Source organism: Nicotiana tabacum, chromosome 10, assembly GCF_000715075.1.
Source record: "Nicotiana tabacum cultivar K326 chromosome 10, ASM71507v2, whole genome shotgun sequence".
Classification (NCBI taxonomy): Eukaryota; Viridiplantae; Streptophyta; class Magnoliopsida; order Solanales; family Solanaceae; genus Nicotiana; species Nicotiana tabacum.
Genome location: NC_134089.1, coordinates 151,385,856 through 151,457,944, shown reverse-complemented (window position 1 = coordinate 151,457,944; position 72,089 = coordinate 151,385,856). Strand labels below are relative to the sequence as shown.

Below are 72,089 nucleotides of genomic sequence, written 5' to 3'. Positions count from 1 at the left end.
TTGAAAATATATCAAGTTTCCTATGCAAAAAGATTAGCTGAAGTTATATTTCTAGAGTTGGACAAGAATTCTTTTCTGTTGATTTTTAAGTATTCGTGGTGAAAGTTAGTTGGCTGTTGTTAGAATTTCGTTTTCCATTGTTCTTTGTCATAACTGCTGTGATATTTTTTTATTGAGCCGAGGTTCTTTCAAAAACAGGCTCTCTACCTTCATAAGGCAGGGGTAATGTCTGCGTACATACTACCCTCCCCAGACCCCTCTTATGGGAATACACTGTGGTGGTGGTGAAAGTAATGCAAGATGGATACGGTTTCTGCTGTTCTTTTTAGATTCTTAGCCCAACCCTCCCCCTTTTCTCTCCTCACTCTATGTGTGCGAATGTGTGTGTCTGCATGCATCTGTGATTATATTCGCCAAAGTCATTAACTGACCATAGATGGATTTGATTGTGTAGTCATGTTGATGCTGAACTTATTTTTCGAAATCAATGCTCGTGAAGGCTGAGACTCTATCCAATTATTGATACTACTTATTTTAAATAGTATATCTTACTTACCTGCAATGTAAGGATGCACGGAATAGATCAAAGTTCAATAATATAGACATCTTGCTCTGTGGTTTCCATTCTTCAAGCATTCATCCACTCAGAAATTAAACAGAGAGCTTGTAAGATAAATGTCAGCAACCTCTGGTACCAACCACTAGCAATGGGTTTGCTTACCCCCCAAAAAAATACATTAGCCGAGATTTTCACCCTTTCGTGTTTTTGCTCTTTTCAATATTGAGGCGTACCTCAGATATCATCTTGTTTTAGGTAACTCTACTGCTTTTCTGGAGATTCTCATCTCTTGCCTTGGGGACATTTGGTGGTTGCTCCCAAGTATGATATTCAGTACTTGGTGAAGCAGTGGTCACCTGAACCTGCATTTCTTCCCAGAGAAAGTAAATAAAAGGCACTTGTATACTGTATTCTCTGTTATACTTAGGCCATGTATCCAACTTTAACCAAAATTGTTTCTTATATTTTGTTATATTTTCTCAAAAAAGTCAGGATGCTATGATGAACGTTCAGTATTGAGCCACCAGATGTCTAGGGTTAGAACATTCACCAACAAGGATCCGTAACATGGTTGGCTGTCTTCTCCTTTCGTTTTAATTTTTTAAAAACTGAAAAGATTGTTTAGGCGTGAATTTGCTTTACTATGCTACAACACATTGTGAATATACACCATCACTACAAGCAAAGACTTTAATTCTCTCATCTTGCTATGTTGTTTTTGTTCTGTGTATGTTACTGTGACGACCCGGGCAATCGTCTCATGATTTACCGTTCCGTTTTTCCCATTTCTGCTTCTTTATGCTTTGTTTATCCGTGTTATGTGGTATCGGGTTGATCGGATCGAATCCGGAATGATTTTGGTAAGGTTTGAGACACTTAGTATCTTTCGAGGAAGCTTAAGTTGGAAAAGTCAATCGGATGTTGACTTATGTGTTAGAGGGCTCGGATGTGAGTTCTGATGGTTCGGATAGCTTTGGGAGTGATTTGGGACTTAGGAGTGTGATCGGAATGAGTTTTGGAGGTTCAGAGTAAATTTAGGCTTGAATTAGCGAAGTTGATATTTTGGCGATTTCCGGTTGGTAGGCGAGATTTTGATATAGGGGTCGAAATGAAATTCCAAGAGTTGCAGTATCTCTGTTGTGTCATTTGGGATGTGTATGCAAAATTTCAAGTCATTCGGAGATGGTTTGGTTGGGGTTTTGATCAAAAGCGTAATTTAGAAGATTTTGGAATTCTTAGGCTTGAATCCGATGCGAATTTGGTGTTTCGATGTTGTTTTGAGCGTTCTGAAGGTTGGAATAAGTTTGAATGAGGTTATGTGATATGTTGGCATGTTTGGTTGAGGTCCCGGGGGCCTCGGGTGAGTTTCGGGTGGTCAATCGGACTATTTCATGTTGTTTGGAATTGCAGAAAATTGCTGAAGTGTTGCAGAGAATTTGACCTTCGCGTTCGCGAGGAAGGCTCCGTGTTCGCGAAGGGCTGGATGTTTGTGCATCGCGTTCACGAGAAAGGGAGCGTGTTCGCGTAGAGTAAGTTAGAGGAACCATCACGTTCGCGATGGGCATGCCGCGTTCGCATAAGAGGATTTTTTGGTCAAAGTCATTTTGTGCTTCGTGAACGCGAGGCGTTGACCGCGTTCGCGAAAAAGGAATTAAGGCCTGGGCAGAATGTTTAAATACTCGTCTTATCCGCGATTTTGGGGTTTATTTCTTCCATTGTTGGTCGTTTTTGGAGCCTTTTGAAGGGGATTGAAGTGAGATTCAAGGGGAATCACTTGAAGGTAAGATTCTTGGACTTAAAACTCGATTCTAATGTGAATTTCACCTAAATAATCATGGAAATTAAGCCAAAAATTGAAGAACTAGGGCTTGAAAACTTAGACCTTTGATTGAGGATTTAAAAGACCATTTGAGGTCGGATTTTAGAATTTTTGATACGTATGAACTCGTGGGGAGATAAGGAATCTATTGATGTAAAGATTATCGAATTCCGAGACGTGGGCACGGGGGTCAGGTTTTGGTGATTTCGGGATTTGTGTCGTATATTGATTATTTTTGCTTGGGCTTCGTTCCCTTAGCATATTTTGATGTCGTGATTCTGATTTTGGATAGATTCGATGCGAGTGGAGGCCGATTCGAGGGGTAAAGGCGTCACGAGCTAGAGATTTGACCGGTTTGAGGTGAGTAATGATTGTAAATAATGTTCTGAGGGTTTGAAACCCCGGATTTGCGCATCGTTGTGCTATATTGAGGTGACGCACACGCTTGATAACGGGCGTGGGGTTGTGCACTGTTAGTTATTGTGACTTAGTCCGTCCCGAATGATTATTTTACCGCATATTTGACTGAAATCTATTTGCTATCATCATTATTTGGGTTGAATGCCATATTTGGGCTTCGTGCCAACTATTTGAACCCTTCGGGGACTTTTATTGATATTTCCTTATTGTTTTGACTTTATACTTGAACTCAGTCCTGATATATTTCATTGTTTTCGTACTCAACCATGTTTACTCTATTTTAACACTTAAATAATCTTTTAAATGATATTTTGGGCCGAGAATCATGTTTTACTATTGCCCGAGTGGCTTGTGAGGATTTTGACTGAGTAAGGCCGATGGCCTATGTTGTGAGGAAACATTTGATATTGATTATGAAGCCGAGGGCCTGAAATATGTACGCCACGAGGTGACTTGATTGATATGAGGCCGAGATCCTAGTGATGTACGCCACGAGATGGCTTGATATTGCGCTTGGGCCGTAAGGGGGGTCTAGGAGTCTGCACACCCCCAGTGAGCGCGGGTACCCGTTGTGATGTGAGATTTAGCCCGAGGGACTGGTATTGTTCTGAGATATTGCCCGAGGGGCGAATTTGTTGATATTGTGCCCGAGGGGCGAACCTTTATGTGTTTATCTTTTCTTAATTGCTTGTCAATTACCTGCTTCATTGTTGAAAAAGATTTTTCATGAAGTTAAATCTGAGTTAAAGGATTTTTTCCTATCTTTCACCGGTTTACTGTTTTTAATGGTTTTACTGCTTCATTATAGCATGCTTTGTGCCTTACGTGATTTCCTACTTTCAGTCTTTATTTATGATTATTACTCATTGAGTTGGAGTACTCACTTTACTCCGTGCACCCTGTGTGCAGATTCAGGCGTATCTGGTCTCACTCCCGAGTACTGATCATTTTCAGCTCAGACGGATCCGAGGAGTCTTTAGGTAGTTGTTGGCGTTCATAGCCCGGAGCTCTTCCCTATCTTATTTCTTCATGTTCTTAGTTTCTGTATTAAACTTTGTAGTTTGATTTGGAGTATTTCGGATTGTTTAGATGCTCATGACTAGTGACACCCCAGTATCGGACTGTATTGGGTTGTATTCCACAAATTATGCTATTATCTGTTAACTTTGGATTATCTTATCATTCTTTAGATTTACTTTTTATGGTTTAACTGTTAATAATTAGAAATGGGATGTGTCGGTTGGTCGTGTCTTCACGAGAGGCGTCAACATGACCGGGTCTGGGTTTCAGGTCATGACAAGTTGGTATCAAAGCCTAGGTTACATAGGTCTCACGAGTCATGCGCAGGTTTAGTAGAGTCTCGTGGATCGGTACAGAGACGTCTGTATTTATCCTCGAGAGGCTGCAGATGCTTTAGGAAAAAACTTCATATTCTTGAAATTCTTGTCATGCGAATTTGTTGATCCGAGTACTAAACTTCTATTATTCTATTCTCTCACCGATGGTGAGGACACACGCTACCGGTCAGGATGGACGACCACCAGTACCACCAGCTGTGGCCACCAGAGGCCGAGGACGCGGTCGTGGTCACGGTAGGGTCAGAGGTGTGGCCTGTACAGCAGCTAAGACAGCACCTGCAGATCCATCAGCCACCCCAGTTCAAGATCAGGTCCCAGTTGTGGATGCTCCAACAACACCAGCTCAGGCACCAGTTGTGCCCATTATGATTCCGGGTCTTCAGGAGGCCTTGACTCAGATCTTATCGTTTGCACTGGCCTAGCTCAGGCGGTTTTAGCCACTATAGCCGCAGCTACTTCTCAGGCCGGGGGAGGCAATCAGACTCCCGCCGCTGGCACACCTGAGCAGGTCGTGTAGGGACTTCAAACACCGGGGGCACAACCAGCCCAGCCCGTTGCAGCTGCTCAGGACTATGTAGTTCCTGCTATGCCAGAGGACGAGCATCGTAGGTTGGAGAGATTTGGTAGACTTCAGCCTCCGACCTTCAGTGGTGCAGATGGCGAGGATGCCTAGGGTTTCTTGGACAAGTGTTAGGGGATGCTTCGTACAACGGGTATTCTGGAGACCAGCAGGGTCGCTTTCACTACCTATCAGTTTTCTAGAGCTGCCTTCACTTGGTGGGAGACGTATGAGAGGCATAGGCCGGTTGGTGCAGCGCCCCTTACTTGGCAGTAGTTCTCTGTTCTCTTTCTGGAGAAGTATATGCCACAGTCCCACCGAGAGGAACTGCGCATGCAGTTTGAGCAGTTGCGTCAGGGAGAGATGACTATGACGCAGTATGAGATGCGGTTCTCCGAGTTAGCCCGTCATGCGGTTTGGTAGGTTCCCACAGATCGAAAGAGGATCAGGAGGTTTGTTGATGGCCTCACATATCAGCTTTGGATTCTCATGACTAGGGAGAGGGTGATAGGTGCTACCTTCGAGGAGGTTGTTGACATCGCCCGTGAGATTGAGTCGGTTCGCCGCCAGGAGCGAGAGGAGAGGGAGGCCAAGAGGCCTCGGGGATCTGGTAGCTTTAGTAGTGCTCCTTCGAGGGCTCAGTTCCAGCAGGGTAGAGTCCATCCATTTAGGCAGGCTCATTCAGCTCTCCCAGTTATCGTGGGGTATCATCGAGTCATGGTTCTCACAGTTCTCATCAGGGCCACTCATCACTCAGTGCCCTTCCAGCCCAGAGTTCGTCTCGTGTTCCATCAGTGCAGGGTTCTTCCATGCCAGGTCCTTCTACTGGTCATTCTGGTGCCAGGGTTTCCCTTCAATACCCATCTCCAGCACCGGGGAGTTGTTATGAGTGTGGAGAGTTTGGGCATATGAGGAGGCAGTGTCCTCGTCTTCATGATGGTCCGTCTCAGCAGAGGGGTCAGCCCTCGACTTCTGCTCTAGTTACTTCAACACCCAGCCAGCTAGGGGTGGAGGTCAGTCAGTCAGGGGTCGCCTTAGAGGGGGAGGTCAATCAGGTGGTGGGCAGGCCCGTTTCTATGCCCTTTCGGGTAGACCAGATGCTGCTGCTTCAGATGTCGTGATTTCAGGTATTGTTTCAGTTTGCCACAGAGATGCCTCTGTATTATTTGATCCCGATTCCACCTTTTCTTATGTGTCATCATACTTTGCCCGTTATCTGGATACGCCCCGTCAGTCTCTTATTTCACCTGTTTATGTACCTACTCCAGTGGACGATACTGTTGTTGTAGACCGTGTGTACCGGTCGTGTGTGGTGACTATTGGGGGTCTGGAGACCCGAGTGGATCTTTTACTATTGTGTATGGTGGATTTCGATATCATTTTGGGCATGGACTGATTATCTCCATGTCGTGCTATTCTGGACTGTCATGCCAAGACAATCACATTGACTATACCGGGTGTGCCACAGATTGAGTGGCGAGGTTTGACTGATTATGTTCCCAGTAGAATGATCTCATTCTTGAAGGCCCAACGTATGGTTGGGAAGGGATGTCTTTCGTATCTAGCCTTTGTGAGGGATGTCGGAACTGAGACTCCCAATATTGATTATGTCCCAGTTGTGAGGGATTTTTCTGATGTGTATTCTTCAGACCTGCCAGGCATGCCACCGGACAAGGATATTGATTTTGGTATTGACCTGGTGCCGGGCACTCAGCCCATTTCTATCACGCCGTATCGTATGGCACTAGCGGAGTTGAAAGAGTTAAAAGAGCAGCTTTAGGAACTCCTCGATAAGGGGTTCATTCGGCCTAGTGTGTCACCTTGGGGTACGCCGGTTCTATTTGTGAAGAAGAATGATGTCACTATAAGGATGTGCATCGATTATAGGCAATTGAACAAGGTAACAATTAAGAACAAGTATCCTTTGCCTCCCATTGATGATTTGTTTGACCAGCTTCAGGGAGCGAGAGTGTTCTCCAAGATTGATCTCCGTTCGGGTTATCACCAGTTGAAGATCAGAGACTCGGATATTCTTAAGACAACTTTCAGGACCCGATATGGTCATTATGAGTTCTTGGTAATGTCTTTTGGGCTGACCAATGCCCCAGCAGCATTCATGCATTTGATGAACAACGTGTTCCGGCCTTATCTCGATTCGTTTGTCATAGTCTTCATAGATGATATTCTGGTGTATTCGCGTAGTCAGGAGGAGCACACGGAGCATTTGAGAGTTGTGTTGCAGAGATTGAGAGAAGAGAAGCTTTATGCAAAGTTCTCCAAGTGTGAGTTTTGGCTCAGTTCAGTGGCTTTCTTGGGGCACGTGGTGTCCAGCAAGGGTATTCAGGTTGATCCGAAGAAGATAGAGGCGGTTCAGAGTTGACCCAGACCGTCCTCAGCCATAGAGATTTACAGCTTTCTTGGTTTGGCAGGCTATTATCGCCGGTTTGTTCAGGGATTCTCATCTATCGCATCACCCTTGACCAAGTTGACTCAGAAGGGTGCTTCATTTGTATGGTCGGACGAGTGTGAGGAGAGCTTTCAAAAGCTCAAGACAGCTTTGACCACAACTCCAATGTTAGTTTTGCCATCAGCTTCAGGTTCATATACTGTGTATTGTGATGCTTCGAGAGTTGGTATTGGTTGTGTTTTGATGTAGAAGGGTAGAGTTATTGCTTATGCTTCTCGTCAGTTGAAGCCCCATGAGAAGAACTACCCCGTTCATGATTTGGAGTTGGCTGCCATTGTGCACGCGTTGAAGATTTGGAGGCATTACTTGTATGGTTTGTCTTGTGAGGTGTTTACTAATCATCGTAGCATCCAGCACTTGTTCAAGCATAAGGATCTCACTTTGAGGAAGCGGAGGTGGTTAAAGTTGATTAAGGATTATGATATCACTATATTGTACCATCCTGGGAAGGTCAATGTAGTGGCCGATGCTTTGAGCCGAAAGGCGGTGAGTATGGGGAGTTTGGCATATATTCCAGTTGGGGAGAGACCTCTTGTGGTTGATGTTCAGGCCTTGGCCAATCGGTTCGTGAGGTTAGATATTTCGGAGCCCAGTCGGGTATTGGCTTGTGTGGTTTCTCGGTCTTCCTTATATGATCGCATCAGAGAGCGCCAGTATGATGATCCACATTTGCTTGTCCTTAAGGATAGAGTTCAGCATGATGATGCCAGAGATGTGACCATCGGTGATGATGGGGCGTTGAGGATGCAGGGCCGGATTTGTGTGCCCAATGTGGATGGGCTTCGGGAGTTGATTCTGGAGGAGGCCCATAGTTCGCGGTATTCCATTCATCTGGGTGCCGCGAAGATGTATCAGGATTTGAGGCAGCACAGAAGAATGAAGAAAGACATTGTGGGATTTGTAGCTCGGTGTCTCAATTGTCAGCAGGTGAAATATGAGCATTAGAGACCGGGTGGCTTGCTTCAGCGGATGGATATTCCAGAGTGGAATTGAGAGAGGATCACTATGGACTTTGTAGTTGGACTTCCACGGACTTTGAAGAAGTTCGATGTTATTTGGGTGATGGATTGGTGACCAAGTCTGCGCACTTCATTCTTGTGTGTACTACCTATTCTTCAAAGCGTTTGGCAGAGATTTATATTCGGGAGATTGTTTGTTTGCATGGCGTCCCAGTTTCCATCTTTTCAGATAGGGGCACTCAGTTTACTTTGCAGTTTTGGAGGTCCGTGCAGCGAGAGTTGGGTACTCAGGTTGAGTTGAGCACCGCTTTTCACCCTCAGACGGACGGGCAGTCCGAGCGCACTGTTCAGATATTGGAGGACATGTTGCGTGCTTGTGTCATTGATTTCGGAAGGTCATGGGATCAATTTCTACTGCTTGCAGAGTTTTCTTATAACAACAGCTGTCAGTCGAGTATTCAGATGGCTCCATATAAGGCTTTGTATGGGAGGCTGTGTAGATCTCCAGTTGGTTGGTTCAAGCCCTGTGAGGCTAGGCTATTGGGAACAGACTTGGTGCAGGATGCTTTAGAAAAGGTGAAGGTGATTCAGGAGAGGCTTCGTACCGCGCAGTCGAGGCAAAAGAGTTATGTTGATAGGAAGGTTCGAGATGTGTCCTACATGGTTGGAGAGAAGGTTCTGTTGAAGGTTTCGCCCATGAAGGGTGTTATGAGATTTGGGAAGAAAGGTAAATTGAGTCCTCGGTTCATTGGGCCTTTTGAGGTGCTTCGGAGGATTGGGGAGGTGGCTTATGAGCTTACTTTGCCACCCAACTTGTCGAGTGTGCCTCCGGTATTTCATGTTTCTATGCTCCGGAAGTATATTGGGGATCCGTCTCATGTTTGGATTTCAGCACGGTTCAGTTGGATGATGATTTGACTTATGATATGGAGCCAGTAGCTATTTTGGGTCGTCAGGTTCGAAAGTTGAGGTCAAAGGATGTAGCTTCAGTGAAAGTGCAGTGGAGAGGTCGACCCGTGGAGGAGGCTACCTGGGAGACCGAGCGGGAGATGCAGAGCAGATATCATTACCTGTTTGAGGCTTCAGGTATGTTTCCTGACTCGTTTGAGGACGAACATTTGTTTAAGTTCGGAAGAATGTGACGACCCGTCCAGTCGTCTCATGAGTTACCGCTTCGTTTCCCCCATTTCTGCTTTTTTATGCTTTGTTTATCTGTGTTATGTGGTATCAGGTTGGTCGGATCGAATCCGGGATGATTTTGGTAAGGTTTGAGACACTTAGTCTCTTTTGAGGAAACTTAAGTGGGAAAAGTCAACCGAATATTGACTTATGTGTTATAGGGCTCAGATGTGAGTTCCGATGGTTCGGATAACTTCGAGAGGTGATTTGGGACTTAGGAGCGTGACCGGAATGAGTTTTGGAGGTTCGGAGTAGATTTAGGCTTGAATTAGCGAAGTTGATATTTTGGCAATTTTCGGTTGGTAGGCGAGATTTTGATATAAGGTCAGAATGGAATTCCAAGAGTTGTAGTAGCTCCTTTGTGTCATTTGGGATGTGTGTGCAAAATTTCAGGTCATTCAGAGATGGTTTGGTTGGGTTTTTTATCAAAAGCGTAATTTAGAAGATTTTGGAATTCTTAGGCTTGAATCCGATACGAATTTGGTGTTTCGATGTTGTTTTGAGCGTTCCGAAGGTTGGAACAAGTTTGAATGAGGTTATGGGATATATTGGCATGTTTGGTTGAGGTCCCGAGGGCCTCGGGTGAGTTTCGGGTGGTCAATCGGACCATTTCATGTTGTTTGGAATTGCAGAAAAATTGCTGAAGTGTTATAGAGAATTTGACCTTCCCGTTCGCAAGTAGATCTTTGCGTTCGCGAAGGGTTAGTTGAGAAAGCAGATGATTTTAGCCTTCGCGTTCGCGGGGAAGGCTACGCGTTCGCGAAGTGCTGGATATTTATGCATCGCGTTCACGAGAAAGGGAGCGTGTTCGCGTAGAGTAAGTTAGAGGAACCATCACGTTCGCGATGGGCATGCCGCGTTCGCATAAGAGGATTTTTTGGTCAAAGTCATTTTGTGCTTCGTGAACGCGAGGCGTTGACCGCGTTCGCGAAAAAGGAATTAAGGCCTGGGCAGAATGTTTAAATACTCGTCTTATCCGCGATTTTGGGGTTTATTTCTTCCATTGTTGGTCGTTTTTGGAGCCTTTTGAAGGGGATTGAAGTGAGATTCAAGGGGAATCACTTGAAGGTAAGATTCTTGGACTTAAAACTCGATTCTAATGTGAATTTCACCTAAATAATCATGGAAATTAAGCCAAAAATTGAAGAACTAGGGCTTGAAAACTTAGACCTTTGATTGAGGATTTAAAAGACCATTTGAGGTCGGATTTTAGAATTTTTGATACGTATGAACTCGTGGGGAGATAAGGAATCTATTGATGTAAAGATTATCGAATTCCGAGACGTGGGCACGGGGGTCAGGTTTTGGTGATTTCGGGATTTGTGTCGTATATTGATTATTTTTGCTTGGGCTTCGTTCCCTTAGCATATTTTGATGTCGTGATTCTGATTTTGGATAGATTCGATGCGAGTGGAGGCCGATTCGAGGGGTAAAGGCGTCGCGAGCTAGAGATTTGACCGGTTTGAGGTGAGTAATGATTGTAAATAATGTTCTGAGGGTTTGAAACCCCGGATTTGCGCATCGTTGTGCTATATTGAGGTGACGCACACGCTTGATAACGGGCGTGGGGTTGTGCACTGTTAGTTATTGTGACTTAGTCCGTCCCGAATGATTATTTTACCGCATATTTGACTGAAATCTATTTGCTATCATCATTATTTGGGTTGAATGCCATATTTGGGCTTCGTGCCAACTATTTGAACCCTTCGGGGACTTTTATTGATATTTCCTTATTGTTTTGACTTTATACTTGAACTCAGTCCTGATATATTTCATTGTTTTCGTACTCAACCATGTTTACTCTATTTTAACACTTAAATAATCTTTTAAATGATATTTTGGGCCGAGAATCATGTTTTACTATTGCCCGAGTGGCTTGTGAGGATTTTGACTGAGTAAGGCCGATGGCCTATGTTGTGAGGAAACATTTGATATTGATTATGAAGCCGAGGGCCTGAAATATGTACGCCACGAGGTGACTTGATTGATATGAGGCCGAGATCCTAGTGATGTACGCCACGAGATGGCTTGATATTGCGCTTGGGCCGTAAGGGGGTTCTAGGAGTCTGTACACCCCCAGTGAGCACGGGTACCCGTTGTGATGTGAGATTTAGCCCGAGGGACTGGTATTGTTCTGAGATATTGCCCGAGGGGCGAATTTGTTGATACTGTGCCCGAGGGGCGAACCTTTATGTGTTTATCTTTTCTTAATTGCTTGTCAATTACCTGCTTCATTGTTGAAAAAGGCTTTTCATGAAGTTAAATCTGAGTTAAAGGATTTTTTCCTATCTTTCACCGGTTTACTGTTTTTAATGGTTTTACTGCTTCATTATAGCATGCTTTGTGCCTTACGTGATTTCCTACTTTCAGTCTTTATTTATGATTATTACTCATTGAGTTGGAGTACTCACTTTACTCCGTGCACCCTGTGTGCAGATTTAGGCGTATCTGGTCTCACTCCCGAGTACTGATCATTTCCAGCTCAGACGGATCCGAGGAGTCTTTAGGTAGTTGTTGGCGTTCACAGCCCGGAGCTCTTCCCTATCTTATTTCTTCATGTTCTTAGTTTCTGTTTTAAACTCTGTAGTTTGACTTGGAGTATTTCGGATTGTTTAGATGTTCATGACTAGTGACACCCCGGTATCGGACTGTATTAGGTTGTATTCCGCAAACTATGCCTTTAGTTCACAGCCCGGAGCTCTTCCCTATCTTATTTCTTCATGTTCTTAGTTTCTGTATTAAACTCTGTAGTTTGACTTGGAGTATTTCAGATTGTTTAGATGCACATGACTAGTGACACCCCGGTATCGGACTATATTGGGTTGTATTCCGCAAATTATACCTTTATTTGTTAACTTTGGATTATCTTATCATGATTTAGATTTATTTCTTATAGTTTAACTGTTAATAATTGGAAATGGGAAGTGTCGGCTGGCCTTGTCTTCACGAGAGGCGCCATCACGACCGGTCCGGATTTCGGGTCGTAACAGTTATATGAGGGCTAAGTTGGCAAAGAGTCATGTTCTTGTTTCCAACATTACCATTGTAAAAAGATGATGAACTGGTTGAATTCATCTAATAATCTTTTGCATCTCTTGAACTGGTTGGCTAATACTGATTTTGAGGTGTCTCTTTGGGTTTTGTTTTCTTTCTATGTCCATTTTGAAAGCAGGTCAAGCAACTGGGAAACGCTTAAAGGAATGCTATGTTCAAATGACATCAACAATCCAACATCAAAAATCCAACTTGTTCCAATGAATGTCAATCCACATTCATTATAGATTAGGAGGTAACATAACTTGAACTTTTATTTATATTTTGGTGCCCTTTTACATGAAAAAAGAAGATAGTTTTCCCATTCCTTTTATCTCCTCAATTTCATTTCTGTAAAAGGCATTCGAACTTGTGGAGTTTCGCCGCTATGCATTTCGTATTGCTCGACAGATATGGTGCTTGTACTGTCAGTGAGCCGCAAGAGCCAATTTAAACCAACGGGAGATTGGATCCTGGGAGTTCAGCATTGCACTTATTTAGTCCCTGCTTCCTCTATTACACTACATTCATATATTACTCAGCAAATTCTTCAATCACATCACTAACATCTCATGGAATCCTTGACCTTGGTACAAGGAGAACCACACCCCAAGGGAGAGCCCAAGGCTATATAAATCCCACATCATCACATTGCAATATTGATATGGGACTCAAGTCCATACCTTGCAATGGACCATAACAAACTACCACACTCCGCATCCGTCGTCCCGATGACTGTGCACTAGACTTTTCTCTGCAATACCGACGTCACCATCCAATATCCATGGCGCGGTAGGTACGGAAGGTAGTGGGTGGATCTAATATTATTGATACAACCCAAGGAGAACCACTTCTCAAAAGCTAATTATTAAGGCGGGAGAGCCCAGTGTTATATAAATCTCACATCAGCACATTGCAATACTGATGTGGGACTCATCCGGATCCGTCATCCTGACGGCTGTGCGCTAGACTTTTCTAGCACCGGGCGAACACTGCAATACCAACGTCACCATACAATATCCATGGCACGGTAGGTACGGAGGGCGATGGGTGGCTCTTATACCATTGATACAACTCAGGAAGAATTACACCCCAAAAGCTAGCTATTAAGGTGGGAGAGCCCAGGCTATATAAATACTACATCAACATATTTGTAATACCAATTTGGGACTCCCATATTAAAAATGAAATAAAGCACTAATACGGGAACTAAATACCTTATTTTCCTTATTTGAAAAGACAAAAAGAACTCCTCATTCTATTTATAGAAAAAAATAGAAATCTTTAAAGAATTTCTAATTAAAGAAGAAATAAGATAAGTAATTAATTTAGAATCCCCGTCTTTAGAGAAAATCCTTGATGAAAACAAGAGATTTGTATAAGAGTAATATATAGTTAGAAGGTTCTACTAACTAAATAAAATAGAAATAAATAAAATAAAAATAAAATTGGATTCCAGTCGATGAATCTTGCAATGAGATATGCCCTACAATAAACCAATAAACAAAGCAAACTAGACGGTTCGATCAAAATGAATTTTCTTTTGACTAAATAAGTATGGATGACTTGACAATTCCAATTCGAGAGGAATATGTGTTACCAGGTGAAATCTTAGGGGAAATATGTGTAATTTTCGTTTTATTTTATTGAACGACTAGATACAGAGTTGCTCATGATTACATTAAAAAGTATACCATCTAGGCCGGTCATCTATATATTTACTTTAATTAGTATTAGGGTATGCACTTTGCGCGTGTACCTATATCAATGAATATATAATTTTTAAAAATTACTTAAATATTATTAAATAATTTGTTTGAGTTGTTGAACAAATATCAAAGAAAATTCTCTTACTTTTAATAGTAACAAAAAATAGAGACATCTCGTTAAAACTTATAAGTTGCCTGATAAGAGAATGCATGTGAAACATATTTTCAAGGGAAATTGCTGTTAGGGTATACGAGGAAAAGAAACCTAATACTCCTATTTCTCTCAAATAATATATATACTTTAAAGTCCTTAATATTAGGACTTCTTATATGATTAAATAAGGCAATATTTAATAATTAAAATTTCAGTTGATTTTAAAGTCCTAACTATTAAAAAATAACTAAATTACAGTTTTATCTAAATTACAAGTAATGAAAAAGTTTATTTTTCTATACTTTATAAATTTGTTTATTGACCTTGCTTGATGGTCTAATAACTATGGAGGGAATTACAAATGTCATAATGCATTTGAAAGTATCTATAACTATCATTCACATTTTTAAGTTCCTTTATTATATTTATATTTACATTAAGTTCTCTTCAAATATATACATTATAAAGTGTCTTAGCAAAAAAATCATTGTTATTTAGTAAACCCTTAATTTAAATAATAATTGACTTCTTAAAACAAATTTAAAGCGATAATGATGTTCTACGTTCATTCATAGAAGGAAAGGGGTTCAAATATTATTTAAAGGAAATAATTCTAGTTCAAAGAAAAAAAATTAATAAGTACTAAAATTTTAGTTGATTTCAAAGTACTATATTTTAGGAAAATATTAAATGATAATATTGAAAAATCAAAAGTCCTAAATATAAGGAAAATAATTAAATGACTATTCATAAATATAGGAAACTAATTAAATAATTAATCTACATATTAGAAAATTAATTCAATGACTATTTTGTCTAGTGCGCAGAGGCGGATCCAGGATTTAGAGACTCCGGGTGCCAAATTTTTTGAATGTAGTATATTACAATTTACATTGTCTAAATAGGTTATAAATTTAATCGGTTTGGTCTATTTGGGTTTCGGTTCGGGTTATTCGTCTTTGGAGTTAATATAAACAAATCGATCGAGAAAAATGATTACGTAAGAAATATGACAACTTGGAAAAAAAGCATAAAAATTCAAATGGATTATGCATTTTGTACCAGAAAAAGACTCGTATCATTTTATATTTAGATACTTAAGGAAAAAACTTATACTAATAAGTACTCTAAATATTAAGTAAGGTTATGGACATTTTTTAATTTATATTTTTTATGAAAATTAACTCATTCGATATTATATACAATTGTCATACTTTAGAGCAATCTGAAAACAAAATAATTTTTTATCATTGATTAAAACAATAACTTATTCAAGTTTTTTTATGGCTTCTGCAAATAGATTTCCAAAATTGTGGTCTCGGAGAAAACAATTAATTTTTCTTTATTTATTGATAAATCACGAAAGAGTTAGGAAAATGCAACAATAGGGATTTCTTTGAATAAATTTGTGAAAGTTTTTTTTATATTTATGTTTGTTAAATGTTTAAAGAAAAAAAAGGAGAAAAGAAATTTCAAAATTAACTAATAAGATCAAAGAAAAAGTCAATAGGACCTATTAGTAAACAAAAAAGAGCAATTAAACAAAGAGAAGAAGAAACAAATGATCCTCCTGTAATTGTCTTAAATGCACCAAACAAAAGCTTTTAAAAGAATGAGGCCAAGTTCGAACCCCCACCATTTGGGTGAAAATGGTAGTGCTTGCTAGTGGTACCTTGAGCTTTTTATTATGGAGGGTGCCACTTAAAATATTTGTATACATTCCTTCTATATACACATACATGTATATATACTATTGCATAGTCTCGGCCAAAGCTTGCGGGTGGCGTACCACCCTGTCCCTTATACATAGATCCGCACTAGACTCTATTTTTAAAGGGGTATAAAAGGTGAACGATATTTCATTAAGAGCCTTCGTGCTTTTAATATAGTATAGATAAATAGATTGGTTTCTATTTATTTCTCCGATCATATAGAGTATGTTGGGTTTTAAGCATTAATAATGCTTAAAAGAGTGTGAATGAGAAATAGAGGGAAAGTGAAATATTTGAGTTTCATTTGAGATTCCCTCATTGATGAAGGAATATTGTCTCATATTGGAAGAGAAAGAGGTTTTAATGGGTATATAAGCAATTGTTATTCTTCTAACTCTTAAAAAGTCGAGAAGAAGACAAGCCTCACGTCATCGTCGCCGCTCAGCTCGGCTTCGGCTTCGACTTCGGATTCGAATTCGAATTCGGATTTGGATTTGGTCAAATGATCGATTGATTGATTAATTTTTTGGACCAAATTTGTTTGTTAATAGTAAATATTAAATATCCCTTTTAATAGATTCGAATTTGGATTAGGTCAAATGATCGATTGGTTGATTACTTTTTTGGAGCAAATTTATTTGTTAATAGTAAATATTAACAGAAATGTTATTAAATATCCGTTTTAATAACAAAATATTAATATTAAATCCAAGAATATTAATATTAAAATCCAACTGTTTCCATTTTTCCGTTTTCTATTCTGGTAACAGAAATTAACTACCCTCTTCAATTTTTCCTCTTTATTTTCCCTCTTTATTGTTGAGTAAATAGCCATTTATGTTATGACATTTATGTTGTGGCCGTTTTGCATAAACAGTCATTCTGAAGAGTTGCACCTCTTCAGATTTCAGCCCAACATTGGCTATAATTACAAGTCCATTCTCTCATATTTTCTATACGAATTTCTGAGTTTCTCCTCCTTCTTCTGCATTGTTTTAACTTCAAAGAAAGCAACAGTAAGTGTGATTTGCTACCGAACTTTGTGTTCGTTGAAACACTGGGGTTTGAAGTACCACTACACCAGTATGTAATTCGTTCTATCTTGGGAGGAAATAATCCATAACCTTGGGTACTAGGAGTGGATTAAATTCCTTAAGGAAACATTGTGAATTCAGTGGGCTCAGATTAACTTTTGTTTCTTTACATTTTCTGTTTATATGTTGTTCTATTTTTTTCCAGAATTAGTTTACAAATACATTTACTAACAAGCTTAAGGAATTTAATTTGTATTCTATATTTGTGTTATATTCACTATTTTGGAGTTTAAAACCTTTGTGGGTTTTTTACTCCGTTAGAGATTAAAATCTATGTGATTTTAACGTTTCTTTGTGTCATTCTTTTACAGAAATGACTAATGATAACGGGAACAAGGATGTTTCAATGGTGACTGCCAATGCGTCAACAAGCCTAACACCGATGTTGGCACCAACGGAGAAACCCGAAAAAAAATTTGAGTTAGATTTCAAGCGGTAGCAGCAAAAGATGTTTTTCTACTTGACTATTTTAAGTCTGCAGAAGTTCATCAAGGAAGATGTTCCTGTTCTGCCCGATGAAACTCCAGAGTATGAACGCTTTCTCGTGATTGAGGCGTGGAGGCATTCTGATTTTCTATGCAAGAATTATTTTCTTAGCGGACTAGAGGACGATTTGTATAATGTCTACAGTGTCGTGGAGACGTCAAAAGAATTATGGACAGCGCTTGAAAAGAAATACAAAACTGAAGATGTCAGGTTGAGAAATTCGTTGCTGCCAAGTTTTTGGACTACAAAATGGTAGATAGCAAGTCTGTTATTACCCAAGTCCAGGAATTGCAAGTGATTATTCATGATATCCTTGCTAAAAGTATAAATCAAATTAATACTGATGTTGAAAGTAGTAATCTTAGTATTTTTACTAACAGAATTTTCATTAAAGATCTTGTCATCAATGAAGCATTCCAAATAGCAGCTGTCACACCTCCTTTTTACCTACACCCCGTAAAGGGTATAAACATAAGGGAGTTTTTCCAATTAAAGGACAATCGAAACGGGATTTGTTTATTTTAAGATCAGAGTTGCCACTTGGGAGATTTATGGTGTCCCAAGCCACCGGTTGAACCCCGAATCGAGGAAAAGATTGACTCTGTATTACAGTCCGCGAACCAGAATTCCGAGTAAGGAATTCTGTTAACCCGGGAGAAGGTGTTAGGCATTCCCGAGTTCCGTGGTTCTAGCACGGTCGCTCAACTGTCATATTCGGCTTATTTATCTGATTTTAATACATGTTGAGCCTGTGTACAAATTTTAACTTTTTACCGCTTTATTATTATTATTATTATTATTTTAAAAGAGAATTGCAACGTCGTAAAAACGCATCTCGAACCACGTCACATCAATGTACCCGTGGTTGTTGACACATCTCGACTCCATTGAGATTTGGATTTGGGTCACATAAATGTGCACCCGAGTTTAGGGAGGTAATGTTATTAAAATACGCGCCTAAAGAGACTAACGCATTATTATTTTGGGGAAGGCCGTAAAATTCACTAAACGGTCCGTCCCGAATTCTAAATGTTTTATTATAACCATTTATTGAGGGCCCCACAGAGTTGCATTTTTATTTGGCGAGGCTCGTCTCATTTTTATTCAAAGGTCGATCCTAAAGTGACTATGATTTTCTATTTTTTTTGTCTCTCAAAAAAAAATTAATTAAAGTGCTCAAAAGCTTAAGGTCCAGTTTAAGAAGATGCCTGAACTTAGTCACATTAATGGGCATGGTATTGGGCCTGAGACGGGACCCAAGTTGGATGGGGCGGAACCGCCCAGGCGAGGTTAAGGAGTCGAATCCTTGTAGCCGGGCAAGCCACGAAACGGCTCACCGATGTGTTCGTCATTTAATCAGACATAATTAAGCAATGGACTCATTTTGCTTTGTAAGTTATGCTTTTTTTTGGCTTCCAATTATTAGAGCAGATGTGAAATGAGATACCCCAAATTCCTTTTAATTACAAATGAAAGGAAAGATAACTACTGAAAGTTTATCTTATTGTTGGTTTGGCTTTTCAAACATATTTACGAAGGAAGCACATGATAGGAAACTGGCTGAAGGTAACCTAACTTATTATCCCAACTTATATTAAACCTAATTACAACTAACACTCAGATTAAGCAGAAAACTTACATACATTTCGGGGCAAAACAATTAACAGTCCATGCTAATACCAACAGTTTTTCAGTTTATTGTTACATAACTAATTTCAGTCCTACTAGTACAACTTCAAGCAAAGGTCTTAATACATTAAGAAATCAAACATTCTGATACATAAATCAAATGACTAAATCACATAATCTCATGCTTCAGTTTCTATGCCATTCTTCACATTTCAGTTCACAATTAACCAGGATCAAGCTGTATACCTGGAAATGGCAATACAAGAAGAGGAGAAGGAATAGTCAGCAGCAGCAGATAACACAGCAACAACAAACAACAATCCGCAAACAGCCCAGTAACATATGCAACAAACCCAGGTGAATTTGAAACCAGTCAAAACTGGGACACTCAAACTTAAACAGCTCAAACGACCTCAGAAATGAAATCAGAAAAACACACTACTGCAACACTACACCCAAACTCATCTCAAGCTGTCTTGAAACCTTTGAAATCTCGACAGCAACAAAACTCAATCGAAAATCTACTCAACTTTGACCAAAATTACCCAGCATGAAACTCTAAACCAATGTAACAACATTTTTTTTTCCTTTTTTTACGGAACAGTAGCTCCTTTCAGGGTTGAATGCTATAACTTTTAAGAATATTATCTAAGACCTGGCCTGAATGGAACAGTAGAACCCAAGTGTGTATGCCTATATTCTCAGCCTGTTTTCAGCCTCAAAGATTCAATTAACAATGCTCTTACAATACTCTCCAAAATTGAATGCCTTAAAAGTTCTATATCTCTCTAAAACTGATTCAAAAAGGAAGACTCTCTCAAAGATTCTCGAAAAAAAGACCCCTAACTCTGTCCAAAAATCTCCCTATTTATATGCAAACTACAGCCCTTTTTACAGCTCTTAGGAGCACTCCGACCCATTAATTAAGCATATTTTGCCCATGATATTCTCTAGAACCCCACCCCTATATGTTTTTCTCTATTTTTGATTCACTTGTTCCCCACTAACTCTTGTCTTTTCTTTATTTAATTCAATGATTATGGGAATGTAATTAAAGTATGTACTACCCATAATCATTGAATTGAACGTTTGTTTAAGAGGGAGAGAATGCAACGACCCGGTCGGTCGTTTTGATTGCTTTAACCCCTAAACTAACCATTTTTAAACTTTTAAGTCCCAAATTATCCCCTGAAACCCCTGTGATTACTACCCATCATCTATAACCAATCCACCTAACAATTAACTAATTAACCACATGAAACTAACTCCTAATCAACACTATCACACCAAAACTGAATTTAAACCAATGATAGATTCATATCAGACCCTGAACATGACAACCTTAGGATTCAATTCATCAAACTCAGACCACAGTTTAAGCTCGAAACTCAAATTAAATGAATAGCATTAAAACAAAGATGTAGGAGCAGAAAGCATACTAACGATGAGCCCTGAAGCTAAGTGTCTAAGGATCAGTACATACAACACTCAACATCAAACCATTAAGACTACTGGTCTACAAACAAGAATGAATTAATCGACGAAACTATTTATAACATATGTTATTAATTGACAGAAGAAAACTGGACTAAGTAAATGGTCTGATGGAGAAGGGAGAAAATAACGGACAAAGACGAATTACAACGAACCTAATTTAGGCAAACGAATAATCGATTGAATTACTCAAGCGAACATTGGAGTATTTAATCTGACCAGAATCAGAAAAAGAGGCGGAATATTTACTAGATTAAGAATTAACTTAAACTGAAAACCTAAAGAAGCGACTAATTACAACTTAACACATACAAATAAACATATAGAAAAAGGAAAAGAAGAAGCTAAGAAGAACTTACTGTTCTTTTCTCGGATCCCACCAACATGCCCTTTTAAACTTGAGTCCCATTTAGCATTATACGTCTATTTCATCAGAAATAGGCTTATAATACTAACTAGAACCCATTCAACCCTGACAGCTTTGAAACAGTCTCGAACCGTTGAACCCTAGATCCGCCATTCGACGAGTTTTACTCGGATTCGAGCCAATTTGGTTAGGGATTAGCGGCGAGGAGATCAAGGGGATTATTGGGTGTGATTTTGGGGTTAAGCGGACATGCTAGAGTTTGGGAAGGGGATCTTCGATCGAAGATTCGAGAGGTTATAGGATGATTCGAGATTAATGGAGTGTGGAATTGGAATGAGGAGGTGGAAGAGAGGCTAAGGTGTAACTTTGAGACGATTTGGGCCACCGGAACCGCCATGATGCGATTTCCGGTGGGCGGAGGGCGGCGGTGCAAGGTGGTGAGAGACAGGGCTGTCTCTGAGTTGCTAGAGACGAGAGTGGGGTGGGGGCTCTAAGGGGGTGGGGTTCGTTTAGATCATTTATATACTGGGCAAAAGGTTGAATCCTAGCCGTTGGATCAATTAAGATCAACGGCTCGGATCAACTCACTTAACGAAACGGTGTCGTTTAGACACTTTTGAGACCGGATCAATCACTGGTAAACAGGTCGGGTTTGGCTTTTGGATATGGGTAATGAGTTGTGTCCGTTGGATGAGGGCTAGATGGACGACTGGGATTGATTGACGTTGAAACGACGTAGTTCCATCATAATACTACGTCGTTTTGCATGTCTGTGAGATTTGGACGACTTGGGCCGGGTATGGAGTTGTTTTGGGCTGGGTTTGGTCATTTTGGCATGGGCCTGGTCCGAATTTCTTATTTGTTTTTTTCTTATTTCCTAACTAAAATTTTAGATTAAATTACAAACCCAAATTAAAAATACTAATTATCTTCTAATAACATTTATCACATATAATTAAATACCATTTAACAATAAAATCATACAATTCGACATCAAATGCTAAAAAATGCAAAGTACATTATTTTTTTGTGATTTTTTCATTTTCGTAAAACGAGTTACTTAATTAATCCTATCTATAAAAATTAGATCCTAAATTCACATGAAACGTGTAATTTTGTATTTTTCATTAATTAAAACAAAATAAACACGCATAGACAAATACAAATAATTAACCAAAAATGCCACGAAAATTCTCAAAATTGCACACAAAGGAAAATTATTTTATTTTGAATGTCTGGGAGTAATTTTCATAGGGCAAAAATCACGTGCTCACAACAGCGATGATTGAGAAGTTGCCTCCTTTGTGGAAGGACTTCAAAAACTACTTGAAACACAAACACTAGGAGATGTTCCTTGAAGATCTCATTGTTCGGTTGAGAATCGAAGAGGACAACAAAGCTGCTGAAAAGAAATGCCGTGGAAACTCAACATTAATGGGAGCAAATATTATTGAGGATACTTCTCAAAATAAAAGAAAGAGGAAGTAGGCTTCTGCACCGAAAAGCAACCCAAGCAAGAAGCGATTCAACGGAAATTATTACAACTGTAGGAAAGCTGGGCACAAATCTACGGAGTGTTGTGCTCCGAAGAAAGACAAGAAGAATGGTCAAGCAAACATGGTTGAAAAGCATGAAGATGCTGATGACTTGTGTGTTATGCTTTCTGAACGCAACTTGGTGGAAAATCCTAAGGAGTGATGGATTGATTTTGGAGCCATTCGCCATGTTTGTGCTGTTAGGGAAGCCTTTGCAACATATGCTCCTGTTGGACCCGAAGAGACTCTTTCTATGGAAAATTCTGCAACCGCCAAGATTGAAAGATGTGGGAAGATCTTTCTGAAGATGACTTCTGGCAAGGTGGTGACTTTGAACAACATCCTTCATGTTCTCGAGATTAGGAAGAATTTAGTCTCTGCTGGACTACTTGTTAAAAATGGTTTTAAATGTGTTTTTGTATCCGATAAGGTTATAATAAGTAAGAACGAAATGTTTGTAGGAAAAGGTTACCTCATTGAGGGCCTTTTTAAGCTGAATGTAATGGTTGTTGAGAATAATAATAAAATTTCAGCTTCATCTTACTTACTTGAGTCAAACGAATTATGGCATATACGTTTGGGTCATGTCAATTATAAAACCTTGCGAAAAATGATTAACTTGGAAGTATTGCCTAAATTTGAATGCGACAAATCAAAATGTCAAATATGTGTAGAATCTAAGTATGTTAAACATCCTTATAAGTCAGTTTAAAGGAATTCAAATCCTTTAGACTTAATTCACACAGATATTTGCGACATTAAGTCAATACCATCTCGCCGTGGAAAGAAGTATTTTATAACTTTTATTGACGACGGTACTCGATATTTCTATGTTTACTTATTTAATAGTAAAGATGAAGCAATAGACGCATTCAAGCAATACAAAAATGAAGTTGAAATGCAACTTAACAAGAAAATCAAAATGATAAGAAGTGATAGGGGTGGTGAATATGAATCTCCTTTTGAACAAATATGTTTAGAATATGGAATTATTTATCAAACAACGGCCCCTTACATGCCCTAATACAATGGGATTGCAGAAAGAAAGAATCATTCATTAAAGGAGATGATGAACGCATTATTGATAAGTTCTGGTTTGTCACAGAACTTGTAGAGGAAAGTCGTTCTTATGGCTAACCGAATACTAATTCGAGTACCCCATAGCAAAACACAATCCATTATATATGAAAAATGGAAAGGAAGGAAGCCCAACTTGAATTATTTTAAAGTGTGGGGGTGTTTGGCAAAAGTGCAAGTTCCTAAACCCTAAAGGGTAAAAATAGGACCGAAAATTGTTGATTGTGTTTTCATAGGATATGTGACCAATAATAAAGAATATCGATTTCTGGTTCATAAATCAGAAAATTCTGACATTCATAATAATACGGTTATAGAATTAGATAATGCAGAGTTCTTAAAAATATATATCCATATAAAAAAGAATGTGAGTCGATTGATGAAGGATCTAACGACTTCAGGAATAAACAAAAGAAAGTACATTTAATCAGGAGGATCCAAGACGTAGTCAACGTCAAAGAATGTCTACTTCATTTGGACCATATTTTATGAATTTCTTGTTGGAAAATGAGCCTCGAACATTTAAAGAAGTTATGTCTTCTTCGGAATCATTATTTTGGAAAGAGGCAGTCAATAGTGAAATAGAATCCATATTGAAAAACCATACATGTGAATTGGTTGATCTTCCTCCTGGAAATAAACCTTTGAGTTCTAAATGGATTTTTAAGAGAAAAATGAAAGATGATGACACTATTGAATTTAAGGCAAGACTGGTAGTCAAAGGGTATAGACAACGAGAAGGTCTTGACTACTTTGGTACATACTTTTCAGTTACAAGAATTACGTCCATACGGATGTTAGTAGCATTAGCTGCGATGTATGGTCTTGAAATCCATCAAATAGACGTTAAGACGACCTTCTTGAATGGAGATTTGAAAGAAGAAATTTACATGGAACAACCTGAAGGGTTTGTGGTTCCAGGTAAAGAAAAGAAAGTCTGCAGACTTGTTAAGTTCCTTTACGGACTAAAACAAGCACCCAAACAATGGCATACGAAATTTAACCAAACAATATTATCAAATGGTTTTAAGATAAATGAATGTGATAAATGTGTGTATATTAAAAATGTTCCAAATCACATAGTCACTGTTTGATTATATGTGGATGATATGCTGATAATGAGTAATGACATTGCCAACATAAATTTGACTAAACGTATGCTAACTGGCAAATTTGATATGAAAGACTTGGGAGTTGCTGATTTAATTCTAGGAATTAAGATCCATAAAACTTCTCAAGGTCTGGCATTGTCACAATCTCATTATATTAAGACATTACTTGAAAAATTCAAGCAGCTGGCTTTAAAGTTGCAAAGACTCCAATTGACATGAATCTTGCGTTAGCAAAGAACAAAGACCAAAGCATGTCACAGTTGGATTATGCTCGTGTGTTGGGATGCTTAATGTATATCATGAATTGTACACGATCAGATATAGCTTGTGCTATAAGTAAATTGAGTCGATACACGAACAATCCAAGTCAATCTCATTGGATGGCAATGAAACGAGTTTTGGGATATTTAGAACATACCCAGGACTTTACTTTGCACTACAGTAAATATCCTGTGGTCATTGAGGGATACTGTGATGCAAATTGGATCACCGGATCAATTGATTCCAAGTCCACAAGTGAATATGTATTCATTATTGGTGGAGGAGCGGTATCTTGGAAGTTGTCCAAACAAACTTGTATTGCCCGCTCTACAATGGAGGATGAGTTCATAGCCTTAGATAAAGTCGGTGAAGAATATGAATGGATCCGAAATTTCTTGGAAGACATTCCATTTGGCCCAAACCGTTAACACCAATATGCATACATTGCGATAGTCAAACGGCAATTGGAAGGTTGGGAGGGTTATGTATAGCGGTAAATCTCGTTATATACGACGAAGATATAAAACCCTTAGACAATTACTCTCTGGAGGAATTATTGTGATTGACTATGTAAAGTCAAGTGATAATACGTCGGATCCACTTACAAAATGCCTAACTAGAGAGGTAGTTGAGAAATCATCAAGGGGAATGAGACTGTGGCCGAGAACAAGTCATAGTGGCGGTAACTCTACCTAGAAGACTTGAAATCCCAAGATCTAGATTCAAGGAGATCAAACAAAGTCATTAATGAGGGTCCAACATTGTTAACTAAACTTTTGGTCCATTCTCGTGATGAGACAATGTTCGGTACCAAGGATAAAATATTAAGGCCTTTTAATGATTTCTAAATTTGATACGGGGTATATTAAATAGGGTATCTACGAGATGACACGTTTAGGAATCACCTATGTAAGTGTGAAGTGTTAGCCGCTTCAAGGAGAATTTTGCAAGGCCAGTTCTCTATGCGCTTATGAAACCAGACGGTGTTCATGGCTGAAACGAACACAACAATGAGAACCAAAGACGGTTAAGGGTTGGTTGTGTGACTTATGGTTGTCTAGGTATACACCAAAGTTCGACAGTTCAAAGATGCCAAATCTACCGATTGACCGAGTATATCCGACATAAGTTCACTACGGAAAGTTCAAAAGGAAACCTACTTATCCAGATTCAATTAATCCTTGCTTGCGAATCACACAGTTTTTCATGCATATTTCCGTGATATAGCCATTCCCCATTCATATGGGGGATTGTTGGGTTTTAAGCATTAATAATGCTTAAAAGAGGGTAAATGAGAAATGGAGGGAAAATGAAATATTTGAGTTTCATTTGAGATTCCCTCCTTGACGAAGGAACATTGTCCCATATTGGAAGAGGAAGAGGTTTTTAATGGGTATATAAGCAATTGCTCTTCTTCTAACTCTTAAAGAGTCGAGAAGAAGGCAAGCCTTGCGCCGTCATCGTTGCTCGCTCGCTCGGCTCGGCTTCGGCTTCGGCTTCGGATTTGGTCAAATGAATGATTGATTAATTTTTTGGACCAAATTTGATTGTTAATAGTAAATATTAATTGAAATATTATTAAATATCCATTTTAATAAAAAATATTAATATTAAATCTAAGAATATTAATATTAAAATCCAACCGTTTCCATTTTTCCGTTTTCTGTTTTGGTAACAGAAAATTAACTATCCTCTTCAATTTTTCCTCTTATTTTTCCTCTTTATTGTTGAGTAAATAGCCATTTATGTTATGACATTTATGCTGTGGCCGTTTTGCATAAACATTCATTCTGAAGAGTTGCACCTCTTCAAATTTCAGCCCAACATTGGCTATAAATACAAGTTCATTCTCTCAGATTTTCTATACGAATTTCTGAGTTTCTCCTTCTTTTTCTGCATTGTTTTAACTTCAAAGAAAGCAACAGTAAATGTAATTTGCTACCGAACTTTGTGTTCGCTGAAACACTAGGGTTTGAAGTACCGCTATACCAGTGTGTTATTTGTTCTATCATAGGAGGAAATAATCCATGACCTTGGATACTAGGAGGGGATTAAATTCCTTAAGAAAATACTGCGAATTCAGTGGGCTCGGATTTACTTTTATTTTTTTACATTTTCTGTTTATATGTTATTCTATTTTTTTCCAGAATTAGTTTACAACTAAAGTATACATTTAATTCACTAGAGTTAACATGTCAATATATGTTTGGTGAGAATTAACCAAATGAACGGACCTTTGACTATCGAGAACTTTCTTATGTGAGAGACTTGCACTATAAAATAGAAAACTAGAACCAATAGGGTTGTGGTTGAGTGATAATTGGTAAGTACTCCTTCAATCTTAATCACGCTTCTTGAATTCGAGTTTTAGTATGAAATTACCTTTGTTAAAGAGCGTTTTATCCCAATGTAAAATGTTTCGACGCGAATTCAAATTTGGTCGGGCCCTAATATAAATATCCAACCATGGGAGGTAAACCAAAATAATAATAATAATAATAATAATAGAGAACTAGATAAGAAAGAGAGCATCATTACCCATAGCATGATAGGATCCGATGCTAGGTATAGTAATCAATAGTACATCATACAATGCGCAAGGAGGAAGTGAAAAGTAAATAAATTATGTATATAAAAAAAATGTTTAGATTATACAGTAGTATTAATTATCGATTTGATTCAGTTTCATTCGAACCATCAATTTTCACTTGTCAGTTCTGCAGCGGTGAAAGATAAAAATCTCTTTCTTTTTTCCTAAAAATCTCTTTCTTTTTTCCTCTTTCCTCTTAATTCAAGAAAAACCTTTTGTTCGATCCCAATTGCTGTTTACTCGAATTCTTCTTTCTTCTCCAATTTAATTCATTTTCAGGGTTTCACTTTTCTCTCGAATTTTCCCAGAAAATTCATGGATGCATCTTTAACTCTGTCTCTTTCTCACACCAATTCCGAAACTCAAGACCTAATCGGTTCCTACTTCTTGGATCAATGGCGACTTAAATCCAAATCCGCCGCCGCTAAATCCGAATCAGTCGCTGAACCGGAAAAAACTCAGTTAATGGAAGTAGAAGAATCAGAAGATGAAAAAGAAGAGTTACCTACTGAGCTGGATACTTTGAATAGTTCCGGTGGGTTTTCGATTGTTGGACCTGATAAACTTTCAGTCCATTACCCTAATGTGAATCTTCATGGACATGATGTTGGAGTTGTTCAAGCTAATCGGCCCGCTCCTTGTAAACGCCTCGTTTATTACTTTGAGATTTCTGTGAAGAATGCTGGTGCTAAGGGCCAAATTTCCATTGGTTTCACTTCCCCTGGCTTTAAATTGCGTCGCCAACCTGGGTATTTTCTTGTTCTTGTATTGAATTGCTCTTTTATGAAATTGAAACTTTTTAATAAAATCTTTTTATTTTTTACTTGCATGGTGTTTCTTACATTTCATTTTCAATTTCAATTATAATGTGAAAGCTTGAATCTTGTCCTGAAAATATATAGGATCAATCTAGTGGCAATCTCTTTATGTTTAACCAAAGTTAAAAAGAATTTTTATGATCATAAATATATTAGTGTACATCAACGGCTAATTAGCTTCATAATAAAGGCTACCAAGAAAGGTTAATGCCAGTGAAGGCAGCGGGGGCAGAGCTACAGTGGTGCTTACTACGCAGTAAATCCACTTAATACGTGTAAATAATTTATCCATAAATCAGTAATCTGCCTTTTCTATAATCTAGAACCCTTAAACACAAAATCCAGCTCCGTCTCTAGGCAAGCACTGTACTGCTAGTGAACATAGACCAAACTTCAGCTTCTTTTGACTCTTGCTACCTTTAATAAAGTCGGAGAAAATCCTGGTTCTTTGCTGATAATTCTAATATTCTGATCAATTATTGAGTTTTAATGAATTGCTATGATATGAGAATTACTGTTGAAGAGTTGACAAGAGTGAGATAGCCAAGCTTTTAACTCTTTCGCTTTCACACCATATGAGTTGCGAGAAAGAAGCGATAACGGTCTTAGTACATTGATGATAAAGTACCTAGACTTCTAGAGGACTCATACGAAATAAGGTAAGTTTCTTAGTTATTGTACAAAAATTAAGAATGTTCCACATTATTATGTGAATTCTTTGCCAAATTAAATGGAGTGGTAAAGATTAGAACTATTTTCACTCAGTTAACTAGACATGTATAATGAATCTATACACATTCTAATGGAGCCTAACACAGCATTATTGGTCTTATCTGTGGCTCCTTGGTTATTTGTCTATGTAACATAGACTGAGAAGAATTGCATAGGAGTGGCATTTTGTTGTTCGATCATTGTCTTTCATTCTCACTCTATTTTTTATCTTTCTATGTTTGTCAGCTGGGATCCAAACAGTTACGGATATCATGGTGATGATGGACTGCTTTACCATGGACAAGGAAAGGGAGAGGCATTTGGCCCGACTTACTCAACAGGTGATACTGTTGGCGGTGGAATCAATTATGCTTCTCAAGAACTATTTTTCACGTAAGAATTTATCTGTTTTTTACCTCTTCTACAAAGATGTTCATGTTAGATTTCTGGATGATTTTTGTTGAGTCTATAGAAATAGTCTTGCTGTTTACATTATAATTTCTGGATGAGTGCGGTCTTATCGCTTTTATTCCAAAAGCAAATGCATATCTGCTTTGACTCAAATATTTTCCTATACGAAATTCTCAGGAAGTTGTGCTTTATATTTTTAATGCCAGGAAAAATGGAACTATTGTAGGAACAGTTTTCAAGGATGTAAAGGGGCCACTATTTCCTACAGTTGCGGTGCACAGCCAAAATGAAGAGTATGTAGATATAGCCTTATTATCTGTACCTTGTATTTGTTTTTAATTTATTATTTATCTCATAAAGATTACTCTCTATGAGGTAGGGATAAGGTCTGCGTACACACTACCCTCCCCAGACCCCATTTATGGGATCAAACTGGGTTTATTGTTGTTGTTGTTGTTGTTATCTCATATAGATTACAAATTCATCTTTACAAATGTCGTGCTTCCGGATTGTTTACAAATTCGTCAAGATTACTCTCTATGAGTGCGGTCTTATCGCTTAGTGCATACTTTTACCAAACTACATTTGATATACATGTAATAATGAAATATGATTAGTCAAAAAGAAAAAAAGATCTGTAGTTCTATAGTTAGTTCTAGTTGATTCTCTCAGCAATAGCTTTATTGATCCTTGGTTAGTTTGTCCAAACTCTGACTTAGTAGTATGCATCATCAAATTTAGCATTTCTGATTTCTTGCAGTTCTTTGTAAATTTAACTATCACAGGGTTACCATCAACTTCGGGAAGGATCCATTTGTTTTTGATATTAAGGTAAAGGTTCTTCTTGTTTATTAAGTTAAATAGTTCTCCTTTTGCTTTACCATGTGCCATGAGCTGGAGAAAATAGATGTAACTGTGTGTTTTACCTTCCCTGGTTGGGCTATGGTTGGTCTTCTCTCCTATTAATTATGCATGTAATGCTATGTGCTTCCGTTTTCAAGATAATCTCAAACAGACAGTAGATGCTGATTTTACCACTATTTTATCAGCCTTAGATAAGACGAGTGCATGTTTGTACACTCACCTTTCTGCCTTGGGGTAAATTATGGTCTGCAGCAACTTTTGTTTTTTAATGATAAGTACTATTGATGTCACAAAACAAACAGCACTAAGAAAGTGCTGAGATTGCATCCAAAAAAGAAGAAAAGGAAAGAGAAATATAAGAGAAAAGAAGAACCACCACCCCCCCAAAAAAAAAAAATCCTTGCTATACAAAAGTTTTTATCATCTGTTGCAGGGGTTCAACATCATTTACCCATGCCATTTTACACCAAATAGAAATTAAAAAATGGACAATCTGATAGAAAAATAAGTGGATAAAAAGCATGATAGCATACATTAGTATTAATCCCTTGTGGTTTTTGCCTTCTTTGGTTAGGCATATGAAGCGCAGGAAAGGACAAAGCAGCATTCAACTATTGAAAAATTGTCTATACCTCAGAATGCCAGTTATGGGTAAGTACCCCCATTGTTCTATTGTTATCACCTTTGTTTGGTTGGGAGTTAAAATTATAGTTTTTAAATAGAGAGAAGTGGTCCTATTAGTAAAGTTAATATTTGGCTTAATTTTAGAACTTAAAAAGAAAAAAGCTAGTCCTACATTTTCTTTTCCTAGTATAATATTCAGGAAGTAATAAACAGTGAAGAGAAAGAAGTTTTGATCTAAGAAAGTGGAAGGCATTTTAGAATGGAGTAACGAAGTAGGACGGTGATGAAGCACATTGAAGTTATTATATCTATTTTCTTCCAGATAAAGGAGTGCATCTTTTTTATAGTCTCAATTTAGAACTGAAGTGGTGGGTAGAAAAATGAGGTTTAAACACACGGAAGAACAAGGAGAATGTTGATTCATTTGCTCTACAAACATATTTTTCTGAGTATATATATGCATATTGAATCTATAATGGAACATCTGTATTTGGCAACTGTATCTTTACCCTGTCACATATCCAATGATGGTTCCCATAAGGTTTTGGTAGGAATATGGGGTTGAATGAGTTTCAGACATGGCGACGTGTAGGTTCCATCATCAACTAAAATACCCAAAAATTCATAGCAGGTTCCATTTTTTTTTTCTATAAATATTTTGTAATTTTCTCTAAACTATATAAAAGGTTAATGCTCAAAAGAAACTGTTACTGCTTACCTTTTCAAAAAAAAAAGCAAAAAAAGACAAGAAAAATGTTCAAAAGACACTGTTCATTATTGTTAGAGCATCTATCTGGAACAGCTGTTTGTTGCGTGGTGAGGCAATTAATTATCTCATACACTTTGTAAAGATTTAGAGAAACCAATGTATCAGTTCAGATTCAAAATTGTATTAGGGCAGGGTTGGCATTTTTGAGAGAGAGAAGTTAAACATTCGTGGTTTAAGAGATCTTTTTGACTAGTCACGTGGTTTAACTAAAGATTTGTGGAAATTTTAAATGATAGAACTAAAGATTTAATTGTGCTTAGTCAGGCAGCACGTGGAATTCTTCGATAAATGAAAGACCAAAATCATATTTTATCATGATAGTCGAAATCAAAGATAATGAAAGAAATAGTGGTAGACTAGTAGTATATCTTTCGTGAGCTACGTGAGAGAATCTTCTAGATATCAGGATGGGTTTGCAGTTTAGATATTCGAGATTTGGATTCCCAGGAGTGTGCAGCTATTCATCAATTAGATTTGAGTGATTTTCACCCCATATTCTGCTGAATCTTAATTCCGAGCATGAAGAAAAGGAGCGGCGGAGGTTTTTAGACTGTTGAATTAAAGGAGTAATTAAAGCACTTTGGTTACAAGTGTAAATCTCTTTGTGCACATTGCAAATCATTACTGTTAGAAATGCATTTCTTCTTTTCTTTTTGACGGGTTTTCAACTTCCAGAATCGTTCGCTCGTATTTACAACATTATGGATATGAAGATACGCTGAGAATGTTTGACATTGAAAGTAAAAGTACTCTTCCACCCATCTCCTTTATTCAAGAAAATGGCTTTACAGAGGACATGAATATGTATTCATTAAATCAAAGAAAGGTTCTTCGTCAGGTATGAAATGTGGAAGCATTATTTTTCCTTCATGATGATGTTAATGTATGATGCAAAGATACACATGAGACAGTAGTCACTTGATTTTTATTGCTGTCGGTGCCTGCAGGACCACTTTCTTTTCCCTTTTTTCGGTGACTGGATTGAGACTAGCTGATTGATCATCTTTTACTTCTTTTATTTCCACTTTTACTGATCCTTACCCTTGTAAAAGAAAACCACGGAAGAGATAATGAAAAGAGAGAGGATAAAGAAAAATTGGGTAGGATTAGTTACTATTTGGGATGGGTAGAAAACGAAACAGGTAAGAGTTGCTCTTTGTTTGGAGAGAGTGAGAGAAGATCTGTTGGCTGCTGGAAAGACGTTTTATGTTGTATATTATCTTCTCCTTTATGTTATGCATACCAAACACAAAGGGCTGGATATTGTTTAACTCTTCTCTCGTTTTCCCTTTGTTACATTGGTCCCAAGAAAGATTTAAAAGGGCATTCTTCAAAAGGATGCAAAATTTGCCTTTTCTTGTTGCTTATGTTGTGTTTAACTAGTTTCAATGTTTGATGGAAATGGAAAATGGAAATAACTAACTGAACAGTTTGTTAAGATGAAGAAAGTCATCTGGTGAAATACAGTTACTGGGTCTGGAAGGAAGTGAATAAGAGAAGTATTATATAAGCTTTCGGTACTGTGGTAAACTAATGAATTAGGAAAGATGAAGATAATCTTATTAGGTGATATCAGTGGCTAGTTTTTTCAGTTGTGAATTCTCAGTTTGGAATTCTATTAAAGGTTGTCTTTGTGTGATACTGTTCAAGGGATTTCATGTTACTTGTCTCTTAGTGGTATTATTAAGGATAATTCCCTTCGCACAAGCAGCTTCCTTTCTCTCTTTAAGATTCGTATTAAGATCCTTTAATCTTCATGTCTTGACGGAACATTACTTTAATTTTTGGATGATATTCTAGATGGTCTCTTCTTTCAACTGCTTCCTCGTAAGAAAAAAAATTTATAAGGTGGAAGAAAATAGGAAAAGAAAAAAAGATGCAAGCTTATCAGTAAATGGTAGCTTTGGTACGCTAGATTTTTATGGCTATTTACAAGTGAAGGAATAGATTAGTGGCGAAAACCCTACACTTCCGACCATAAGTTGGCTGTTTGAATTACCTAGGGAGTATAGCGGGAAAGGACACTGTTGGATTCCTTGGGTTTGGGGGGTGGGGGTTACCAGATAAAAAGAAGGTTCCTAAGACTGTTACCTTTTGGTTATTCTTCTCATGTTGGAGTGTTTTCTCTTTGACAACGCAAAGTTAACACATGAATATAGTCTCTGGCCAGATCTAGTATCCAAAACTTCCGTTTTGCCGGACGGGTTAGTTGATGAACAGCCAGTTACTTTCTACCATCCAATGCTGTTCTCGTCTTGCTAAATACTAGTTTTGGACTTTTGGTTCAATTATTTTCAGATCTGCACAAAACAATGTAATTAACTCTCCTCCCCACGCACAGTCCAAAGGAAAAAAATAATGTGGTGCTTTCTGACGTCCTTTTAACCCTCCTACCTTGGTCTACGTTGTTGTCATTTTGCTGACATAGAAATGATACTTACAGGAATGTATTTTTTGTTTAAACAGCTAATTCGAAGTGGTGAAATTGGTGATGCCTTTACGAAACTTAGAGAGTGGTATCCTCAGATAGTTCAGGTAATTTTTCTGTTAGTCGATATTGTGGAACATCATATGATTGTAACTTCATTCACCTCCCTTTACCTTTTTGCACAAAGATGCTGTGGAACTTCCTTACTTGATGTCAATTCATGTAAAACTTTGCAGTTTTAATTATCAACACTCTACTTTTATTTTCTACTCTTAACTTTGTTTTTTGTTTTTTTACCTTAGGACTTAGGTTTTTCATTTCTTGACATTAGTTTAATAGATATATATGCTTGACGATAACCTATTCTTTTCTAACATTGTGAATATATTTAAGATGTACATATGGAGGATGACATTTTTTTGTTTATATCTCCATATTATTTCTTGAACTTCACCTTTGAACTACACTACTTTTCAATAAGTTGAAATTTGCTTGCTATTTACCTTGAGTTTTGATGAACTCGAATGCCATTCTTTTGTCGACAATGTGGCGAAGAATTTGTTTCTTTTTTATTACAGACAAAAGAATTTGTTTCTTTTTTACTCACCTTTCCTTTCCTGATAAGCTGTTCTATGCTCTTTAGGATGGCACATCAGCTATATGCTTTTTGCTTCACTGTCAAAATTTTATTGAGCTAGTACGGGTAAGTTGTTTGTACACATGCTTCTGCTGCTTCATGTTTCTTTCTATGTATAAAACTTGTAAAAAATGATTCAATGATATGAAGAGATGATGCTGCAGGACAAAAAATTGCATTATCCCATAGCAAATGGTTTAATTTTTTCAACTTGGTGGTGAAAAAATTGGTTTAAAATGACATTGAGAAGAACTTAGGCTCATGCTAATGACTAGGCAGGTCACAAAAGCTTTAAGTAGACGTAGAAATAGTGGTGCATGCAAAAGAAGAAAACTCAGGTATGTGGCAAAAGGGGGGTCAACGGGCCAACAAAAGAAAATTTCTATATGCAAGTAAGAACTCATTATGAACAATCCAAAGAAAAAGGTAGACGTGCTATGCAATTTGTAAGCAGTTCATGTGATATAGCTAGTTTGCTTCCTATCTGGTGCTTTACCTTATCAGAATGTATTATTTTGACTGGTTATTTGGCAAATGGATAATATCTAGATAATACAGTTTGGGCCGTCCGATTTAAACCCTATTTGTGTTGAAGGAGAATTAGATGTTCTGTTAGTGATCTAATTGGTAAGGCCTACCGGAGTAGTGCGTCTCTTCTGAAGGCAAGCCAACAAATTACATTCTTATACAATACCAGAATGAGTGTAGGAATACGATAATTCAAGGATGCATCTAACCAATGTCAACGGAAGCGCCAAAATATTCATTTCTTTGGAGATACATATATGCTTGTCTTCAGAATATGTATTTCATTAGTGTTTTATGGTGCCGTGTAGTCATATAAATTAGCAAACAATTTGAAGTGCTATGTTCTATCTGTAGGCTGGAAAGCTTGAAGAAGCTGTGTTATATGGAAGGACTGAATTTGAAAAATTCTACAAGTTGGGAGACTATGATGACTTGGTCAAGGTACTGAAGGAAATTCTATTAACCCTTTTGTGGCTGTGTTTACTGATTAGCATCGTACTAGTATGAGCAGCCTATCACTAACATAGTGTTGGACATTGCAAAAAAAGTCCTTATACAGTTTTTCCTATTTACAATAAAACAGGTCATTACAGTACTGAGCTAATGAATTCTACTATTTTCTCCTCCCATATAATTTGTATATAACACCAGGAGATGACACATTTACACATCTAAATTTCAAAACATGTACAGCAGTGACATTTCTGTCATAGCATCTTTGGGTTTTCTCCTTGCTTTGTGCTGGCCAGCACCGTCTACTTATCTGGATTAGAGAACTCAATAGTTACTCTTACCATAAGATGCGTTAATTTTACAATGCAGAGAATGTTTAAGCAATCCTTATTATGTGTTTTAGCATCTATAATCTTATCCTCAGCAAATATATTTATTAATACTGTTTCTCTTTCCCTATCCATTATAGGATTGTGCTGCTCTGCTTGCATATGAACAACCACAAAAATCCTCTGTTGGGTATCTTCTAGGAGATTCACAGCGAGAAGTTGTGGCTGATGCTGTCAATGCAATGATTTTATCAATGAACCCAAGCGTGAAAGATTCAAAAGATTGCTTACATTCATGTCTTGAGAGGCTACTCAGGCAGCTAAATGCTTGCTTCTTGGAGAAGAGGTCTTTGAATGGGGATCAAGGTGAAGGTTTCCATCTGCATAGAATACTTAACAGTGGTAGAAAAGGCTGAGAGTTAGTCGGTTTGTATTCCTTGTCACTCCCGACCCATGTATATACACAACTAAGTCTTTCAAGTTACTATCTGGAGAAATGCCCCCTGGTGACCAGAACACATGCTGTGTAAAGTCGTATGTACTGCCTTTGATTCGTAATAACTATTCATTTTCTGGAATACTGGGTTGGCTTTGTTTTGGCATCAATTCATGCCCCCACTACAGTAAACCTTCAATAGTTCGTGCACATTGAATGGTCAAATTCTCTACTTGGGTATAATGCCATCCGAGGTTCTATGGGATAGCTTTTGTACAGATGAATTTTTCAAATTTAGTATATTGTTGTTTTGCCTAAACTGGCTCTACATGTTTTATTCGAGCAACTCTTTGGAAATCAGATAATCATGGTTGTGTTAAGTTTGAACTGATTGCAAGTGAAGGAGTTTCTGTAAGGACTTGGAGCAGCTGCAATATGCGCGGTCTCATCACTAGCTCTCCAAACAATTGTTGTATCGATAAAAGTATATGTGAAGTCTTGATGGTGTATTGATGGGAGCATATTGATGTCTGAATATCAGAAATTTTACACACTAGAGCCCCATACTGACTTTGTTAATCATAGCATTATTAGTGCGATTGAGCACGGGCACGTTTTGTTGGGCATTCTGAATTTCTGTCATTTCATGCAAGTTTTGAGAACTGAAGAGGAACTTGGATGAGGGTTTTCCATGCAGCAATAGGCATGCTAATGCCTATTGAGCAAATTTGATTCCCAACAGTGTTAGGATTCGGTAAGAGTGTTTTTCTAAGAGAGCAACGGTAAAGTTGTTTCTGTTTAACGTATAGGTCACGGATTCGATTCGTGGAATCAACCACTAATGCTTGCATCATGGTAGGTTACCTACATCACCCCTATCCTTGAGGTGTGGCCCTTCTTTGGACCTAGCGTAAACATAGGATGCATGATGCACCGGGCTTTTAAAAGGGTATGTTACGCCGGATGAAAATATGCGTGTATACTACTTGACATAAATGATGGCCGCAAGAATTTATCAATAATCAAATTATACCTAATTCAAAAGTTGAAGAATTAATATATTTTTTTTCCTCGGGGAATTTTGATACATTGCGAATGCAAAGATATGAATGAACCAAAGGTTTAACGGTGAGAAAATTTAATTTCGATTCAGATACAAATTTGGACCTTTTCCTTTTGAGAAATTTGGGTTAGACGTGATCAAAGTTAACACTTTCTGACTCATTCTCCAAGTCGGCAATCTTATTAGCAAATAAAAATAACTTTAAATTTGTGAATATTCATGAAGGCAATTGCATGACGGACGAATTTCATTTCAATACTATATAGACCAAAGCTTCCTGGTGTTTAACAAATCAGGCGCACCAAATTTAGGCCAAAAATTGACTATACAAAAGTCAGTCCTAAATTCTAAATAGCTACAAGTAGCTGTACCAAAATTCTATGCCCTTTAAACAGTGATATTTTTAGCCTAGTTACTTCCAGAAAACTGTCAGAAATAAGATGTTTTGCCCCTTGTTAGACGACCTAAAAGTGCTTGACTAAAGCCTCCACAAAACTTGGAGCCATAGAGTATAGAGTATTATACTACCCAAGAATTTACAGCATGTGCAGTTGAAAACTTCAACTTCAACAGAAAAACATTGAGTCACTGACATTCATGTGCAACCTGGGCAGTTCAGTAACCGAGGTGCTCCCAATTGATTTGACGCTGCCGTGTCCTGAAGAAGTTTCGGAGAGATCTTCGAACTTCACAAACTGTGCAAATTGTTGTGCTGCTAGATGTGCATAACGGACAGGAGCCACTGCAGCAACAATGAAATTAGATAATATGCTAACTTTTGCTAATTCTGTAATTTAAGATGACTGATAACAGTTTCACTATCACATGCCTATCTATGTCTCTTAACATTTCAATCTCTCCCTAGGAACAAAAAAGAAAGTAATGCAAGGATAAACAGAATTACCAATAGAGGTCGCAGTCGTGCTCCTTTGATACCTGAAAGACAGCAAAGCACTATCACATTGAACTTGCAAATTCATTCATAACTTATAGATTGCATATCAGATAGCTTACACATATGATAGTGAATGTATGAGATTTTGCAGGACATCAGGTGAGAAACCAATCTCATCGAGCAATACATGATAATGTGCAGGTCTAGTTGTTCCCTGTTGTAAAATTCATAGACAGACTAGCTCAGTTCAATTTGTTTTCATATTGTTGAAGCGCTGAAGGAGATGAAGGAAGAAATTCAAAAGCGCAGGTTATACATAATGACACAAGAAATAGCTAAGAAACTGCTGGAACAGGTCCTATATGCCATGATAAATAGGACAACATCTAGGAAAACCCCAACGGGTAAAAGGATCTGAGTAACTTACTATCATTCCCGCATGTGCACACATGAAAAAGTCATTATTTCTTGGATGCACAATGTTTGTGTCTACAACAGTACCTGAGGGAGAGAGACGGTGTGTCTTAGAGACTACTTTAGAACAGATCACTTGAAGCAGAACAAACGAATTGCTGGAAAGTTAAAGACCTGGTGGAACATTTTCAGGTGCACTAGCTTGAAACAGTTTCGTATGGTGATTTTTTTGTGCCACAATCAAGGTGAACTTGGGGATGTCTCCCTCACCAAGATGCTTGTATGCCTGCTTTTGGAAAATGCCAGACGTATTAAACATACCAGGAACTAATAACTGATGGACAGCATATAGAACTCAGATCCTAAGAGATGCCTAAATTTAAAGTATTATTACTCTATTCCAGAGCATTAGCTGCAAAAGTTCAGTGCGTAACCTGTGGATATTCCATTCCTTTAAATGTTTTTGTCATGAAAAAATTAAAGTAAGAAATTAAACATCTCCACAAGCAAAACAAAAAAAACTATTTTATGATGCAGTGTTAAGTGAGTGCATTGGAATGGCAAAAGACATTTTTCAGATAGATGGACATTACCTTGATCATTTGATCTAGCTCAAGGTTCAGAACTTGACTGAACTGTGATTCACTGACGCCATCCCTAACAAAGGAAATTTTAAGTTGATCGCAAATGGCTAGCAATATAATATTAATGAACAATCATCATGTGATTGCAAACAAAAACTTGAAATAGGACTGCTATACCATTTCAAAATTATAGGACTGCTATAAAAGTCACAGCCACATATATTGCAATATTCTGCAGAAGTACAGAGTACAATGGTTAAAATTCACCTTCTCGCCTGATACCCTTATATAGTTGTGAAGTTCCCCATTTCGCCAAAAATAAATTGCATATCATAAGGACATAATGTACCATTTCAATCTATCCAGGTAAAGATATTTTGTTCTATCAAAAGGTTCTCAAGATTGATAGGATATGAAGATGACATCTAAGAACACAGATCTGCAACTCGCATCTTCTCATTGGAGAAACTGTAAGATTTATGATTTGTTTGTCTCAGAAAGATAGGCTCCAACTTTAACATTGTATAGTGTGCTTTATGATACTCATTCCTATTAACTTTGTGTTTTAAATATGGTGTACCCATGCCAGCTTGCCCGCACCTTGACTAATCCACCAATGTTTATATCCCACTTCTCTTTTGGCCAACGGAAACAGTTTTCCAGAAAAACTACATATATGTGGATTCAGCTTCTTTTCTTTTTATTATTTGTTATGTGAATTTGAAACAGTAAGATCTATTTTTTTGACCAAGGCTTATATCTAATTCCTTTCCAAATCTATCTATCTATCTATCTATCTATATATATATATAATTGAGGGCCATACACACGGATACGTGGCACTTCTCTTTAAGCAGCAATTGCATTTATTTTTTTCTAGAAATTTTAGGGGTTTCCTCTGATTTTTCACTATCAAAGACCAAAAAAGCACGCAAAACAAAAACGCTGCTTCAAAAACAATACTGTTTCTTTCTACACCGATTCTTTACTCTTCTAACTTTTGTCTTTCCTCTCTCTTTCTCTATTACATTCTCCGGCTTGCTGCCACCGTTCGTATTCAGACCTACTGTCAGGTATCTTCTTCTATTTTCCTATTTCTTTTTCTTTTCTCTTTAGTTTGCCGCTTTGGCTGTGAGTCTCAAAGTTCATTCATTTTTTCGGTTTTTTCAATTTGTTAACGAAGATTGAATGACCATACATATCAAAACAATGAAGATTGAATATACTAATTTTGTGAAAGTTATTGTGATTTGTAATCTTGATGTGCAGACTAACATTGTCTTATTATTGGTTAATATGTCATTGACTTATACAGAAGAATTTTTGAAACCAAAAATCCTCTCACGAAATCTTCACAACCATACAAACGTAAAGGGATGAAATACAACAGAGCAAACACATGCTTATTTTGACGCCCATGAAGTGTTCGAAAAAAGACCCTATAGGTTGACCTTCCCCATAGAATTATGAAATGCTGCTATTTACTCAACAAATGCCGGTTTGAAATCCTTTTGAAATACATATTTACCAACTATGCCTTCTTGAATATATTTGTAATGTTAAATTTTAGACTCTTTCAACTTAACACTATTAAACAGGAAATAATGGAAACTAATATGTTGTGATCGTTCACTTCTGCAATTTACATTTACAGTTTCACTTTCACTTCGGACCATTAACTTTTGCTGATATCAGCAAAGAGCGTTGTTTTGCTGATATTTTTAATTAATTGTGACAAAGTTTGACAACAATATCCACAGAAGTTGATCATAATATAGTGATGTGGAGTTTAGGCTATATAAGATTTTCTATGCCGTGTTAGATATTGGTATTGGATAGTGCTTCAACTTCCTGTTACTTTTTAGTTTCATTATGAAGTACAAGAATGTTGTTTTACTGATATTTAAAATGGTAACAATGTTTGACAACACTATCTATAAAAGTTGATTATAGTATAGTGATATGGAGCTTAGACTTGATTGAAAGAACATTCCTTAACGAGAAATTGATAAACAAAAATAAATTTAAAGTTGCATAATAGTTATGGTTTATTAACTTGGGAATGAATGAGTTAACAATAAAAACTTATCTTTAATAGTTTTTTGTCGTTTTTCTTTGTAGACATTGCTTCTCCTATTGTTTACATACAAATCCGGTTCTCTCCTCTTCGCCAATTATCACCTCTGCATCTATTTTAGTAACCCTATTCAGAGAATGAGGCGGAATATCAACTTTCAAGTCACTGTTTGTTTGTTTTATATCTTCGGTCCACGGAGGTTTGTTGAATCAGTGTTGTGTTGCGGTAAAGAGATGTAAACAATCGGATCTATGTTGTTGCTCCAACTTCACCGTTTCTTCAACAAATAGAAGCTTTCACCACTTTCATTAACCATTGTTTAATATGAATACAAATTAAGTTGGCAGCAACCATCAGGAAGCCCTTTGCTTAGTCTAATGGTGTTTTTAAAGTATGCAGCTTAGTTCAAGAATAGGTATAGATCAACATTTGCTAAGTGAGGATCCACTTTAGTTTACATTCACTATTTTCTTAATGGCTGAGATAAAAACTAACAATTTGTAAATTGACAATGTTAATTATGTTGCGTTGTTTAGTAATATAGTATTCTTTCTGTTTCCTCAAGTCTTGGAAAATATTTGTTAGCAACAGACTTCAGCCCATCTCATCAAGAAATGCAGAGTAGTAGATATATGCTTACTGGCGCATTGTGTTACCCTTGAGATGGGAACAAAGGTGGAGGTTCACAGAAGTTGGGGCTAGCAAGATCCACAAATGTCAACTGCATATAGTTACAAAATCATATAATAACAGTTTTGGTTGCTTCTTTTCTTCAAAGTTTATTTTATTAATTGATATCTTTAATTTTTAAATTTTTTTTTTTAAGAATTGGTGAAGTTCATCATCAATTGTTTGACAATATTCCATTTTTGAAACTTTTAGGATTTATAGAAAATCAATTAGTTTTGATTCCTTTGCTTATTTAAGTCTATCTTTAACTTCTTTTAATTTCAAATGTTATATATCTCACAAATTTCAATACTCAAGTATTAGGAAGTATAAGTATATAACAAAAGCTAATCCTTAATAGGCTAAGAAATTTTGAAAGTGGCGGGAGATAAAAGAAGAAGAGAGGAAGGTGTAATGAAACAATTTAACAAGTGACTTATGTGTTTCTTTAGTTGCACATAGACGAAAAAAGTACTTTATAAGCTTTTTGAGGGATGGCATCTAATTTCATTATTAGCTTACTAACTTACTAATTTCAATATAAATATATTCATGCAAATTTACTAGTATAAAGCTAAATGTGAGGCTGAACCAACAAATTTTTATTTAACTTTAGCAGCTGTCATTGCTCATATGTGGGACAGCATCTGCAGCAGACTTCAGACATAAATATTGGAATACCTGAAGACAATAATTTGAGCTGGTTTATGGCCGTTACATGTCCTATAGAAGTCCAGAAGAAGTTCTCTGCAGCACAAGTAAATTTGTATAATTTAAATGCTTCTATACATAGGTTGTCATAGAAACTTGACATATTATAGGCAATAAAGATGCACCCCATGATTCCTTCATCGTCTCCATTTGGTAAAGGCTTGTATAAGGATTCTATAATTTCTAACTTTGGAGATTGACTACGGACAACTGCCCTGTACTTGGATATTAATGGCCAATATAAGGATCCCACAACCTGGAAGAACAGTGATAATAAGGCAGAACAAATCAGTTGCAACGCTATTGACAAAAGAAAGGAGAAAATATTTTGGGAAGAAGATCAACCGCAGCAATTGATGGAATATCTGATTGACCAGGAGATCCATGAGAGACATCCATGCCCAGAATCATTGTTGGAGTTTCCTGAATATGCGGCAGATAAGATGCATGTTCCATAGCCAACAATGAATTGGTCCCTCCAAGCTATTAAACACAAGCAAAAAAGACTATCCTAGTTCAGAAAAACTGAAAATAGAAAAAAATCCAAACTGTTGATCACAAATTCAAAAGACTACCTTTGCATTAATTTTGAGAAGCACATTCGTTAGATATTGATCATTGATCTTTAACGGAGAGATACATTGAGTAACAATTCCCAAGTCAGTCAAGCTTTTTTTCTTCCAAGGTCCTTGACATTATGAAATGTATAAGTTAGTATAGGATATTGAAACCAAAGCGAGCAGGTCTAACATTGTAATTAGTATATTACCATATATCTCTGAGTTTTTTCGCTCTGGCAAGACACAGAGAAGAAAGTCAGGAGGGCCAGGAAGTCTAGCTATTATCTCTTCGAACATCTTTTCTACTCGAATTACAGGCCCAGCTCGCCTATTCTGGGGATCTTCCTCAATGAGTGTATGTGGGCGTTCAAAATGCTGATAAAGAAGAATTTGAACTCAGAATTCATCGCAACAAAATTAAACAATGAAAGATGTAGATGTAGCGCTACATACAATGCCTTTGGTCCTTCCACAACTAATAAGCTCCCTCGAAAGGTGACTTGTATCACAACGGGCAGAGAAGTTGACCACTGCCCAGCGTTCAATTCGTGCAGGGGTCAAAAGATGCTACAAGAAAGGGAAAAAAAAAGGTAGAGAGAGATGGAAGGTATGGTTCAAACGAAAAACTGCAGAAAACTTTTATAACATTTTCACTACAGTTGGTTAAGTCTAACAATAGAAACTTTTTTTCATTTTCACAAAGATTATCCTCAGATATGGAGAATAATGAGGATAAATTCATATCCGCCATCCCTCCTCTCCTTCATAGTCAAGTTCTCAAAAGGTTGATCCCCATGTAGTAACAAAATAATAGAGGACAACCACAGATGATTATTTCCACCTCTCCTTATATTTGCTGTTTATCGCGCCAGACTGCAAGGTGATATTATGCGGTTAAATTGTACCTTGTTATTAAAATTCCATCGGCCGTTGCGGGGAACGACCTCTTCGCCATTACCAGCCTTCAACTAGAGATTGTAAGATAATATAAGTAAAGTCAGAAAAAAATAATTAAATTTTAATGAACACCGTTCAAGATGTATAGATACTACCTTTGGAGCCTCAAGGACCCTGCCGTTAATTTGAATGAGCTGCTTTTCTATCGAGACTCCACAAGTGGCAAGAAGGGGATCATCATCATAGCTGTAGTCCCTGACAGCCTGCCAAATTTCCAGTAAGGTACAGAAGCAAAAATTAAAAGTACCAGCACAATCAAACCTGCACCAACTTACATCTGTTATAACTTTAATTCGTTCTCGAGGCTTCTGCCTTGATTTTTCAACTAAAGATGCCCGCTGCACTGATGATAACACTTTTGTGTATCTTTGAAGGGAGACCAAATAACACAGCTGAATATTAAGGAAAGAAAAAAATTTGGCTCTTAGAAGCTGGTTTAGTTAATTAGGGTCCAGTAATGTAAAAAGAAAGAATAATAACTCTGCACACCTCCAGTGGCAGATAGTTTGGTCGTTTCGGTTTTCCGACATCCAGGCATGGCATATAAGCAGAGTTTGAAAGTTCTATGTTACGGTGTTTAGTGAAGTACTCATAAACAGTTATCTCTATGGTCTCTCCTCCATTATCTAGGCCATCACCATTTTTTACTTTCATAGAAAATCTATTAAAAAGGCAACAAAAGTAGATGTTACATATCTCTGAGTAGTTAGTAATAAATATGCACAAGACAAATAGACACTCACAACTGTTGATTGCAAGGTCTCTCACTCAGACCGATGATTTTGAATTCCTTGTTGCTGTGCTTAGCTTTAACTCTCAGATTCTTCAACATTCTTTTTGCCTGTATAAAACTGGAAGTTAGCGAAGCGTGGAGAGCTGAAAGAAAGAAGAGTTTTAGCGTGTAGTTAGATATTACTCACTCTTGCCCAATCAATATAACGAGGCTCCTTTACATTCTGGTTAGCGAGTAAAAAGTCGATTACAGGTCCAGGTGATAGGATCATAGTTGTAGACACATCTACAACCAGGAAGTAAGCAGAATTAAGATTTATAAAAATTATAGAAGACAGCTAGACTGGAGAGTTTCTAAGTACTACCCATGTTCAAGGTCAATCCATCAAGGGTTGGACGAAAGCTGGAATGGAGCCCCTTACAACCCATTACACCCCCTCCAACATCTGTGAAGTTCCTTGAGTCGTCATGAAAAAATGACTGTCTAACCAAGAGGCATCCTCTGTGACCAACATGAATATCTGGATAAGTTTTGGCTCGGGAAAAGATTGACGGTCATTAGAATAACAGGGAATTACCTATTAGCAGCTTGTTGTCGCAATATAATGTCCAGAACCCTCAATGCATCTTGAACATTTTCCGCATCAGCTCCTTGAAGGGCAAGAGAAATGGACTTTAATGGTATTTTAGCTGCAAAGTTGATCTCCACCCGGAAAGCTTTTGAATGAAGAGAACGCTTAGATCTTTTACTAGAGTGATTGTTGCTTCCATTATCTGAGGGGCTCTCACTAGCACTACAAACAAAGTATAACATAAGCTTAAGGTACATTATAGAAGCCTTAAAGTAACTGCGACTATAGAGTCAAAGATTTTTTCAAGGATATTACTGCTTTGCACTAGACTCTTCAACAACCACCGTGAATTCCACTTTGTTGCGTGGCAGAGGTCCCACTGTGTACAAACTCTTCTCTCCATCGTAAACAAATTTCTTTCCCGCAAATTCAGATGAGTATGTTTCGTGAATTTTATCTATGATTTTTCTTCCAATCCGCTTGATGTTAACATCCCTCTTTTCATCACAAGTTATAGAGACCTGTAATAGTGCAACACAGAAATTTGGTTAAGTGCACGGGGAGCTTCAAAATGACTGAAGAAGGACTCAATAATTAGCAATCATACACTGTATTGGTAAAATATTTCATCAGGACATTTGACAGAAACTTTTAAGTGGTTTGCGAGCAAAGTAATCCCTCGTCCAGATGTTCCATTCCCAGGCCTCGACATTACAGTACGCTTGGGCTGATCAACTCTCTCTGGCTCCGCGTCCAACGCTATAACTGGTGGTGCTACTGCCACAGGTGGGCAAAAACTCTGTCTTCCCTCACTTCCTTCCATATTTCAAGTGGAACAGTCACCTAGGAGAAATTTTTATTAGCTGGATAAACGCCAAAAGAAGAAGGCTACTGAAATCAGAGTTCTTTCTAAACCGTCTCCTCAATTTATACCCCTCTATGGATACATCATATGCGCACAACTACAAAATTTAAGCTTGTTATAGTTTCTTGTCTGACAAGGATAATGTAGTTAGAATATATATCAATCAACCAACTACACCTCAATTCCAAACTTCTTGTGGTAGGCTATCATAAGAACATGGGTGGAGCTAGACTATAGCTTACGGGTTCGGCCGAACCCAGAAGCTTTAGTCGAAACTCTGTAATTGTCTTAATAAATTCATATTTATAAATTATTAATTTAGAACCCGATAACTTAAAAAGACTAGAATCCCTAACCCTTAAACTTCAAATCCTAGCCCCAACTCTGCATATGAAACCATGTATCTCATCCACTCTACTCAAATCAAGTTAATATTTAATCTTCATGAAAAGCAGTACACTGTATGCAAAGTAATTTATGGTCAAATAGTTCAAACGTGATGAAGACAATAAGTAGAAACATCAAATTACACGCAAAAAATGTATTTAATTTTTTAAATTCATATATTAGAAACTTTGAACATTGAAAGAATAAATCACTAAGAAAAATGCCCAAAAAGAAGTGGACGAGTAAATATGCATTTAACACTGTATCAGAGTGAATCTTTTCTGAAACTGAAAATCAAGAAATTTAATTGCATGCAGACTAAAATAGGCAAAATTGAGCAATTAATACAAAAACTACTAGTTATCAAAATATTCATTAAAACAAAATTAGTACTCGATGCACATTATGAAAAAAAATTATAATTAGAAAACTCGAGAATGTAGAAGAAGTAAATGAAAACGGAGAACAGAAAGTTAGATAAATTTCACCTTAGGTGAATGAAACCGGAATGGCTTTTCTCTGTTAGGGTTTCCGATTCAGCATATGCTTTTTGGAAATTTCTGGAAATTTTTGCTTCTCCACTGCTATCACTCAGTACCAAGTCACCAGTGAGAAAGTGGCGAGACAAAACAGTGGAGGGAAAGACCAAAAAGAAAAAAGGACTTGACCAATTGCTTTGCTTAACGCGAATTTCCTTCTTTTTCTTTGTTTCTTTCTGCTTACTACTACTAAACGATTATTTGCGATCACAGCCGTCCAGTTTTCAGAAGATTTGAAGTTTCCTATGACTCTTAGTAGATGTAATTTTTGGATGGTAACTCAATTTTTATTTAATTTTATTAAATTATTTTCTATAATAAAAAGGTTATTAAACTTTGTCTAGGTATCACAAAAGTTACTAAATGATATTTTGTACCTTAAATGTTAGTACTTAACTTGCCTAAAGTTATTGAATTATTTTTTACTACAGTGCAAAGCAAAGTCCTGGTATGTTCTAAATATCCTAAAATTCGTTTCATTGACATCCAATGAGATTAGCCTGGATTACTCGTGTATCGACTTAATTTACTTATAGCACAAGCTATATCTGGTCGTGTACAATCCATGATATACATTAAACATCCCAACACACGAGCATAATCCAATTGTGATATGCTTTGGCCTTTGTTCTTTGCTAGTGCAAGATTCATGTCAATTGGAGTCTTTGCAACTTTAAAATCTAAGTGCTTGAATTTTTCAATATTGTTTTAATGTAATGAGATTGTGACAATACCAGACCTTGAGGAGTCTTATGGATCTTAATACCCAGAATTAAATCGGCAACTCCCAAGTCTTTCATATCAAACGTGCTAGTAAACATACGTTTAGCCGCATTTATGTTGGTAATGCCATTACTCATTATCAACATATCATCCACATATAAGCAAACAATGACTATGTGATTCAGAACATTTTTAATGTACACACATTTATCACATTTATTTATCTTAAAACCATTTGACAACGTTGTTTGGTCAAATTTCGCATGCCATTATTTGGGTGTTTGTTTTAGTCCATAAAGGAACTTAACAAGTCTACACACCTTCTTTTCTTTACCTGGAACCGCAAACCCTTCGGTTGTTCCATGTAGATTTCTTCCTCCAAATCTCCATTTAAGAAGGTCGTCTTAACGTCCATTTGATGAATTTTAAGAGCATAAACCGCAGCTAATGCTACTAATATTTGTATGGATGTAATTCTTGTAACTGGAGAGTATGTATCAAAATTGTCAAGACTTTCTCGTTGTTTATACTCTTTGACCACAACTCTTGCCTTATATTTATCAATAGTTCCATCATCTTTCATTTTCCTCTTAAAAATCTATTTAGAACCTAACGGTTTATTTCTAGGAGAAAGATCAACCAATTCCCATGTATGGTTGTTCAATATGAATTCTATTTAACTATTGACTGCCTCCTTCCAAAATAATAATTCCGAAGAAGACATAGCTTCTTCAAATGTTCGAGACTCATTTTCCAATAAGAAAGTCACAAAATCTGGTCCAAATAAAGTAGACGTTCTTTGACATTTACTACGTCTTGGATCCTCCTGATTAGACGTACTTTCTTTTGTTTCTTCCCGAGGTCGATTAGATCTTTCACCAATCGACTCACATTCCTTTATATACTGATATATATATATATTCGAAGAACTCGAGATTATATGATTTTATAACCCTATGATTATGAATGTCGATATTTTCTGATTTATGAACCAGAAGTCGATATACTTTACTATTGGTCGCATATCATATGAAAACACAAATAATGGTTTACCCTATTGGGTTTAGGAACTTGCAGTCTTTGCGAAACACCCCCCACACTTTAAAATAATTCAAGTTGGGCTTCATCTCTTTCCATTTTTCATATTGGAATGGATTGAGTTTTTGCTAAGGGATACTCGATTTAATATCCAGTTAGCCGTAAGAATGGATTCCCCCTGCAAGTTCTGTGGCAAACTGAAACTTATCAACAAGGCGTTCATCATCTCCTTTAACGAACGATTCTTTCTTTTCGCAATTCTATTGGATTGGGGCATGTAAGGGGCCATTGTTTGATCAATAATTCCATATTCTAAACATATTTCTTCAAAAGGAGATTCGTATTCACCACCCTATCACTTCTTATCATTTTGATTTTCTTGTTAAGTTGCATTTTAACTTCATTTTTGTATAGCTTGAATGCATCTATTGATTTATCTTTACTATTAAGTAAGTAAATACAGCAATATCGAGTACTATCGCCAATAAAAGTTATGAAATTCTTCTTTCCACCGCGAGATGGTATTGACTTTATCTATGTGAATTAAGTCTAAAGAATTTGAATTCCTTTCAATTAACTTATAAGGATGTTTAACATACTTAGATTCCACACATATTTAATATTTTGATTTGTCCCATTCAAACTTAGGCAATACTTCTAAATTAATTATTTTTTCGCAAGGTTTTATAATTGACATGTCACAAACGTATATGCCATAAATCATTTGACTCAAGTAAGTAAGAAGAAGCTGAAATTTTATTATTCTCAATGACAATTACATTCAGTTTGAAAAGTCCCTCAGTGAGGTAACCTTTTCCTACAAACATCTTGTTCTTACTTATTACAACCTTATCAAGTACAAAAATGCATTTAAACCTATTCTTGACGAGAAGTGCAGTAGAGACTAAGTTCTTCCTAATTTTAGGAACATGAAGGATGTTATTCAGAGTCATCACCTTGCTAGATGTCATTTTCAGAAATATCTTGCCACATCTTTCAATCTTGGCTGTTGCAGAATTTCCCAAGAAAGCATATCTTCGGGTCCAATGGGAGCATATGTAGCAAACTCTTCTCCAACAACACAAATATGGTGAGTGTCTCCAGAATCATTCCACCATTCCCTAGGATTTCCCACCAGGTTACATTCATAAAGCATAACACACAAGTCATCAAAATCTTCGTGCTTTTCAACCATGTTTGCTTGACCCGTCTTCTTGTCTTTCCTTGGAGCACGACAATCTACAGATTTGTGTCCAGCTTTTCCATAGTTGTAGCAATTTCTTTTGAACCGTTTCTTGCTTGGGTTGTTTTTTGAAGGCTTCTTCCTCTTTTTATTATTTTGTGGAGCATCCTCAACAATATTTGCTTCCATTATTGTTGAGTTTTCAGGACCTTTCTTTTCAACAACTTTATTGTCCTCTTCGATCCTCAACCGAACAACAAGATCTTCGAGCCACATCTCATTGCATTTGTGTTTCAAGTAATTTTTGAACTTCTTCCACAAAGGAGACAACTTCTCAATCATTATTGCAACTTGAAATGCTTCATTGATTACAAGACCTTCAATAAAAATTCTATTAGTAATAATAATATAATTAATACTTTCAACATAAGTATTAATTCGACTTATACCTTTAGCAAGGAGATCGTGAATAATCACTTGCAATTCCTGGACTTGGGTAATAACAGACTTGCTATCTACCATTTTGTAGTCCAAAATTCTTCAACCCGGCATCCTCAGTTTTGTATATCTTTTCAAGCGCAATCCACAATTCTTTTGACGTCACCACATTACTATAGATGTTATACAAATCATCCTCCAATCCGCTAAGAATATAATTCTTGCACAAAAAATCAGAATGCTTCCACGCTCAGTCACGAGAAAGTATTCATTGTCTGGAGTTTCGTCAGGTAGAACAGGAACATCTTCTTTAATGAACTTCTGTAGACTTAAAGTCGTCAAGTAGAAGAACCTCTTCTGCTACCACCGCTTGAAATCAATCCCGAAAATTTTTCGGGCTTTTCTGCCGGTGCCGGTGTTGTTTGGCTTGTTGATGCATTGACAATCACCATAGGAACAGGCTAATTTCTGTTCTCAGTCGTCATTTTTATAAAAGAATGACACAAATAATATTTAATATACGGCGAAGTTTTTATATTTTCAAACCAATATATACCAACGACAAAGCTCAAGAGTTAGGGAAGAAGTTGTGGGGTAGGATGCGTCTAGTATGTGGTCCATGACTGCGGATTGTATTAGGGTAGCTGCTGGAGAGGTCTTAGGGGTAACGAAGGGTTCTCCTGGGGGTCATAAAGGGGAGTGGTGGTGGAATGGAAAGGTTCAAGGTAACATGGGAGCTAAGAAAGCTGCTTATTTGAAGCTAGTAGAGAGTACAAACGAGGATGAAAAAAGGACTTATCGGGAGTGTTACATAAAGGCGAAGAAAGAGGCAAAGTTAGCAGTTACGACAACTAAGAACGCAATATTTGCTGGTTTGTACGAGGAGCTCGAGGGCAAAGGCGGGGATAAGAGGTTGTACCGGTTGGCCAAGGTGAGGGAGAGGAATGCCCGTGACTTAGACCAAGTCAAGTGCATCAAGGACAAGGATGACAAAGTGTTGATGGACGAGGCACTCATTAGGAGAAGGTGGTAGACATACTTCCATAAACTGTTGAATGAGGAGGGGGATAGACACATTGTGCTGGGTGAGTTGGAGCACTCCAGGAGTTGGAGGGATTTTGGGTACTGTAGGCGGATTACAGTAGAGGAGGTGGAGGGGGCGATACGTAAGATGTACATGGGCAGAGCAATGGGGCCAGACAAAATCTCAGTGGAATTCTGGAAGAGTGCGGGGTAGGCAGGTTTGGACTGACTCACTGGGTTGTTTAATGTTGTTATTAAGACAAAGAAGATGCCCGAAGAATGAAGGTGGAGTACGATGGTTTCGCTTTACAATAATAAGGGTGATATCCAAAATTGCAATAATTATAAGGGTATCAAGTTATTGAGTCACACTATGAAGGTTTGGGAGAGGGTGGTAGAGGCCAGGGTGAGGAGGTGCGTGTCTATTTCCGAGAATCAGTTTGGATTCATGCCGGGGCGTTTAACTACGGAAGCGATATATTTGGTAAGGAGATTAGTGGAACAGTACAGGGAGAGGAAGAAGGATTTGCATATGGTGTTTATTGACCTTGAGAAGGCATATGATAAAGTTTTGAGGGAGGTCCTATGGAGGTGTTTGGAGGTTAGCGGCATCCCGGTAGCGTACATTAGGGTGATTAAGGATATGTACGATGATGCTAAGTCTTGGGTGAGGACTGAGGGTGGTGACTCAAAGCATTTTCCTGTGGTGATGGGGTTGCACCAGGGATCGGCTCTTCGCCCATTTTTGTTTGCCTTGGCGATGGATGTACTGTCGCGTCAGATCTAAGGGGAGGTGCCTTGATGCATGCTATTTGCCGATAATATAGTGTTGATTGACGAGACGCGTAGCAAAGTTAACGCGAGGTTAGAGGTTTGGAGACAGACCTTGGAGTTCTAAAGGTTTCAAACTAAGTAGAACCAAGATAGAATACTTGGAGTGCAAATTCAGTGAGACCCATGATGTAGACATAGAGGTTAAGCTTGATGGTCAAGTTATCCCCAAGAGAGCGAGTTTTAAGTATCTATGGTCTATTATCCAGCGTAACGGGGAGATTGAAGAAGATGTCACACATCGCATTGGAGCGGGATGGATGAAGTGGAGGCTCACTTCCGGTGTTCTATGTGATAGGAATGTGCCGTTAAGACTTAAGGGTAAGTTTTATCGAGTGGTGGTTCGACCCGCTATGCTGTATGGGGCTAAGTGTTGGCCAGTCAAGAACTCCTACATGCAGAAGATAAGAGTAACAGAGATGATGATGTTGAGATTTATGTGTGGGTGTACCATGCTAGATAGGATTAAGAATGAAGCTATTCGGGACAGAGTGGGAGTAGCCTCCGTGGAGGACAAGATGCGGGAGTCGCGGCTGAGATGTTTCGGATATGTTAGGAGAAGAAGCATTGATGCCCTTGTCAGGAGGTGTGAGAGGCTGGCCATGAAGAGTTTGAGAAGGGGTCTAGGTAGGCCTAAGAAGTACTGGGGAGAAGTGATTAGGCAGGACATGGCATTGCTTCAGCTTACTGAGGACATGACCCTTGATAGGAGGGTGTGGAGGTCGAGGATTAAGGTAGAAGGTTAGTAGGTAGTTTATAGTGTTCATCGATAGGCTTAGTAGCGTGCATGTCCCTTCATATTCTTAGGTTTTTATTACGATATGTGATTTTGTTCGCCTCAGGTATTATATTCCTTGTTGCTATTGTTTGATACTACTTATCCTTTATCTCTCCCTTTTTTCTCTTCCATCTTTCTTCATTCCGTGCTTACCTCTTCTTCTTCTTACCCTTCCTGAGTTGTGGGTCTATTGGAAACATTTTCTCTACCTGCATTAGGTAAGGGTAAGGTCTGCGTATAGACTACCTCCCCAGACCCCACATGTTGGTATCAAACCGGGTTTGCTATTGTTGTTGTTGTAAACCAAATAAAATTGGAGTAAAAAATCCTGTAGATTTTAATCTCCAATAGAGTAGAAAATCACATAGATTTTAATCTCCAATGGAGTAGAAAATCTCTAGGATTTTAATCTCCAAATAACGGATAGTAAACCAAAACAGAATATACGTTAAAGTAAATAGTTGGAGTAGAAAGCCACTATAACAACTCGACCGGTTGTTTCGTGAATTATAGCCCCATTCCCCCATTTCTGCTTTTTTATGTGTTCCTCAGCTGTATTTCATCATATTGTGTTGGTTGGTTCGGATCTGGAGTGGTTTCGGTGCGGAATGAGACACTTAGTCTCCTATTTAGAAGTTTAAGTTGAAAAAATCAACTGGATGTTGACTTATGTGTAAACGGTCTCGGATATGATTTATAATGGTTTGATTAGCTCTGTTAGGTGATTTTGGGCTTGGGAGCGCATCCGGAATGTGATTTGGAGGTCTGTGGTAGATTTAGGCTTGAATTGGCGAAATTGAAAATTTGATGTTCTTCGGTCTGCAGTGGAAATTTTGATATCTGGTTCGGACTGGAATTCCAGAAGTTGGAGTAGGTTCGTAGTGTCATTTGTGATGTGTGTCCAAAATTTTAGGTCATTCGGACGAGGTTTGGTGGGTTTCGACATCGTTTGTGGAATTCAGAAGTTTAGAAGTTCTTAGGCTTGAATTCGAGGGTAATTCGGTGTTTTGATATTATTTTGAGTGTTCGGAAGGTTCAACTGAGTTTGAATTTTGAAATGTGACTTATTGGTATTTTTTAGTTGAGGTCCGAGGGCCTCGGGATGAATTCAGATAGTTAACGGATGATTTAGAAGTGGGATTGTGCAGCTGAAGCTGCTGCTTCTGATGTTTCCGCACCTGTGGATTGGGGACCGCAAGTGTGAGGTCGCAGATGCGGTGGGGAAGCTGCAGATACAGAAGTTGAGAGCCAAGAGAAGAACCGCAGATGCGGTGAGTTTGACGCATCTGCGGGCCCGTAGGTGCGGTGCTTGGGGCACAGATGGTTGCTTTGGAATTTTAAGTGATTTCTGCAGGTGCAGTTTTTTTGACCGCATAAGCGGTTGTGCAGGTGCGAGAAAAGGGTCACAGGTGCGGAAATGCCTGGGCAGAAGATATAAATTGAACCCTTCGCGGAATTTGAGTTATTTCCACCATTTTTATTCGGACTTGGAGCTTTTTGGAGGGTTTTGAAGAGAGAATCAAGGGGGTTTACATTGAGGTAAGTTACTTGAGCTTAATACTTGTAATTATGGTAATTTTCAGTTGTTTAAGCATGAAATTAGTAGAAATTAGGGATGAAATTGAGGAGTTAGAGCTTGGAAATTGGAGAGTTTGATTTGAGGATTTGAGGGACCATTTGATATCGTATTTTGATGAATTTGGTATGTATTGACTCATGAGTGAAAGGAGTTTCCAGTTTTGGTATTTTTGTCAGATTCTGAGATGTGGCCCGAGGGTCGAGTTTGGGTGAATTTTGGGATTTTGGTATAAATTGATAGTTTTTCGTAAGGAATTGGTTCCTTGGCCTATATTGATTGCACTATATTGCTTTTGAGGTCGATTCTAGCGGAAAGAGCATTACAGAGTAGGGATTTGACCGGTTCGAGGTAAGTAATGATTGTAAATCTATTCCTGAGGGTATGAACCCCCGGATTTCACATCGTTTCGCTATTTTGAGGTGATGCACATGCTAGGTGACGAGCGTGTGGGCATGCACCATTGGGGATTATGACTTGGTCCGTCCTGTAGCAAATATAAAGTTGCATATTTGACTAAATTTATATGATACTTATGTGGTTTAGAAATAATTTCTATAAATTGGGGTTGCATGCCATATTTGGGCCTTGTGCCAGAGCTGTTTGGACCCTTAGGGGCCTTTTTTAATTATCCTCTCACTGTTTTGATTGAAAACCTATACTCAGTCATGCTATGTTTAACTAATTTCATAACTCAATCTTTATTACCCCGTTTTGATGCATATAAGATGTTATTTTGGGCTGAGCACCCTGTTTTTACTAATAGCTCCACTGGCTTGAGAGGTTTATGACTGAGTGAGGCCGAGGGCCTATTTTTTGTGAGGATATTATGGGATCGGGCTGCGCGCCACAGCATATTGTACTGATTCATGATTATGTGAGGCCGAGGACCTGATTGATTTATGCCACGAGGTGACTTATTATAGCACTTGAGCTGTAGTAGCCCCTCCAGATTCTGCACACCCCAGTGAGCGCGAATACCTTGAGTGAGTGATATGATGTTATGCCCGAGGGGCTGTTCTTGATTTATATTGTGCCCGAGGGGCTGTTTTACAGGTGATTGAGAGGTATGCCTGAGGGGCTGTATATGAGTGACTGTGAGGTTTGCCCGATGGGCTGTTTATGATTCTTGTTCGCCCGAGGGGCTGTTCACGAGTGATGTTTTGCCCGAGGGGCTATTTATGTTTTCATCATTTTTACTCACTATTTCAGCACTTGGAATTGAAAACTATTGAAAGATATTTTAAATGGTTTTTATTGAAACCAGATTTTTAAACGAGATGATTTAACTCACATACTGATTTGAAATCATGTTGTACTTACTAAAATTTCATGATGTGGTCTTTATGTGTTTCCTACTGCTCAATCTTTATTTACCTTTATTACTTACTGAGTTGGCATACTCACATTACTCCCTACATATTATTTGCAGATCCATGGGTTGCTGGACGTGCTAGCAAGCGTTGATTTCATCCGTCGCGGATATTTTGGAGTTGGCAAGGTAGTTGCATGGCGATTGCAGCCTTGCTCTTCTCCCACCTATCTTCCTATAGATTTTATTAGTTGATTTCCAGACTGTATTGGTCTTAGTATTTCGGATAGTTTTTTTAGTAGATGCTCATGACTTGTAACGCCCCGATGTCGGGCTTTTCTTTCCGTACTTTGTTATTCAGACTTATATTATGAAGTTTTATTAATTAATAGCTTAATGACATCTTCATTTTGGATTATCGGGTTGTTTTGGTAAAAGAGTCGGCTTGCCTCTTTCCACGTTAGACGCCATCACGACATGGTAGATTTGGATTGTGACAAATTGATATCAGATCCTAGGTTACATAGGTCTCACGGGGCATGAGCGGGTTTAGTAGAGTCTTGCGGATCGGTACGGAGACGTCTGTACTTATCTTCGAGAGGTTGTAGAACCTTTTGGAAAAACTTCATATTCTTGAATTCTTGTCATGTGAATCTGTTGATTCTGTTGACTAAACTTCTGCTTTTCTATTCTTTCATAGATGGTGAGGACACGTGCCACCGGTTAGGACGGATGGCCAAGTACCACCAATTGGGGCCGTGAGAGGCCGAGGTCGCAGTTGAGGCTAAGGTAGGGGCAGGGGTGTAGCTTGCACAATAGCTAGGGCAGTACCTACAGATCCACTAGCCACCACAGTACATGATCAGGTCCCGATTATGGACGCTCCAGCAGGTCCAGCTCAGGCACCGGCTATGCCTATTGTTATCCCAGGTCTTTAGGAGACCTTAACTCAAATCTTGACCGTGTGCACCAATCTTGCTCAGGCGGTCGCTATTTCTACTACAGAAGCTACTTCCCAGGCCGGGGGAGCTCGGACTCCTGCTACCCGTAAACCTGAGCAGGTTGTTCAGTGATTACAGACACCGAAGGCACCACCAGCCTAGCTGGTTGCACATGCTCAGGATTATGTAGTACCAGTCATGCCTGATGACGAGCATCATAGATTAGAGAGGTTTGGTAGGCTTCAGCCTCCGACTTTCAGTGGTACAGAGGGCGAGGATGCCTAGGGTTTCTTGGACAAGTGTTAGAGGATTCTACATGCATCGGGTATTCTGGAGACTAGTGGGCTCTTATTTACTACCTTTCAATTCTCTTGAGCTGCCTTTACTTGGTGGGAGGCTTATAAGAGGCATAGGCCTGTTGGTGCAGCGCTCCTTACCTGAAAGTAGTTCTCAATTCTCTTTTGGAGAAGTATGTGTCGTAGTCTCGCATAGAGGAGCTGTACAGACAGTTCGAGTAGTTGCGTTAGGATGATATGACTGTGATGTAGTACAAGATAAGGTTATATGAGTTAGCCCGTCATGCTATCTGGTTGGTTCCCACAGATAGGGAAAGGATAAGAAGGTTCGTTGATGGCCTCTCCTACGAGTTACGGATTCTTATGACCAGAGAGAGGGTATGTGGTGCTTCTTTTGAGGAGGTTGTTGACATTGCTCGGGACATAGAGTCAATTCGCCATTAGGAGTGAGTGAAGAGGGAGGCCAAGAGGCCTCATGGATCTGGTAGTTTTGAGGTGTTCCTCATGGGGGTCAATTTCAGCATGACAGAGGCCGTCCATTCAAACATGCTCAGTCAGCTCGCCCAGTTCACTGTGGGTCATCATCGGGCCATGGTTCTCACAGTTCTCATCAGGTCCATTCATCACTTAGTTCCCTCCCAACCCAGAGTTCATCCCGTGCTCCATCAGTTCAGGGCTCCTCCATGCCAGGTTCTTCTACCAGTCATCTTGGTGCTAGGGGTTCCCTTTAGTCCCCGTCACTAGCACCAAGGGGTTGTTATGAGTGTGGAAAGTTGGGGCATATATGGAGGCAGTGTCCTCGTCATCATGGGGGTCTGCCTTAGCAGAGGAGTCAACTATCGACTTCAGCACCAGTTGCTTCACAACCCACCTAGTCAGCTAGGGGTGGAAGACATTTAGCTAGGGGTTGCCCCAGAGGGGGAGGTCGATCATGTGGTGGTCATGCATGTTTCTATGCACTCCCAGCCATAACAGATGCTATTGTTTTAAATGTTGTAATCACAGGTATTGTCTCAGTTTGCCACAGGGATGCCTCTATATTATTTGATCCTGGTTCCACATTTTTATATGTGTCGTCATATTTTGCTCATTATTTGGATATGCCCTACGAGTCTCTTATTTTATCTGTTCGTGTATCTACTCTGGTAGGCGATACTGTTGTTGTATACCGCATATATCAGTCATGTGTGGTGACTATTGGGGGTTTGGAGACCCGAGTAGACCTTTTGTTGCTTAGTATGATTGATTTTGATGTGATATTGGGTATGGATTGGTTGTCACCGTGTCATGTTATTCTGGATTGTCACGCTAAGACAGTGACGTTGGCTATGCCAGAGGTGCCATGGATTAAGTGGCGAGGTTCGACGGATTATGTTCCTAGTAGGGTGATTTCATTCTTGACGGCCCAACGAATGGTTGGGAAGGGTTGTCTTTCTTATTTGGCCTTTGTGAGGGATGTCGGTGCAAAGACTCCTACCATTGATTCAGTTCTGGTGGTAATGGATTTTCCGGATGTGTTCCCTATAGACCTGTCGGGCATGCCACCGGATAGGGATATTAACTTCGGTATTGATTTGGTGTCGGGCACTCAGCCCATTTCTATTCCACTGTATTGTATGGCACCGGCGGAGTTAAAAGAATTGAAGGAGCAACTTCAGGAACTCTTTGATAAAGGGGTTTATTCGGCCTAGTGTGTCGCCTTGGGGTACGCTTGTTTTATTTGTAAAGAAGAAGGATGTCACGATGAGGATGTGCATTAATTACAGGCAGTTGAACAAAGTCACAATCAAGAACACGTATCCTTTGCCTTGTATTGATGATTTATTTGACCAGCTTCAGGTAGCGAGGGTGTTCTCCAAGATTGATCTCAGTTCAGGGTATCACCAGTTGAAGATCAGGGACTCGGACATTCTTAAGATAACTTTTAGGACCCGATATGGCCATTATGAGTTCCTTGTGATGTCTTTTGGGCTAACCAATGCCCCAACAACGTTCATGCATTTGATGAACAACATGTTTCGGCCTTATCTCGACTCGTTTGTTATTGTATTCATTGATGATATTCTGGTGTACTCGCGTAGTCAGGAGGAACATGCTGAGCATTTGACAGTTGTGTTGCAACGACTGAAGGAGGATAAGCTTTATGCTAAGTTCTCCAAGTGTGAGTTTTGGCTCAGTTTAGTGGCGTTCTTGGGGCACGTGGTGTCTAATGAGGGTATTCAAGTTGATTCGAAGAAGATAGAGGCGGTTCAGAGTTGGCCCAGACCGTCCTCAACCATAGAAATTCATAGCTTTCTTGGTTTGGGGGGTTATTACCGTCAGTTTGTTCAAAGATTTTCATCTATTGCATCACCCTTGACCAAATTGACTCAAAAGGGTACTTCTTTTAGGTGGTCGGATGAGTGTGAGGCGAGCTTTCAGAAGCTCAAGACTGCCTTGACCACATCTCCAATGTTAGTCTTGCCATCAGCTTCAGGTTCTTATACGATGTATTGTGATGCTTCGCGGGTCGATATTGGGTGTGTGTTGATGCAGGAAAGTAGAGTGATTGCTTATGCTTCTCTCTAGTTGAAGCTCCATGAGAAGAACTACCATGTTCACGATTTGGAGTTGGTTGCCACTATTCATACGTCAAAGATTTGGAGGCATTATCTCTATGGTGTGTCTTGTGAGGTGTTTACTGATCATCGTAGCCTCCAACACTTGTTCAAGCAGAAGGATCTCAATTTGAGGTAGCTGAGATGGTTGGAGCTGCTAAACGACTATAATATTACTATCTTGTACCATCCGGGAAAGGCCAATGTGGTGGTCGATGCCTTGAGTAGGAAGGCAATGAGTATGGGCAGTCTTGCATTTATTCCTGTTGGGGAGAGACCTCTTTCACTTGATGTTCAGGACCTGGACAATCGGTTTGTGAGGTTGGATATTTTGGGGCCCAGTCGGATCTTAGCTTGTGTGGTTTCTCTGTCTTCCTTGTTTGATCATATAAGAGAGCGCCAGTATGATGATCCTTATTTGCTTATCCTCAAGGATAGTGTTCGGCACAACGATGCTAGAGATGTGACTATTGGTGATGATGGGAAATTGAGGATGCAGGGCAGGATATGCATGCCCAATGTAGATGAGCTTCAGGAGTTGATTCTAGAGGAGGCCCATAGCTCGCGGTATTCCATCCATCTGGGTGCCGCGAAGATGTACCGGGATTTGAGACAGCACTACTGGTGGAGGAGAATGAAGAAAGATATAGTGTGGTTTGTAGATCGGTGTCTCAATTGTCAACAGGTGAAATATGAGCATCGGAGATCAGGTGGCTTGCTTCAGTAGATGGATATTCCAGAGTGGAAATGGGAGTGGATCACCATGGATTTTGTAGTTGGACTCCCACGGACTTTGAGGAAGTCAATGCTATTTGGGTGATTATGGATCGACTAACCAAGTCCGCGCACTTCATTCCTGTGTGTACTATCTAATCTTCAGAGTGGTTAGCTGAGATTTATGTCCAAGAGATTGTTCGCCTGCATGGTGTGTCACATCCCGAACATGGGGAGGGGGGGCGAGAACGGCACCCGGTGCCTCACCTATCCTTGCATACCAACTTACGACTAAGGGGCTCTGGACATATGATGTCATTCTTTGGCAATGGGCCACATTGCAAGGCAACTGCGAATACTGACTAAATATCAATATAAAGCTGAGTCGACAAGGCCGTCATAATTCCTATAGCTGACAAACCAACCAAATATACATACAAGGCATACAAGCCCAACATGCTGCACTAACAAACAGGATATGTCTACAAGCCTCTACTGGTGGATATACTATGATCGGAATAGCTCCCCGACCTACTCATAACATATATACATATATACACAAGATGGACATAAAGCTCTAGACTCGGGAACTTCGAAAGGTATAGAGCTTACCGATCAAGCTGAACTCGGGCAACACTTAATGAGAAGGTCTATCAGTCCGTCTATCTGAACCTGCATGCATGAAATGCAGCGCCCCTAGAAAAGGGACGTCAGTACGAAATTATGTACCGAGTATGTAAGACAATATACTAAAAGCTAAAATTGAACTAATAATATAATAAGTAAAAGCAGCTAGAAGTCAAAGATAATCTGAAGATATGCTTACCTGCTGATACTGACTCAACTCTCTCTCAATATAGTAAGTAAAATAGTTGTTCGGGCCTATAAGGCTCGGTATATATATATATATAACTACTGTGCTGTAATAGGCTCGCTCATAGATGCTCGGCCGTACTAGGTTCTGTATCTCGACCAATTAGGCTCGCTCATAGGCGCTCAACCACAGTAGGATCGGTATATAACTTACCATTTGATTAGAGGTTGCCCAATAGGGGCCTGCACATCGATCATAGCTCGATGATAATGAAAATACTGCAATACTGTATATATAGACTCTCTTCTCTCTTGACTGGAAGGAGGAAATACTCAATTGAATGTTGTAACTTACAAGACTAGAAAAATATACGTAAATTTAAGGATATGAATTTTTCTTTATGCTTCGTTATCAAACTCATGTAATTACGAGATCATGCAAAATGAAGGAAGAGCTTAGCCTTAACATACTTGGAGTAGGAATAAAAATACATATGTTGTTCTTAGAAAAGGTTGCACCGTACTCCTTTAGAACCACAAAATTTTGACGTTACTATGATTTTAATAATTCTTGTTGGATTTCTTTTGGTTGCAAGAATTCACGTTGCTTAATGTAAGGGTTAGAATCTGATTTGGAGTGTTCGAAAATGAGAATTTGAAGATATGTGGGAATTGACAAAATGACTAATGTTCTGATCTAATCACAACTTATATTGCTAATGAAATGTGTCTTTTCTTTATTTAATGAGTATGACTCCTGCTCTTTAACACTTTACACATAATCATAGTGACTGATGAGTCACAATCCTTAGATGGGTTTGCTGCCACGTTATGGATTTTTTCCAATAATTAACCACCAATTATCTTAATCAACTTGTTAATCTCCCATTAACCAATTATCCACATAGTTAAGAATTATCTCAAATTACTTAAAATAATACTAATTTTTAATACACCTTATACATCATACTATCGTGGTCATATGGTACTGTGTATGGTACTAGTCCATAAATATCTGGGTATTATAGCTTGGACCGTATTTTATCCCAAATTGCCAAACTTTGACGAAAATTCATTTTCTTTGACTTTTTTCCCCTCTCACCTTCACGAACTTACTCATTACTTGTTTAAAATAACATAATCCTTATTAGCTCCAAATAATCTTTTCCTTGGACTGATGTCAATTACGTTATGATAAATTCAACGTACAATACTACAGGGTGCAACATCGTCGTAATTTACTACTGCAAAGCGTAACATCATCGTAATGTAATACTGCAAGGCTTAACATCATCGTAATCTTGCGGGGCGTATTATCATTCCCCTTTGGAACATTCGTCCTCGAATGTTGACTGATGCTTTTATCATTTTCATAACTTATAGCTCTTGTGAATACCCTAATACTCTCCTTGCCATTTAAGCCTCTTTCCCATGCCATGACTTGTGATCTAATTCCTTCCAATCTCGTAACTGTTACTACCTTCTATCATGTAGTCTCTACGATACTGACCTTGTGCCTATGTGGCTTTTCTCTCCTTTTTCCTTTAGCTTTTATCCAATTTCTAGGCCTTGCTTTGTAAACATATACAAGGCTTAATAGGATGCCTCTCTGGGCATCTATAGGTGTACTGAAGTTCTTCGCTCGGTACTTTGTAGAACTTGCGAATATGACTATACCTTATTTCATAGACCTGGTTATCTATTCGTATGACTTTACTGCATCTACATAGGTCATACTATACCATATTCTTACTTCAATTTATCGTTGCTGAGGTATGCTACCAAACTCCCGGTTACTTTTGTTGCTTATCCTTTAGGTATAAATCTCAATCCTTTAATGCTCCTTCATAACCGTTCGTCTTAAGAATGATGGCCTAATCTCATGTCATACTTTGTAACTTGTATCTGTCCATTGTTGATTCACCTCAATGTTGATCTACAATCCACCACTTGAAGACTTGAAACTTCTTACGTAATACATTGCCGCTAGGGCTTACGTTGCATTGAGGAATATTTGAAGTGATTTCTATAATCATATTTCATAGTATCTCAATGTGATTCACTATAGAGGGTATCCTAATCTCATGCCGTCTGCGAAATCTTTTCTCTTTCTCCTTTTTTTCTTCTTCAAATCATTATTCAAACGAAGGCCCAAACATCATCCTTTATCTGTCACAATTATACCCTCATTTTATTACCAGGTCAGCGTTCCATTTCTTTTAAATGCTACTAGTCTTAGACTTCTTTGAGCTTATTCAAGCTATACTGAGCTTTATATAAATTATAGAACCCATCAGCTCTCTCTCATTTTCATGGGCTTAATCCCGAGGGCTTATCCATTCTTGTCACCTTCCCACTCGCCCTTTCTTATCCTTACTCTTGTCTTCCTACAACCTTGTCGCTCTACCATACTTTAGCTTGTGACCAATACATATCCATTTATACTACTCGCAGCCCTCCTTCAACTTCCTTGAACTATATATTTCCTTATGTTATTTTGGAACATCAAGCAAAATATCACATCGTCTCTAACTCTTCTTTATTCTCTTAAATAGACCTCTTGGTACCTAGAAACCATAGGTTATAAGATATGCCATTGACGATGCCGCTATCATTCTTGGATAGTGAATCCCCATGCTTCTATCCTTCTATCCGAAGTATGGACTATTCACAACCTTTTGCATTTGAGTATCTCATACGTTATTCACCTTTACCTTACTTACTTTAAAGTCTCGTATCACATCTTCTATCTCCTTCATGACCTTCCTTCTATATAGGTAGAATTCACATCCACAACTTGAACTTCTATTATAATGCTTGCACCTTTTTACATGATTCGTTGAGAGCTTTATACTGACTTCTTATGAGGCTGGTATTCTTCTAACTGGACCTGTGATATTAAGAGTGACTCTGCAATGTTCTTAATCACTATGTCCATAATTTTCTGTGTTCAGTAATCAAACTCCTGATTTACTTAGTTGATGTAACTCTTTAGTTTCCTCTTTCCTCTGATCAATCTTTATATAGGCTTAAGCTATATTCCGATATGCGGCTCATGGTGTTTGTCATTACTTTTAGCCTTTCATGGCGCTATGGGATATGCATGATACAATCCTTTAACAATTTAATCCTTTGTCTATGACCTGGGCTCAATTATTTCTTTTAACGTATACCAGAATCTTATATGGCTGTATATGCTGTATGTATAAAACTCCGAACCCTTGTGCGTTCATAACGTATCAAACTCTGGATCATTGATCGAATAATTCCTTTCTTTCCATCTTAGCTTTCGTTAAGTGTAAGCTATTACTTTTCCTGGTCTTTCTGCCCCCTTGTTGCGTCCATACTTAACTTATCTTAGTGCCCACTCATATTGATATTCCATACAACTCATATGATCTTAAATATCACTTCTGATTTTACTCCCTATTCATTAGCCACGGTAGGTGCCACTTTCTTAAGGAGTGCATACAATGTTGTTTTGAGACTGTTGTCACATGACCATTTCCTCTTTAGGTCGTTGTGCTTAGGTTGAAACATTCTTCCTTATTTCCTCAGCTAGTCTTTCATCGTAGTACTTAGGGAAGACCCTCTGATTCTTGTAAAGCAGTGAGCCTATTACATTGTATACTCGACGGACCTTCTGATGTCCTTCCTTGCCTAACATCCATGCCCTTGTGCTTGTAGGGTTGCTTCTGAATTGATATTTTGACTGTCTTCCTAGTGGCACTCTCTTTTATTTCCGTAACACTCATACGGTACCTTGAACTGCCCCGAGCCTTATTTGAATATATCTCAAGTATTATAATGACATTACTGCGAGGCTGAATCCTCCATGTTGGGGTTTACTATATTTATCTTGCATGATTTGCTGATTTATATGTAACCTCTTGTCTAGTCATGACTAGGCTCTTCTTAAATCAACTACTAACTACTCGTCGTCCCATTCTCATATCGATATTCCGCGTAATCTTTCTTGGGTTATTTCCTTGTCTTAACTTACCTTACGTACTGGCGCCTTATCTATCAATAATATCCCAGGAAGGAACCCTTACTTCCTTTTTTTGACGTCGTGCTTATATAATGTTCTGGAATCATAGTATATCTATATTATTTGGATAAGTGCAATCTCATCCTTTTCTCATTTTTATCTCATTCTTCCTTTATCATTCTATATTCCATCCTTTTGGGGATTACTAAAACTTGGAGCTATGACGACCTACCTATAGATGTTTTTCATCTTCATCTTTGGCGTCCTTTCACATTATCAATGACCCTTACTCACCTTGCGGTAATTCTTCTGTACCAAGGATAACGAAATTCCTCACTCGCGATGGTGACACTTAGTATAACTGGCACATACAATCCCTTAAGCTTAACTTTGCTCATATTGCTTCCTTTAGTGAAGAGTCTCCCTGTGTCGCTCCCCCTTTTTCTCGTGAAATCGGGTTTATAACATTTGGGAGACAACTCGTTACCGTTCGGGAATTGGGTTTTGAATTGAAGAGTCGCCACCTAATGATTAAAGTGCATTAGGACACTAGGAGGGGTTTGTTTTGAGTAACCAGATATTGGGTAAGGGCTTGAAATTATCCCAAGGGGAAGATGTTAGGCACCCCTCAGGATCTACTAGTGTGGTTCCCGGCCAAACTATTATTATGACTTAAGTGCAAATAACACATAGGCAAATAAAGGCTTCAAAGAAGTGGGTATTTTCACGTAATGGTTACAAATAAACAAAAGTAAGAAAAATAAACTAAAAGAGTTTATTTTCTTAAAAGAAATGGTTTAAAAAAGATATAAAAGAAACAAAGAAAACAAAGGGAAGAGGGGTCCTAGGTTTATTAATAATATGGATCACCCCACACAACATCCGGTAATCACTCCTCAATGAGGGGCTACACGTGATGTTATCACGCGGTCATCATATCCATGTCTACCCTTTCCCACCCCGTTAAGGTATTAAAGCGCGGAATGGTCTCGTTTACTTATTGCATGCTATTACCTGCCCCAATCCTATCAGCCCCGAAGGCACTTGGGACTACTAATCCTAGAGGGAGTAGGTATTGGGCTTATTTGTGGTTTCAAAAGGTAAAATACTAAGGCGACAAACAAAACACATATAACAAGTTTGGGGAAGCATATAAACAAATAAAAGGGTTCAAACAGACCTCCTTTAAACCAAAGAAAGCACATAATATAGCATGACTTGCATTTACTATTTAGGGTTTGATTAAAACTTAAACGGTGGAGGCAAATTGATTTATTACATAGTTCAGATAAGAAGCCCGAATCAGGCCTGCCTGCTGGTTGTAGCTGATAAAAAGTCTGATTCAGTTTATAAATATTCACCCTATGGCTTGCCTAAGTGTTAGACGAAGACCCTTATAGGCATGATATCTACTGATTAATGAAACAAACATGAATACATACTGATTTGAGAAAATCGTCTATTATTAAAGAAAGACAAGTTTTAACAAAAGAGCATGCGTCATTGTTATTGGTTTTAGACCTATAAGCGAGTGAAACGATTTAGATTTGATTAAGGCTCCTATAGGCATGCTTTCTATGTGTTGTCGATTTTGGACACTCTTATAAATGTAGTAAAAAATGCAGAAACCTTATAGGCATGACATCTAGATGCTGAATTTAGTTTAAAGCCTGTGAACATGATATCTAATTGTAGTTGATTATTTAAGACCTAGAACATGTTTGCCTGATGAGGAATGCATATGTAAGATTCAGAAAGAACCTATAGGCAGGATATCTACATGATGTGCAGAAATTCAAAAATTCCTATAGGCATGATATCTATACGCTATGCAGAAGTTCAGAAATAAACTATAGGCATGATACCTACACGAGAATGCAAGATTCTTATAGATATGGTATCTATATGAGAATGCAGAAATTCTTATAGACATGGTACCTATATGAGAATGCAAGATTCCTATAAACATGGTATCTATGCAGAAATTCTTATAGACATGGTATCTAGACACAAATGCAAGATTCCTATAGACATGGTATCTATATGAGAATACATAAATTCATAAACTCCTATAGGCAGGTTATCTACCTCTTTTGCATACATAGCTACCCTATCTCTTCACTTACCATCCCCGAGAGTTTTATTACAACCCAGGAAAAGTAAAGTAAAGGAAAAATATATCAGAAATTAAAAAGTACAACCAAGGAGAGCCTGATTCAGACTTCCTGTCTGAAGTATGAAGTAAATCAACTCCAAGAGATCATATTTCAAAGCCTTTCTCCTATTTGGGGTGTGTCAGAGTTCCCTAAGAGTCTCATATGAACTCCGGGCAGTGCTTACACATAAATGTATCACGGATTAAGCCATAGTGCAGTGTGGAAGGGCCAGCCCTCATGTGTCCAAGTTCAGAGGGAGGTCGAGGTCCCAAGGCAAGGTTCTCAAGAGGGGGGCAGAACTTAGGGACTAAGAGAGAGTGCAAATGCAGAAGTAGAATTCTGAAAGGGGAAAAGGGAAAAGGGAAGCAACTCACATCATTACACATAAGGGTATAGGGGAATGGGAAGTTGCAAGAGGCAACAGAAAAGCGGGCTGAAGGGCATACCCAGCAATGAGAGATGCTGGCACACCCTCTGGCCTGTTTGCTTAGAGGTCAAAACCCCAGTGGTTCAAACTTAATTCATGGACAACAACTTACATTGCCATGCCTTAAGTCACCACTCCAAACACATAGGGGTGATTGGGGAATGGGGGTTCATAATAAAACACACATAAGGAAATCAGCATGCTAATTTAAGTGCTGAGATATACAGAAATAGCAGATGAACATGGATACAAAAGCAGTAATTAAACATTGTTGTAGTGCTAAGAATTAAATCAGGACATACCAATTTTCAGGGAAACAAGTAAAGGAAAGCAGCAAGTCTTGTAAAACATGCCACAATGCAGTCAAGAAGAGAATATTATTATGAGAGAGTGTGAGTTCAGAAGGATTCTGATGTTGTAGTGTGTGAAGAGGGTCGTGCCTTTTATAGTGTAAAAACACGCAGAAATAAGGCAAGAAAAACAGTTAAGGAACTGATTGTCAATCAATTACATAAGGCTTCCCTTAATTAAAGGATTCAAATTCAAACGGATGAAAACCATTTAAGGAAAGAAATTGAGTAAGCACTTTGTGCACAACATGCAATCAGGGCAAATACATAAAAAGTTATTTAAGGACAAGGTTTTGAAATACACGATTTGTGCAAATAAGGTAAGCAAATCAATTAACAAACAGTAAATCAAAAGAGTCTGAGATTTTGCATGAATGAACCGAGTCAGAAAAGATGAAGAAGGGTTTTAATTTAGGCCGAGTAACATGGAGAATCAACAAACAATGGAAAGAAATCAATCAAGCCATATTCAGAAGGAAGTTTGCACTAATTGCAAATTTGAAAACCATTTAGAGGAAAATTCATCATATATAAGGAGCATGTGAGCATGAAAGAAGACTGTCGTGTAAATCAGTAGAAAAAATCTAGTGTAGAAGAGTTTAGCAAAAAGTTCAGCATTATATGAAAACAAAGATGTCCAAACTCAGTTCAGAGACTCAAAGTCAGTCTAAAAGAGTTAAGGATTCTAAATTAAAACCCTAGTTCAATCAAACCTCGGCAGAACCCCCAAATTCTAGGGTTTCCACCTTGAATCAAGAACAGAGATGAGGAGGCAAGTAGTTGAATCGAAACATGTTTAGAGGTTTCAGAAAAGAACTGAAACTTCTAACATGCTTCTTCCAGCAACAGAACTCATGAATAACATGTAAATACAGTAGAGGGGTTCAAGGCAAACAAAGTAAAGAAACTAATTCGAAACATGATGAGAAAAGACTGATAAGAACAGTAGAAGAAAGCATGCTTAACAAGATCCTTTTAAAAGAAACTTAAACAAAGTTCAATAGAAGAAAAATAGTAAGAACACTTAAGAACATGGTAGAAGAATACAGTAGGCGAAACATACCAGAACATAGTAGAAGAAAATATCAGGACATAATAGAAAAGCATACAAGAGCATAGTATAGAAAGCACAGTAGAAGATCATACAAGAACGGAACATAGAAAGCACAGTAGAAGAATATACATAGTAGAAGAAAAAAATAGAACACAATAGAGGCAAATACACACAAAATAAAAGAAAAAGAAAGTCAGAGAAACACTTAAGCATTTTCAGAAAACCCTAAATCGTAAAAGAAAGACTTTGAAAAGTAATTTTCGAAAGAAAAGTTAGGGAGATCGTTTGAAAACTCAAAGAGAGCACAAATACACAATGGATCTAAAGAGATCAGAGAAAACCTCGAAGGGTTAGGGTTTCAGAAGAACCCTAGAAATGAGAAAGGCTTTGAAAAGGTCACCGATCTGAGTCGGAGAGGTCAGAACTAGGCTCAAAACACCATGGTACGCCGGAGCAAGGCCGACGATGACTCTGGAACCTTGAATCGATAGAGGTCTGGGTGAAAACCTTCAAGGACAGGCCCTGAATCTTCAGAGATCAGGTGTGTAAGAGCAACATGAGGTAGGTATAAGACTCTCATAGCCCTGGAAGCCATGGATTCCGGTGGCTTTCAGGGTGGAAGTGGTGAGAGGCGGCTAGGAATCTGAGAAGACTCGAGAGAGTGCAGGGTTGCGGCTGGGGTTGTGAAATGGTTAGGGTTAGGGGGTAGGTCGGGATTAAAAAGGAAAGGGTATTTGGTGGCCGTTGATCATTTTTATCAACGGCCTGGATTAATTGAGTAGGTGGAGCGGTTTAACAGGGTTTGATTTGGGTCGGTTCAAACAGGGATTGGGTCAGGGTAATTGGGTTTAAAATTGGGTTCAATTGAAGGTTCAAATAAGGCTAAAATTGAAATGAATGGGGCTAACATTTAAATAGTCATTTCCCTTATTTATTTTATAAAATTAGTAAAATAATTTCTAAAAATAAATTAAAGGTACTAAAATGATTATAATACATAATTATCAAATTAAAAATACTGGAGTCAATTTTATAATTATGAAAACAATTAAATCTTAAAATAGGCTAATATCGCAATTATACACAATTTAGCTTTAAAAATACTAAACAAATTTGTAAAAATATGCAAAAATTATGCCGGCTATACTTAATATAAATATGAGAATCCAATAAGTGAATCACCCAAAATAATAATTTGGGGATAATTATTGGATTTTTCTTGATAAAATAGGGCAATAAATAGATTTAAAAATCTATAAAAATTAAGAGAAAAAATAGTAAAAGTTTGGTATATACTTATATATGCATATACCTGCTATTTTGAAAGTATTTTGCATATAAAAATATACAGGGAAAAATTGGGTATCAACACCCTGAATGACCGTTCTCTGAATTCATCATGGACCTTCTTCTGTTGTCCATTCTATTATTGCTGGAATGGAATATGAAATTCTCATGATGCTGACTATTATCAAATTACTCAGTTCCTAGTTCATGTTTAGTTTATCTTATTCACCAGCCCATACTGATTTTCTATTACTCTAGGGTCTAACTTTTCCTTCTATTAATCATGTTAGAGTCGCGAACTTATTTCTCAAAATGAGGATGTGACTGTATGGCCTACACTTTTTGGTTGTCTTAAGGTCCATCACCTCTCGTTTCTTTCTTCATTTGACTATAGATTATGTAACATTCTACCGTTGCTATTCATGTATCGCATCTCACTCATAATGCTTCATTATCCCTCTTCGTACTTTTCTGCTAATATTTCTATCTATTACTTTACTCTAAAAATTCGAATAAAATATTTTTTTGCTTTTAGCTCCCCTTTCTCCATCCATTGGCTCTTCGAATTTCCAAACATTCTTTCTCTACTAGGGACGGGAGCCACACTAAGGTAATATTTACCCCTTTGGGTATTCTAGTGCACGTCTTTGTAGTACTCATATCTAGCTGTACTATTTTAGAGTATACCATCTAGGTATCTCAGAAAGAGGTCCATTAGCACCTTTGTAATATCCTTCAGAAATGTCAACTAACGCAAACCATCCATTCATCATTTTGGGTTACTCTAACCCCACCCGAATTCTACTATCCTTTCCTTCTCTTAAACCATATCTGTTAGCTCCCATAGGGCATGACTGGGATAGGTGTGGCCGATTGTATGTACATCTATTATTGTTGAAGGTAATTCAAAATGCTTATATCTCCCATCCTGAATAGTAAATAATGATAATCTTTA

General features: G+C 38.2%; 3 protein-coding genes across 4 annotated transcripts; 2 read left to right on the top strand and 1 right to left on the bottom strand.

Moving 5' to 3' along the window:
• Nucleotides 1–27,497: 27,497 nt before the first annotated feature.
• LOC107830623 (ran-binding protein M homolog) lies at nt 27,498–36,791 on the top strand. The gene is made up of 10 exons (XM_016658244.2): nt 27,498–28,322; nt 29,349–29,495; nt 29,720–29,806; nt 30,299–30,344; nt 30,952–31,028; nt 32,446–32,608; nt 34,237–34,305; nt 34,842–34,901; nt 35,718–35,804; nt 36,286–36,791. The coding sequence occupies exons 1-10, from the start codon at nt 27,889–27,891 to the stop codon at nt 36,559–36,561; spliced, it is 1,446 nt and encodes a 481-aa protein (XP_016513730.1). The 5' UTR covers nt 27,498–27,888; the 3' UTR covers nt 36,562–36,791.
• A 1,087-nt stretch (nt 36,792–37,878) lies between these two features.
• Nucleotides 37,879–47,774, bottom strand: LOC107830624 (protein argonaute 16). Of its 2 annotated transcripts, XR_012695824.1 has the most exons (24): nt 47,556–47,766; nt 46,423–46,658; nt 46,131–46,336; nt 45,822–46,037; nt 45,609–45,745; nt 45,432–45,529; nt 45,255–45,352; nt 45,001–45,172; nt 44,787–44,903; nt 44,607–44,714; nt 44,460–44,522; nt 44,008–44,121; nt 43,764–43,929; nt 43,570–43,682; nt 43,340–43,477; nt 43,120–43,250; nt 42,965–43,030; nt 39,715–39,769; nt 39,547–39,610; nt 39,128–39,239; nt 38,967–39,040; nt 38,659–38,753; nt 38,549–38,580; nt 37,879–38,386 (listed from the first exon to the last, which is right to left on the bottom strand). XR_012695824.1 is itself a non-coding variant. In XM_016658245.2 (23 exons), the coding sequence occupies exons 2-23, from the start codon at nt 46,636–46,638 to the stop codon at nt 38,211–38,213; spliced, it is 2,712 nt and encodes a 903-aa protein (XP_016513731.1). In that variant the 5' UTR covers nt 46,639–46,658; nt 47,556–47,774; the 3' UTR covers nt 37,879–38,210. The 2 variants fall into 2 exon arrangements, 1 of the variants encoding a protein (XP_016513731.1); XM_016658245.2 differs by lacking the exon at nt 39,715–39,769 and having other exon boundaries at nt 47,556–47,774.
• Nucleotides 47,775–51,607: 3,833 nt separating this feature from the next.
• LOC142165468 (uncharacterized) lies at nt 51,608–52,021 on the top strand. Its single transcript, XM_075224016.1, has one exon. The coding sequence runs from the start codon at nt 51,608–51,610 to the stop codon at nt 52,019–52,021; it is 414 nt and encodes a 137-aa protein (XP_075080117.1).
• Nucleotides 52,022–72,089: the final 20,068 nt, after the last annotated feature.

Bases quoted from the DNA above. Each gene is read 5' to 3' on its own strand.
- LOC107830623 (XM_016658244.2), top strand. From the start codon at position 27,889: ATGGATGCATCTTTAACTCTGTCTCTTTCTCACACCAATTCCGAAACT. The intron at 28,323-29,348 runs GTATTTTCTTGT...TATGTTTGTCAG, and splicing joins AAATTGCGTCGCCAACCTGG to CTGGGATCCAAACAGTTACG. The intron at 35,805-36,285 runs GTACTGAAGGAA...TATCCATTATAG, and splicing joins ACTATGATGACTTGGTCAAG to GATTGTGCTGCTCTGCTTGC.
- LOC107830624 (XM_016658245.2), bottom strand. From the start codon at position 46,638: ATGGAAGGAAGTGAGGGAAGACAGAGTTTTTGCCCACCTGTGGCAGTA. The intron at 43,683-43,763 runs GTAATATACTAA...CATAATGTCAAG, and splicing joins AAAAAACTCAGAGATATATG to GACCTTGGAAGAAAAAAAGC. The intron at 43,251-43,339 runs GTTGATCTTCTT...CTGTTCTTCCAG, and splicing joins ATATTCCATCAATTGCTGCG to GTTGTGGGATCCTTATATTG.
- LOC142165468 (XM_075224016.1), top strand. From the start codon at position 51,608: ATGACTGCGGATTGTATTAGGGTAGCTGCTGGAGAGGTCTTAGGGGTA.